The sequence below is a fragment of the Rhea pennata genome, chromosome 2 (genome assembly GCF_028389875.1).
Source record: "Rhea pennata isolate bPtePen1 chromosome 2, bPtePen1.pri, whole genome shotgun sequence".
NCBI lineage: Eukaryota > Metazoa > Chordata > Aves > Rheiformes > Rheidae > Rhea > Rhea pennata.
In genome coordinates this window covers 54117703-54189791 of record NC_084664.1, presented here as the reverse complement: position 1 = coordinate 54189791, position 72089 = coordinate 54117703, and the positions used below count along the sequence as shown (strand labels likewise).

Sequence of the window (72089 nt, the reverse complement as noted above, 5' to 3'; positions counted from 1 at the left end):
AGGTTTTACTTATGCATACTGTATTTGTCATTTAATCTAAGGGTGACCAAAACATATATTATGCAGAAACTTAGCAAAGATTCCCTCTCATGCTAGATGCAGTTTTCACAAATGTCTCCTTAGTTCCCTGGGAGGTCATTTCTATCTCACCCTTTGGAAAGGTGAAATAAGTGCAGACCCTTTAGGAGAAAGAAATAAAGCCAGATGTTTTAGTTCCATGGAAAAGTGTCCTCAAGTAACACTGACAGCTATTTAATTTCATTTAAAGTAGGCTGGTTTAAAATATGATTCTTATCTCTCCACCACAGGTTGGACTAAGTCTCTCTTTTAGAGTCACCCAGCAATGGGTATTAGGAGAACTTGGTTACATTTCTTTCTATGGAAACCTGAGCTCCATTAGCAAAATACAGATTTGAGCAGATACGGACCCAGCATCTGGCCTTTTAAAAATAAGATAAAACTGTGAGGAGGGAATTAGAGAAGATCCAAAGCCCATTTGAGTCAATAGGGGGGCTTCATGACCTTCAGTAGATTTTGGATTCTGCTATGAGAGAATAAAAGAACTTGTTTACCATAAAGCAACAAATCGTTGTCAGGTCATTAAGGCTTTGATTTTGTTTTGCTCTAAAATTTGTTCTCTTTCTTTCTTTCTTTCTCTCTTTAATGGTAACTGGCAGGTCATAAAGAAAACGGGCAGCAAGCAGTGCCATGGTACAGAGAGGTGGGTATTGTTTCCACTGAGAGGGATGTGCTTGATACTCTAATTTCCTGGTCCAAATGATGTTTGAGTTTTAATTATATAATGTGCTGCAACAAATTGAGAACTGGTAGCATAATAACCAACCACTGGAAAAATCTGTCCATTTTGAAAATGTCTTTTCAAAGTAATGAATGCTTATGTATAGTCTTTCGATTAGTTCAGTTATGTTCAATCCTCAGATGAAAATATTTTTTGAAATAAACGCAATGACGTTTTAGGGGGATTTTTTGTTAAAACACAGAAACATTCTGAGGAAGTGTGGGATGGAAGAGCGAGAAATACCTCTCTCAGCCAGCTCTAGAAATATATTTTAAAAGCTTTAATTTAATGAAGTGAGAACAGCTGGTGCTGCACTGGTTGCTAAGAAGGTGTCATGTAGCATATTAGGTTATATAAACTCTTTGTAGTGATTAAAAAATCGCTTCTTATCTTTGTGGATGTGCAAGTCTTGAGGCGTAAAGCTGAGGGGACAGCTTTAAACTGATGTTTATTGAAGTCTCCTGAGCAAATTTACTGAACTCTGCTCAGCCAGAAGAAATACCCAGGTCCTAGGCCACCGGTCATTACACATGATGGCTTCATAGCTGTTCTCTAAGAAACCAGGAAAGCTATCAGAAACACACTCTCCATTTCTGTAGAAATGTGGGATAACATGTCTGGAATCACTGGTGAAGGGCTCCAGCAAGCAAAATTTGCTGAGCGGTCTAAGCCTAGACCACAGTTTGCCGTTTGAATAGTCCAGTCCTGGATGGCAAAGATATATTTTGTTTCCTGTTGCCAGTGACGATACAGAGGGACAGCTGTAATACTGCTTCACCTCTTCTGGATAACTGCATGTGATGGAGTTGTCCAGCACTGCTCACAAATGGCACCTACCTAGAGCTTCACCTGCTTAAAATTGGTACCCAACATCCCCCCTTCCCCAGGGGGCATGCGGCTACCCCAAACACAGACCTCACTGCACAGCAGAGTTACACAGAGAGAGGAAGGAGGAGCTGCTATAAGAAATCTCCTCACAGGCTTCAGGTGCTGCTGGTTTCCCTCTACGCACTCTTGTGCAGGTGTTGTCCCTGCCAGAAACGACCGAGAGGAGTAAACAGCTGAGTGGCTCCCTCCCTGTTAGCAAGAGAGTGGACTCCTGTTATTTATATTGAACTGAGTGTAACATGGAGGTTTAGGAAAGGATTATCACTAGTTGGAGGAATAATTGCTTTTTCTGACCCCAGAGTTTAAATTTTATTTTCATTAGGGTGACAAAATCATACACCTTTTGAGGTGACTGTGCTTTTCAGTCAAGTGTGTTGGTGCCATCCAGATCTACTCATCTTCCATATTCCTTTCTCAAATATCTTTTGGGTATATTTGGGGGTGAAGGAAATGTTACTGAAGATAGTATTAAAAAGAGGCTACTCATGGGTATTGATCTCATTTTAATTGCTAAATCGTAATTTTGAAAACAACTAACTCTCAGTACAATTAAATTATTTTAAAACACTAGTATTAAAAGAGATAGTGACAGACACTATCTGTAGTTCTGTGACTGAAATGATATGTTGTAGAATTACACTGGGGGCTAGTTATAAAGACAGCAAATAGTTTTCCTTACAAACTATTTTAACACTGTTTTTAATGCATTTAATGATTATTGATGTAGGCAGTCTGACACTACCAATAGTGTTTTCAGAGCATGATATGTAAACAGACAGATGAAGACAAAGAAATGGCAAAAAATATATATTAGTGAATAAAGGGCTATAAAATACTTCTTGACTCCCGTAAGCATAAGAAGCAACACAGTGAATCAGACCAAAATATCCGTACAGCCCTGCACTCTGTTAGCTACCCTGATAAGAGGGGATGGCAAACACTTGAGACAAGCAGAGAAGGATCCTTTTGCTGGTGTATGTTCCCAAATTACAGACGATGATTTAAAGAACAGTTGTTTCTTTAATATGCACTGACAGATTCATCCTCTATGGATTTGCTTAACTCTTCTCTGAACCTCATTTCATACTCCTGGCCTTCACAGCCATCTGTGGCAACGAGTCCCAGAATTTAACTGTTTGTGTGAAAAGGTATTTCCCTTTCTTAGCTTCTAAGGTTGCTGCTGGATAATTTCACTGTGTGCCTCTTAGATTGTTTTGTGAGAAGGAAGTACCAGCATCTACTTGTTTTTGCTGTAACTTCAACCATTTCTAGTTACATTTCACTATTGCCTAAAACTCCTGCTTTACTGAAGAAAAACAGTCAGGTGAGTAGCTCTATATGACTTTTTCCTGTTTTATATATGCCTAGAGACAAATTGCAACTGTACATTTTTTCAACTAAATTCTGCCTAGTCAGACCCCAAGAATATTGTCACTTTCTTATTTTGCTGCTGAAGCCATGCTCCTCTGCCTTATCTGTTTTTTAAACTTCTTTTAATATTATGTCTCGCACTTGTGAAGAACAAGAGAATTGTGTAGCAGTGTATATCACACACCTTAGGAAATGACTTGATTACCATGAGAGATCTGACTCAGTAAGGCTGAAGGTAAAACTATAATAAACTAGCTCTTAGTGCTTTATCTCTGGGGGAAAACTAGAAAAACTAGTGAAATCTAGTTCTTGCAATTACAAAGATGAAATAGCTGTTTCTAAGCAAATTATTTCACTTATTTCTTACTTGGGCCCTACCAAAAAGCGGACAGAATAAATACACATTCCCAAGCTGTTATTTTTGTGGGGTAGTAACTCACAGAGAGCTCATTTTGACCTGTTGTCATGTCGCACAGAGATGATGGGAACTCATAATATTCCACTTCTCAGCCCTCCTTTCTGTTGAGTACAAGTACCCCCCACTCTACTAGGGTCTCTGATGCTTTTCTAACGCATCACTCCCATCCTTCAAGCTCCTTCCACATCCCCAAACTGTCCCTGTCAAATTTTTTTTCTACTTCTCCCCTCAGAACTGCAGCCTTTCATCGTTGTCTACCGTAAAGTCTCTTGAATCCTCCCAGCTCCTTTTCTTCATCTTACCCATTTTTTGTATTGCAATAACTTTTGTATAAGATTTTTGGCAGTGCTGTGTTTGGTGAGCTCTTCTAGTCTCTTCCTCTCCTCTCTAGTGATCATGACTAGATTTTCAAGTATTCACTCCTAGCTGTCTAGAGTGGGAGCTGTTATATGTTGACATATTCCTAGAAATGGCCCTAATAGGACCATTTATAACAAACAAAGGAAAACAGCATGAATTTCCTCCAAATAGACAAGAAATTGTGAGTTTGTGTATGCAGTCATGAACATACATATCTGGTAAAATGTGATTCTGTGATGAAAGCTTCCTTCACCTAGTCAATCCCCTACAACATCACCTTCTGTTTAGTCTAAACTTTTATTTTGCAAAGTGCTACACTTTTGCTTTCAGTGACCCCTTACTCAGTCTGAGGGCACGCCACACACATTCTACTTCCTCTCAAACGGCGAGGCTGAACCTGAAAATTGCAGTTTGGAGAGACTACCACCCAGATGCTCTGTTCGCTTGTGTGGTTAAGCTTGTTACTGTGGTATGATTATTGTTATGTCGACAAACCCAGCATTGGACTGCTGACCTCTGCAATATTAAGATCACTATTTTCATGCGACTTGTTTCAACAGACAGTTGCAAGTGACCTCTAATTGCAGCAAAGAGGTCCTGTTGTTCTTTTGTGTTTCAGATGGTCCGCATCTCACATACATGATGCTGAGATAAACTCCTTCCACAATGGTCTTACAGAAAGCTTGAATGTTGTGTGTGTTCTGATGCAGCCCTAGTGACGGCACCTAATCTGCTCTTCTGAAATAGGTGTCAGATATATGTTTTATTTACCCTCATCTTGGTTTGTTTCATGTATATGAAAGAGGAAAGGGGGGGGGGAAACATGCCATTTATACTCCAGATTTTTGGGTTTTATCTTTAATTCTGATATGTGGTACCTGTTTATACCAGATATAGGAACTCTACTAGCATCCCATGCTCTGTCTTTGAGCATTATAACATGTATGTGCATGGTTTTTCTGATGACTGGAAGCTTTGAAGCTTTACAACTACACAGTTGCAGTTATACCTGAGTCAGCTGTTCTATTTTCTATATGCTATCTGAACACTATCTGAACAGATGGGAATAGGGAGCAAATAAGTGTTCTTTCACAGACAGGTAGGACATTACTACAGACTCCTAAAACTGCTCCAGAAATAAAAATAATAATAATAATAATAATAATAATAATAAAAACTTTTGTGTTTAAAAGGAAAAATTGGTGGACTAAGATGTAACACCTGATTCAAGGCTCCAGAAGAGCTCCCTCTTGACAGCCTTTGGGATAAGGTCTTTGATGGTGTAAATGCAAACTGGTGGTACAACGGTGCCTCCTGGTATTCTGCGAGTCCCTTCTTTTGTTAGCAAGCATTTCATGACGATGTGTAGTGACAGATGTCATGGCTAAGCAGACAGCCTGTTGCTTTGGTTTGAAAGACTGCATATTCAGAGGGAATGGATGTATCAGGCGTGACACTTTGTGACCTCTCTTACATACCTATTGTTTTTTTAAAGAGTTTTCTGATACATATTTTTAAAGTACCCTATTGCTGCAGTTCTGCAGCAAACTCACTTGCCAGTCTGTGCTGCTGTGAATGTGGAGGAAGCTGTTGATGAGATAATATTCCTCTATTTAGACAAGGTTTAGACTGTAGCAAATCGAAAACCCATCATTTAAGTGAAAATAGGGCCTACGGTAGACATGTTCTGAGAGAACTAAGCTGTTCTGCTGCTAATGTGCTAAAATAGAAACCCTACGCTGTCAAATTAAGAAAGCTAAGATGTTTTGTTACTCCCAGGGTCATGCACGAAAAGTGTCTGAGGTGACTTTATTTGTGCTTGCATTATTCTTTTTGTTCCAGAAGAATCAATTACTACAGCAGAGCTAGAGATAAGAATGGAGAGATGATGTGGTCCATTCTTTGGCAGCTCTTAATCTATACGTTCATGGCAACTTTGAAAGAGTTTGCAGTTACCTTAAACCCCGAAAGGTTTGAAAGACTGAGATGGCATTTTCTCTTGCCATATTGCTGGAAATCTGGCTTGGAGTAGGTAGTCATTCTCTTACACTGGTAGGCTATTAAAATGGCATAGCAATACAAAATTATTTAAAACTGTTTTAGGGCAGAATTAGGAAAGTAGTATGTGTGGTTTTTTGTTTTTTTTTTTTTTTTTTTTTGTTTTTGTTTTTTTCAATACATATATATATTAGCCTCTACCTAATATCTAATATCTAATAGTTCTTAACTTGAATTGGACCAGTGACAGTGCCTTGCTTGTTTGGACTCTCTCCTTTCTCTGGTTTCTCCAGCCTATTTGTGGAGTTCAAGTTTGTTACTAGAACAGTGTCTAGGAAAAATGAAGCATATCCTAAATAGGGAAACATTAAAATGACAAAGCCTGAAAGAAAACCTGAAAATTGCATCATGCATGCTATGTGAAGCCCCAAAACACTTGTAATATAGTGACTTTTATCAGAAAGTTGATGTTTACCATACTGTACAGATTAGTACATATTCCCTGTGTTTTTCAAAGACACTTCAAAGGCTGGAATTTCACAGATCTTCTATAATTGGTTAATTCTTGTCCAGCTGGTTGAATTTCTGAAGAATTAACTTCTTCGGAGGCTGAAATGTTATCTACACCCCTGCAACTCCCTGATATTTCCATGCACTAAGGTGGAAAGAAATATTATCTGTGCCATGTCCAGCAATAAACATTCCAGTTGTCCAAATTCTACTGTGCTGCAGGTTAAGAACTGAAAGATGCCTAGGTGTGTACATATGTACCTCTGTGGAACATATTTAAATGAAGGATTTTGGACAAAAAAGAGCTGAGTAGATCATAATCACTACTAAATGTTTCCCATAAGGGTCATTGCTTGGGGTTTCTTTTCTTGCTGTTAACATCACAGATTCTTTTTTTTTTTCCTTTACCTCCAAGACATGTTGAGCAGCTGAAGTTCTACTGAGATCATCAGGTCTGAAATAAGACGAAAAGAGGCCTTGCTTGGCTGAAAACTCTCCTTTTTTTTCTTCCTCAGAGGACTACATACAGTGTGGGAAAAGATCTTTCAGTTAAAGTTGTACAACACTAACATTTTCAAGTTAAAGTCTGAGGATATTTATGTATGCACAGTGATTTTCAAGCTGTCTTCCATTGAGCTTGGAAAGCTAGGGTTTGGTATTCCTCAACTCTTCCTACACTTAAGAACATTAGAAAGAAAAGGAAAAAAAATCAACCAACTTCAAATGACTTTTCTTCCTCTTTTGCAGGGTACTCATGCCTAAATTGTAAATTAGTATTTCTGGACTTTAGATGGAAATGCAGCATTTGGCTGCCTCACCTCCTGTTAAATCAGAAATGGCGCATAACATAGCACTTATTTTGCAAAGAATGGAATGGAGACTACTGCCCAGGAAAATCGCTGGTTTTCTTCCACCTTTGCAGCCAGGCCTTTGGGCCCCTTTCATCTCGGACCCTGCTATAATTGTAACACCTGCTCTGGAGCTACACTAAGAGCTGACTCGATAAAGGTAGTGCTTTGCAGACCTGAACTCGCTGGAGCGCCTTAGCTTGTTGGAAGGTCCTGCTTTGTCTGGCCCAGATCCAATGCACCACTTAGACATCTGCTTAACTTTAAGCATGTGAGTATCCCCTTTGAAGTCCAATGTATATTGTTTTGCTGGACTGAGGTCAATGAGCTCAGTACCTTGCAGGATTGAGCTCCTGAATGTCAGATGTGATTAAATACTCCCCATCTTTCCCCCTCCTCCCCTAGCATGAAAGCCTGACCAAAGCAGAAACAGCCTCAGCAAAAAAGCAGCTGGTGGGAAGAGAGTCTGGTTCAGCTGCAGTAATTTGGTCTTAAATTGTTGCAGATCTAACCAGAAGAAAAGCAGAGCAAAAAAATGATCGTAGAGATCCATTTAAAAATTAAACCACATGCATTTTTCTAAATGTGGCAGAATCTCAAATTGGGATGAATGCTTGTCAATCACATTGCCTCTTGCTCCTCAAATTCTTCTTGCTGTTGCTTCAGGGGCACAACAGCCTGTTTTATCTAAGTGGTAACTGCTCCCTGTTAATTGTGTTCCTGTTTCTTCCTGTGAATCAACTCCAAAGCGCGCACTCTACGAGGGGAATGAACTACTCGCACTCTCTCAGTCTGCTGCTTGTCAATTCACATCAGTCTAAGGCCAGGAAAGCTAATAGGCAACAAGGCACTGCAGCATTTGAACTCAACCTTGCCTTCCCAAGGAACAAACTGACAATTAGTAGAGGGATCAGCATCAAAAAAGAGCAACCCAGCATGAAGTCTGTCTAATTAGTCATATGAACGGAGGGCTTCCCCTCCACTTCCTCACGAACACATGCCTGTCAGATCTTGTACAAAGAGACTTCTCTCTCTAACATAATACTAAAATTAGGTTGAGAACAGGTAGCCCTGTTTGAATGGCTTGTTTAAGCAACAGGAGTCTTTTCTGCAGCACTTAGTTGCATGTGCGTTATCTACAGTTGCAGTTATGAACACTTGCTTTGCAAACGGATTGCTGGATGTTTCTTTCCTTGCAAAACGCATCAAAAAAAATGGCATTAAGCTTGTTGCTAATCTTCTCGATTTAATAACACTTCTTATTTGATGGAAAAATGAACAAAAGGAAAAATTAGACATGAAAGCTGAATGACAGTCTCCTAATCCCAGAGAATTGTGCTAGTTGAGAGACTCCATGTGTCTGACTTTTTTTTTTCTTTATGAATCAAAACACTTCTAGAATCTGCAGGACAAAGTAAGTAGCAGTAAGAACTTCCCAATTATTATTAGTTTTAGCATAATATCTGGATAGTGGCTAACAGCCTGAGCTGAAATTAAGATTCTGTTTTATTCACTGTGTAAATGCAACAGAAGACTTCGAAGCTCATACACTCTAAGGGCTTGTTTACACACAGAAAGAACAAGCCAAATGAAGTAGAGGTGTATATTTTAAGAAGATTAGTTAAACTGCATTTAGATTCCTGTGTCAAACTCCTAATTCAGAGTTAAAATGTCCTTAATCTGATTTCATTTAATTTATTTTGGAAGTGAAGCAAATGAAATCAAATAAAAGCTTCTGTAATTTGAAAAGAGAGTCCACATGGAGATTTGATGTGGTTTAATTAATCTGCTTAATAAGTTCATTCAGATCAATATTCCTGTGTATATCTCCACCCAAAAATTTTCAAATAAATCTTCAGGCCCCCATCCTGTGATGGTGCTTGTCTAGATACCAAAAATGATTTAACTATACCAACACAGTTCAGATGCTAGACTGTGAATTTAGCTGCATGGATTTAAGCACTGGGCTATATCCTTGTTCACTAGAGCAGTAAACTTCAGATGTATACTGGAACTTTTTGGAATGAGCTACAAAATAAATGCATCATGCTAGGAATTCTAAATTCTCATTTCATTCTTGAGCATAACATATATTTTATAACAATACTACTTATTTCTAGAAGGGAAAAGAAATAACCTAACCAACAATAACGGGTTTTTACACAGAGGTAAAACAGGAGCTGTACTGGTATAACGATTTAAGGGAAAAAAAAACCTTCCACTACAACAATTTTATCAGTGCATCCACTGGGCTTTCATGATGGTGACATACTGCACCAAAATCTATCATACTTTTTATTATTTTATTATTATTATTATTATTTTGCTGTGGCCATAGTGCTCTGTGCTGTGGTTTCAGTGACCTAATGGACAGAAACTCTCTGCTCCTTCTCTAGTGGCTGCCAAACAGCCATCAGAGCGGCTTGGTTTCCTGAAGTACCTCATGCTGTTTATTCAACAGGAGACTGATTGAGTTGCCTCTTTAGATGAGGATTCCTGGCATGTCTGGAGAGTGTCCATACCAGTCCAAGCATCTGTATTTAGGTAGCTCCATTGGTTATATACAGAAAAGAAGCATAGGCATTTTCTAACTGACATAACACTGGGTTGAGCCTTGGGAATCTTGAGCACTTTTCCTACTGTGGCATTCACCTTCTAGAGGACAAGGCTGAAGCAACTTTGCAGCACACTTCCCATCCTACCAATAATGAAAATGACCTTATTTGCAAAGCATTTGAGTTGTACCATTGAAAAGTGCTTTAAAAGACCTTTTATTTTTATTTATTGCTATTAATGAAGAAGCACTGATAAGTGATCTGTTGAACTGTAGCTTGAGTTAAGCACATGTTCATGAGGAGAGCTGCTGCTCTATTTCCTTATTCCTTGTAAAGGACATGTTTTCATCATTTCCCCCAGACCTAGTTCCACCTAACTAGAAATGCCCAAAACCTAGGACTCTACAGATGAGCGTTTTGTTGCTCATATGGCAGAAAGAGAAAAAAAAAGAATAATTTCTCTGATGTACTGAGTGCCACAGATGCAAGGTCACCTGCTCACCACTGAAGCTGCAGCCCTCTAGTATTTAGATGAGTTGTCTCATTCTGCTTCCTTCAGACACATCTCCATGTATTAATTAACTGAAATCAGATGCTTGGTGCTTTGGAAAGCTTGTTTTAATAGACACTTGGTGGCACTCTTTGTCCAAAGAGTGCTGTGGGATAAAATATATGTGTTGCAGACATCTCTGTGCTATCTTCCATTGGCCTTGCAATGGCATGTTCTCAAAGCTGCCAGCCTTGTCTGTTGACTTTTGCTGCTTACCTAGAGAGTATGGCAGCTCCTTTTTTTTCTTTTTTTTAAAAAAAGCACACATACAAAACCACAAACCCCTCTCTAGTTCCCAGAAAGAAGAGAATTAACAGGTACAATATTCTTTAGATTTTAAATAACCATCTATGTGGTTCAAGCTTAGTTGAATTTTCCTATTGTTTGAGGATGCTGGCAAACCCAAATTCCATTCCTCATGGACTCCTTTGGCCTCTTGCTTCCTGCTCTGGCATAGCTGTTTTCTAGACAGTATAGTAACATTTGATGTTTGTGTATGTTTGACCAAAGGCCATCAGCTTCCGTATCAGCTCAGTGTTGATGCATTCGTTGCTACACAAATACTTGCCTAATACTATTGCTCAACCATTACATTTGACTCCAGCAGAGTTCAATGGAGTGATCTGGCTAATACAAGTATCATCTCTTAGGGAATTTGCATTACTTAGTCACTAAAATAAGAACAGTTTGTGTATTGTCCTCAATTCTTACTATTGGCCCAATGCACTGTGTTGCCTTCCTGAGCTGGCTGAAGATACGCTGACTGAAATGTAGTGTTAAAAAAACCCCAAACCAACAAACAAACACCACTCAGCTTGTGTTCATGGTCTATTATACCTGGCTGATGCTTTAAGAATGCAAGGCTCTGCACAAGATTGGCCACAGGGCTTCTACCAGCACTAATGAACATTGTCAAAGTCCACTACCATTAGAGCACTAATGTGGGGAAATAGCCATGGTACAAAATCTTTCAGTCTAGCCATGGACAAGAACAGGGGAAGGTGTGTGTGTTTAGGAGTTGGTGGGAGAACAGTTGGCCAGTAGTATATTACCTGTCAAAGCTGCATGTCATACGATGATGAACTGGTAACTGGTTTCCTGGTTCTTCTGCAGTTCCCCCAAATCTGCATGTAGTAGTTTAATTAAAAGGCTCGTTGTCTGAAGCTTTACTTTTCTGCTCACTTTCCCTACTCGATGTATTACAGCGTTTGCTGCTTAGCAAAGCTCTGAGAACTTCTGTCAGGAGAAAAAGAGCCAGCAGACTCAAATGCGCTAAAGCTTCATATGAAGACAGAGTGAGTCAAGCATTCCTATCATGCACATGGGCAATGCTTACAAGCAAAGTTTCAGATGATATAACACCATATTTCTCAGTCCTTACAGCTCTGGTCCAGGTGTGTTAGCTATTTCAGCACTGTCCCTCTGAGAGAACATTACTGATGTTGCTGCTGCTGACCCACAAAAGGCTCCCTTTCCTTGACATATAACAGTGATTGCAAAGAAAGCCTTTCTCCGTGTGAACCATGGTGTAGCTCAGCCTGGTTCTCATTATGTTCTTCTCTTTGCCATTAGACTTCAGCATAGACACGGTACCCACCCAACGGGGTCACGTCTGCTGCTAACAATCTGCTGACATATTAGATAAGTTATATGGATTTCTTCAGTGCTGCCAAGAGCAAAATATTCCCACTTCTATAGTGTTTATTTCTTAAACCAGATGCTGGTCAAGCTGCAAAAAGCAGGGGAAGTTCCTGGAGTACTGTGCTTATCTTATTAATGCTGTTTTTTTTTTCCTCCCCCAAAGTATAGGCTATGAAACAGTAGGGAAGTAGATGTCAGAGTTTCTCCACTTGGCCTTCCTGAGAGGCTCTCTTGCTTTTTGTTTCTTCTTACACTCAGCTGATAATGATGCTATGCAATTTCCTCTCAGTGTCTCTCTTATTTGGAGAGGCCTAATCTAATGAGTCACCTGCAGGATCTTCATCTTTAACACTGAACACATGGGCTAATTGCAAGTATCTCCCAGAGTTGCTGACTCCAAAGCACTGTACTATGCCTTTGTTTATGTAACGCAAAGCAGATATACATGTTGTTGTGATATTATCACAAGTGCAATGTGGTTTGGCTTGATTTTTTTTTAAAACTAGCTTCCTAAAGAAACAAGGCTGAAGCAATTCTGTGTTTGTGTGCCTGTCTGTGCATCCATCCATCCATCCCATCTCCAAAACTTCTGAACTCCTTAGCTAATTTCAGTGAAATGTGAAAAGAGGGACAGGATGTCAAAGATACTAAATGTATGCGTGTGTTATGAATACAGGCAGTTTATTAGGAGGCAGAGACTCTCTTTATGCCTCCATTGAGGGAAGGATTACAGCATTACTTAGTTAATAGCTTAATTACATGAATTATCAACACAGAAAACTGTCATAAGACATAATTTGTGAGTGATAAGCCTCTGTAAGTTCTGCTGCTTGTGCAAAGTATTTCTTCTCATGTTCCCCTCAATACATGCTCTTGAGAAACTGTATTTGCAATGTGGATTTGCATATACTGTAGGCATCACTCATTACAGAGCAATGGCTTGCTGCTCAATAAACCCAGCATGGGGTATATTAGTAGGCTTGTACCTCACATCAATGAAAAGAGTCTTGTTTCCCAGCATAGAGAGTTTTGTGAGATTTGACATTCTCTTCCTGCTTTGATTGCACAGGTTTATGTGACTGTTTCATTTGCCATAAACTGTGGTTTGAAACAAAATGGTAAATTCAAATGATACCAGAGAGGGAGAAATTAACTTTGGCTGTGCTACGTGAGCTATTATCTCTTATATAATAATTTAAACCTCTTCCAGTCCCTGGTACTTGGATGACTAAACAGGCAGGTTAGGAGACTTCCTATAACACTTCAAACAGGATCACAGCTAGACATGTATAGAGTTATCTGCTATCAGTGTGAAAAGTGAATATAAAGTCTGTTGAACAGATAGTAAACCTGATTTCTGTCTTTCTTCTTAAAAAGGGAACCCATCTTTTCTAAAATCTGGATTCCATATGCAGAGCCAGCTCTAAAATCTTTCCTTTCACAGGAAAAGATGCATCAATGTCCTCAAGTTTCCTCAGTTCTGCTGTCTTTCATGCCCCTTCCTCCCCACAAGATTCCAGGTGCTAGTACTTTGGTCAGGGCTGCCTCTTCTTTACAAGAGCCAGACAATAATACGTGGCTTTCATGTCCCCATTGCCTGCTAATAAGCTGAGGCTCAGTGATAAAAGCAATGGGCACGGTGCAATAACCTAGGTAAACAGAGTAATGACTAACCACAGCTTCTGATGTCAGTCATATGAGTTAATAGAGAAAATGTGACTGAATTATGGACAGTTTATTAGTATAATTCATTCTCAGTTTGGCTGTAAAATTGTTTTTTCAGTCCTTCCCCCTTGCTCTGTCGCTCTCAGGACAGGTTATGTTAAGATACCAAGAAGTCAATTCAGAAATACAATTCACTGCTGAAATGACTGTCTTTTGCTAGATCATGTATGTCATGTTACCTGTGGATATCTGAGCTATGTTCACCACTAATCCTGGATGTTTAGAAAAGCTCCAACTTGACAAGCGGTTAAGAATATAAGATAGTGACATACCACATGAAGATTATTGTAGAATGACCACTACTTATCTACTGCTCTGGATTTGTGATTGAAATAACGACGCTTAAGCTTTACCTCAAAGCTTATATGCTCTGAAAGAGATCTGGTGTTTCACAGCAGACAGTGGTTCTCATTTTATTTTATTTTTTTTTTTTTTAAGAAAAGCAGTCATTCACAGATGTTGAGGGCTTCAGGCTTCCACTGATAGCCATGAGATAGCACTGATATGACATAAGCAGTATTTGAGTAAAGTGAAGATTCTTTGCTTGAGAAAGACAGAAAAAAAGATGGCTTTTGAAAGGACTAACTCTTCCTTTCTTTTTCTGCATGTGACCTCCCTTCTCGGTCCTCAAAGCCCATGTAGTTCTCATTTATGCTTCAGGTAAAGCCAAAAGTTAGTTCTTGGATCTCAATTTTCCTTCAAAACCTCTCATTCCCATGATACTTGTTTCCCTTCCCTCAGCATGATGCAGCTATAAGAACACATAGTTCTATGAACCAAAAAATAATAGAGAAAGCAACAGCAATATAGAAGACACTGTGCACTCTCTGTACAGTGTTTGCTTCCCTAGCCCCTATCACTGCCACCTACACTATTTTCAATGAGACAAGTACTCACTGCTCCTTTAATTCCACCATCATCAGTATTGAAAGCACCAACCCATAATAGACGTACATTTGTAGACAAAAGAGCATGAATGAGAGACTAGAAATACTATGGTTACATGTTATGCAGAACTGTATATACTCAGGTTTTTAGAAGAGAATATCAGCAAAATAACGGTGACCATTCTGTTGTGCTTGTGACTGTAGTCTGTACCCATTCAGTCTTCCAGTGCTTAGGTTACACATTAGAGAGGAATAAGTCACTGTAGATTAGCACATGTCATCCATTCTAGTGACAGCAGAACTAAGTAATACTCCCTCTCCTGTAGCAGTCAGTGGCTTCTCTAAAGACATTTCCAAATTCAATTGTTGTTTAGTTAATTCCTCTTCTCTTATATCATACTACAAACTGGACAGCTGCCTCAGCTGGTGTCTGAATCATCAATAGAGAAGAGGTCAGAAAAACTATTTTTCAACGTTTAGCTGAAATTTACTGAAACTGTCAATTTTAGAGAGCTGATGGCAAGTTGTTTGACAGATGCCAAGTAGTAAGAGCCCAAATATACTATTGGGAATGTTTATTTGTGGGCATCATCTCCCTTGTCAAATTGAAGAAAAGGATGCCATGGAGTTTACAAATGTTAAGTGACAGATTTCAGATGGCCTTTCTTTTGCTGAAAACATGAGTGCATGTTAAACACAACTGCACTTCCCAATCCTTAGAAACGCATCAATGCAAAAGGCTCAGAATCCTTTGAAACTGAACTTAAGAATGGGTTCAAATGTTGGTTGCTGTGATAACAGAAATACTTTAAAAGCTCTTTTAAATCTGACCTAATTGAATGTGATAGTGTCATCAGCTTTTAGTGAGGAGCAACACCAGATTTAAGAATAGAATCTATTTTCTTTGTCACAGCTCAGACAGAGTCTGCAAATCAAGTTACCTTCCAAATGTTCTGTTCTGTCAGCAGTACTAACTCCAGCTCTCTATATGGTGCTTTTAACTAGTGAACTCTAAAACCTCTTATAAATTAAGTCTGTTTTTGTCAATAGGTGAAGCAAAACACAGGAGTATAAAACAACTGCAATACTGGGCTAGAACTCATACTGATTGAGAGCAAATGTAGCATTTCTAAAGAAGGGTGGAAGCAAGGCACTTGCTTCCGCAGTCAAGGTACAAAATTGTCATTAGGGCTGTAAAAGTTTGGTCACACTTAAGTTACTTTGTTCTGCTAAAAAGTAGTGCCTGGAGAAGTAACCCTCCATGCTTAAGATTGACCACCAAATCTCTCTTTCAAACTTTTTTTTTCCTATTACCAAGTGTCAAATACACCTATTTATTTTGCCAGAATTGACTTTGCTTTTTCCTTTCTGATATAAAATATTTATTTCAATATACTCACTAAATTGTGTTCAGGCATTTCCTCCCTATTACAACCTACTTTAAACTGTTATCTTCCTTTTACAGTGCCTTACTATCTGCTTAGTAAATCCACATAATTTATTCTGGTAGGGCTAAAGGAACTTTCAGTTCTCATTTATTCCAGGCCTTTTTAGGCTACCAATGCTAATGGTGGTGAACACTTTTAGCATTCTGTGCGCTATATAAAAGTCAGAATCACTTTCCACAGGATCGCTTATGTCCAAGTGTTTCAAACCTCTGAGATGAGGTCTGATTTAGAAAGCACCAGCTCTCATAGCATTCCTTGTGCTAATAGTAAAAAGTTTTTTATTAAAAGTTTCTTTTACTATACTTTCTCAATTTCCTTTAAAATTGAAAGATGTAAGACAAACCTTGTGCTCCATAATGGCTTGAGAATTTCCAAAAAGAAAGAGGACTATATGGACCGTGATATATACAAAAGAGGCTATATCATGGATTTTTAAGCAGAACTCATTCATTCAATTTGAGTTAGACCAAAGCTTTTGGTCGAGTCCTTAACAGATTGGAGAATTACAACATAAAATAGGTTTTTAACTTGAAACATTTTATTCTAATATATTAAAAAATAATTTTCATTATTAGAAAGCATTTCATCTAATGAAGGAGATTAATTATTTGACAAATCATTTTTTGCTTTGATTCACATACAACTGGAATTGTGCTACGAGGCTTCAAGCTGATTTTCAGCAATCCTTTCACCAAAAAAAGGTTTCTTAAAGAGAAAAAAAATCCAAGAGGTAGTGCTTAACCCTAAATTTAAGAAGAAACTGTGGAGTCAAAGAAGTAGGTTGTTGGGTTCACTGCATCAGACCTGGTACTAATTTCAGCAGTTGGTGGGGGTTAAGGTATATTATGTCATTCTGTGCTCTTTTGACTGACAGACAGTTGGAAGCTAATCAACTACTGCCATAAGTCAGGGCTCCCCTTGCTACTAATCATAAATTATGTTGTGATGGGATCTGATTGTGCTGGGTAATTATACAAATACAGGAAAGCCAATTCCTGCTCCCAAGAATTTGCAATGTAGTTGAAGGCAGGAGTAGGCAAGACCAGGGCCAGTTACACCGTCTTTGTCACCTGACAGTGGTCTTGCACAATAGGAATTCCTTTTGGTCTGCAGTTTTTAAACAGCTTTCCAGTTATCTTCTTAATGTGGAACCAAAAAGTAACACTGGGTTGTGAATATGGCTCAACTCCTGTGTAACAAAGGTTCATTAAAATAAAAGACTAGCAATTGTAATTTCTCTGCCATAGAAAAGAAAGATTCATGATAGGTATTAAGCAGTCTCATTTTGGTGGAAAGGAGCTGTTTTCACCCCTTTATACTTCCAATTTTTTAATCCATAAAATATCAGATTTATATATGCATTTATGAACTTTGTTTATGATTAGATTTATTGATTATGTACTGACCACATACATCAAGATATTATTCATCTGCTGAGATACATTTACCTCATACTTGTTTTAAAGTAATACCAGTCACAATTTTGTCAAATGCAACTTTTCGAGTATCTTGAAAAATTCAGCTCAACTTTGTATCCTGCAAGTAGGTTTGAGGCTATAATATCCTTATTCACTCCAGCAATATTCCAAACTAACAAATTAATGTGCTACAAGATTATAAGTATTCTGCATTAACAGAAAATACACATGTGTTTATATCAAATATAAACCATTATAATCAAATTTCTGTCCTGGAAAAACATTGTGTTAGTTTCTATGTCATCCAGAAATCTAATTGATTTGTATTCGTACATTATAATAACCATTACTGCTAAAAGCCTTAACACAGACCACAAATACAGAGTCAACAAGTTCTAAAACCTACACAAATTTGGTTACTCTGACAAATTTGGTAAAGTTGAATTGAGGTAATGATTCAGATTCCTGCCTGATCCGCACAAAATTAACGTAAGAAGAAAAATAATATGCAGCCATAGAATGGTCTGCAGGGCAGGACCACGTGTATTAAGTACAGCTGGTCAGAAGCTCACTCATCATGAGTGTGAGAGCAGCCATGCTGTGGCACAGGAGATGCGTGAGGTCCAGCTGCCGTGGTCAGGGACGGCCAAACGGATATGCAGGTCCAGACTGACTACCTGGTGAAGCAGGTTTTAGCCTACTCCTTAACGTAGTATGCATACTTAAGTGAGAGGGTCACAGTGCCATGGATTGACAGCCTTCAGTCCTTCCTCTTTTTGTGTGTCCTCTCTTCACAGAAACTGCCTGCAGCTGCAGAAAATGCAAAGCCAATCAAGCTGCTGGGAGTTTCTCTCTCCCCTTTAAAGGGGCCAGACTTTCACCTCTGATGGTCTGCAAGTTAATGGCAACCTTTTAGAAATGGCTTTTAGAAATGTTTTATAGCACAAATTTCACGTTGATTGGTTTCATTGCTTTGATATAAATAATGGAACCAAGCCTGATTGTTCTGAAAACCTGTGTGGACAAGACAGGAAGTGCAGAGCTTGTACAGTTGTCTTCACACCAGTGAAATGAAAACTGTTTCAGTGCCAATCTTCCAGCAAAGCTTACACTGAGAATTACACAAACTTGTGAATTTCTTTACCCCAACATTATTTACGACCAAGTTATTTCAAATAAGCCTAGTTTCCCTCTACAAGTTTAGCCACTGCCAGATAAATCAGCAGTATATTATGGGTACTGAAATATGTTTTCCAAGCCTAATCCTAAATACTTTCAAAATTGCAGGCCTTAGCACTGTATGCTTAAAAAAAAAAAATCCTTTTCGTGCCAGAACACCCCAATCCTTTTCCCCATACTGTTAAAATAAGCAAAAGTTGATGCCTTTCACTGCACCATGGTGTGGGAACGCTTCTCCCTATGTCCTTACGGTATGGAAATAAGCCAGAAATATCTGGCAGTCCTCTCTGCTATGTCTGATTGGTCCAGCAGTGCAGCCCTATCTGTGCGCGTTAGGTTTTTGTGATCATTGCTGCAATGCTTCAGACAGAAGGCTGCTAGGGTAGTTTCTTGGTGACAGCAGTGCTGCTCCCAAACCATATAACATGCTTTATTATAAGCTGCTCTGTATGATCTGGGAGAGTTGTAAATCACTATACCGCTTCTCACTCTCTGAGTTCACTAGGCCAGAAATGAAATCTTCTTTGTTCTATGTTCACCTTAAGTCTTCTTTTTTTTTCACTTGTTTGTTTGTTTGAAAACTACATTTTATTTTTTTTTTACCTCTATGAGGAGAGATTTGTGACATAGGATGTACATGCATTACCGAGGAAAAAATGAAAAATATACACTAGTGAAGTTTTGGGGAAAGAATTGATAGTCTTTTTTTAATTCTTCCTACCACCAGCCCTCAAAGCAAAACTCGTTGTCTTTGGGCGTATTCCTACTGCTGTATATTCACAAAGAGAAAATATGTAGAGGTCAGCAGTTTCAAAGGCACTCTCTAATTTTAGGTTCTTAGCTTCCGATATTTTGGGACAAAGCTTGGGACACAACAAAAGAAGTGTTAAGGAACTATAAATCTAGATGAAGTAACATCCAAGATACCTCAAGCCAAGGACCTCAAACCAGAGATTCTACTATTAAAAAAAAAAAGCATTTACCAGAAAATGTTTTTCTTACTTCTTGAGGTTTCTATTCTTCCCTACACTTCCTGCTATTCTTATTTCCATATTGTCATTATAGACAATCCTGAATTTTTCCTACTGATCCAAGGCCTGCTAACATCAAGGGAAAGAACTTGCCTATTCTCCTAAGGTGCATGTGATCGTCTTAACATTGTAACATTGATTGCTGTACAGTATCTCTTTTTTTAAAAAAATAAAAAATACTCCTTGAAATATTTTTATTTTGTTGAATTTGTTCTTCTAAATAATTTAATTAGCAATGTATAATGTATTTTAAATAAAAAAAAACATTTTACAATTATAATCAAAATACCTCTTTAAATTCTAATTACATAATAAAGCTGAAAGGTGCTGTCTAATAAATATTTCTTACTTTGAAAATTAAAATTGAAATATGGAAAAAAATCAGGAAGAAAGAAAATTGAAGTAAAGCATTTCAAAGAAAAAATGTCCCCAAGAAATTAAAATCATTCCATGAGCTCTAGTATATTTTCTAAGCAGTCCTACTGCACAACCACACCACTCGCTAGCAAGAGATTTGTTTCAACCAACAAACAGGGACAGCTCACCTGGAAAATGCAAAAAATCAAATTCCTGAAATGTCACAGTACCCAATCAAAAGAGGGAACCATTACAATCTGCTAGGAACCATTTTTCCATCTTCAAGTTAAAAGTCCAGAATGAAGTCAGTCCTCTCTGTAGAACAGAAAAATATAGAGATGTGCATATGCCTGTTAGGATATAACAACTTTACTGAGCCTTCAAAAGTCATGAACTAGATGAGACTTTGAAATGCTGAACTTTCACATCATTGACTTATATTTGTACATCTTTGAAGTGAACACTGAAATACAGAAGTTTTGTTTCTGGGTAAAACATTGGTCCAAAGCAGTGGTGTCAGTTTATGGTTTTGCACTGTGACAAATTGGGGGCTGCTTGTATTGATTCACAAAAAGTAACTAATAAAAGCATCATTAAGGAAGTTTAAATGTACACTACTGCAGATGTATGTGTACATACACACATATGCTTTTCATGGTGAGTAATACTTTCATCCACTAAGTAAGAAAGTCATGTTTTATGATTTTATAAAGTTTAGAAGACGATTCTGGTATGTTTTTGTGTAAAGAAATCAGACAAACAGATCATTTTGCAAGCCATGGAAATGCAAACCCCTCCTATACAGTAAGTAATTCTGCAAATAGAAAATTTTATGTCCTCAGATTATTTCAGAAGACCTGTAAAGAATCTTTTCAGAACCCATCCCATTCCTCCAAAATGCCAGCCCATCCACTTAGTTCTACCAGTTAATTCAATACATAAATCCTGTTAATGAGGCAATTCTGAAAAGCAGGTGGAAGGGCTCCAAAGACCTTGTTCAAAACTAAGTACAAAACACAACTGAAATGGATATATGAAAACAGAATGTTAAAGATCATGTGTTTTTCCTTACCACCACTGACAAATGTACACAACAGAAACCAAAGCAAGCGCTTTATCATTGCGGGCACATTGTGTGTTGCATAGGTTTTGGCTGTTTTAGTTGCTGGTGAGGGCTTCTTTTCTTTTTTTTCAGTTAAAGTATGCTTGAGAATCTAAGCAAAACACAACCTTGCATGTTAATCAAAAAAAGAAAGAAATTGGCTCTTTTATGACTGCTAGGATAGGACTGCTAGGAAGCGCGATACAAAAGCAGACGGAGGTTTCTGAGCGCCTGGGGTGAACTTTGGAGGTAGGTGGGGGTGAGGAGGTCCGTGCCTTTTCCTACCCGTGCTGCGGCTCGCCCTGGGCCCTCGCAGATCCGCCAAGGGCGATCCCACAGCAGGCGGCACTGCTCCAGCCTCCCTTGGGTCAGGATGAAGCCCTGCACTTCGTCTCACCTGTCAATGCAAAACTACTTATTTAAGGCTGCACTGTGGGGACGAGTAGGGTGCAAGATCCCTCTCCCCCTTGCCCCTTCGCCTTCAGCAACAGCGCAGGAGGGGAGCTAAGGTGACCGGGCCTGCGGGCTGCTTCTTCCCTGTCCTCGCCACAGCCCTGTCGCCGAAGGGCGCAGCGCTGCATGGGGTCTGACCACACGGGACAGGCACCCAGGCTCCAGGGAGGGCTTCGACGGGGCTCGGGGGACCCCCGGGCGAGCCCAGGAGGGAGACAGGCTGAGAGCGGCTGGCTGCCTCAGCTGCCATCGCTGCTCCCATGGGGTAGCTCTCGCCACTGCACAGCACAGGCTGCGTGGGGCTGAGGGAGCCTGGGGCCAGGCCAGGGCTTTTGCGGGGAGGGGTGGAGGCGTCAAGTTGGGCTGAGGGAAGCTGCCCCGAGAGGAGCCACCATCTTCTCGGACAACTCCCAGGGCGCTCCCACCTGCGGGGAGGAGGGAAGCTGCCCAGAGGGGGTGCTGCCATCTTCTCGGGCACCTCTCAGGGCTCCCCTGCCCGCGGGGCGGAGGGAGGCTGCCCCGGGGGGCGCCGCCATCTTCTCGGGCACCTCTCAGGGCTCCCCTGCCCGCGGGGCGGAGGGAGGCTGCCCCGGGGGGCGCCGCCATCTTCTGGGGCGCCGACCCCCGCGGGCAGGGGTGGCAGCCGCTCAGCCTGGCCGGGCTGGGCTGGAGGTTGGGGGCAGAGCTCTCGAAACCCATCGCCGAGCCTCACTGCTTCGGCCGGTCGCGAATTAAGCCGATAAGGACTGCGCCTCCGGGGGCTCCGCCGGCGCCGCGCTCCAGCCGCCACCTCGGCGGGCTGCTCCCGCCGCGGGCAAAGCGACCGGCGGGGCCGGCAGCGGGCGGCGGCCGGTGCCCGGGAGACGCGCCGCTCGGGCGCGGGTTTTTATCCCTCCATCCCGCCGCTTGCCGTGCTGCGAGGCTGCCTCCCGAGGCGGGTGCCCCTCTCCGCCAACTGGGAGAGCGGAGGGAAGCAGAGGGGTGGCCGCAGCCTCTGGGAGCCCGGCGGGCGGCTCAAGTCTGAGTAAGTTCAAAAGGGCTGTTTGGGACATTGTCGCTTGTTCACCGCTCTGTGGTGTCTGTAGATAACAAACAAACAAATAAATAAATAAATAAAATTTTAATTTTGTCCGCCATCCAGCCGTGGTTCTAGTTCTGTTTAACGCAGCGGTTACAGCCAGAGCAAGGGGGCTCTGGATGCACTCACAGTGGCGTGCTTTTTTGCCAAGTCCTACCACCTTCAGGAAACTATTTCAGCTCGTTGCAATTTGCTGCCTGCAAATCAGAGAAGCGATTTCCTTGGGTAACGACCTTTAGGTGTAGGAATAGGTAGCGCAGGAATAAACCGAGGCCGGAGAGCACGTTGCATGCGTGCATTGCCGCTTTCGAGACCGCTAATCCTAGAACCCAGGCAGATGTCTCAGTATCTGCACTGAATTACCACGTCCGGCGCTTGAGATTATCAAATATCGATAGCAGCAGAGCATTACAAACATGAATTTCTACTATGTGTTTGATCGCCTTTCAGTGACAATTTCAAAACGGGCTAGAACCTGGTGGAGCAAAAGCTGGATTATTTTCACTCTTTGTTTAAAAAAAAAAAAAAAAAGAAAAAAAGAAAGAAAAGAAAAGAAAAGCCACCGCTCCGATTAAATATAAACTTTGTGCTTATATAAAAAGCGTACAAGCAATGGAGCGACATGAAAGGGGCATTAAAATGTAATCGCATCCTGCTCGCATGCCCGTGCCGTTGTTGTGTATATATACAATTTTACCCGCTTAAAGAGATTTCTGCACACGTGTAGGTAACCCCAGACACACTGGTACCTTGGTAGCGCGTACAGACTTTCGCCACCTTCAGATGCGCTTTATTGCTTGCGATCGGGGTAGATATGTTTAATGATTCTGGCTGTGCGATGCCGCGAGTGTGTGTATATATATATGTGTGTGTGTGTGTGTATGTATGTATACGTGTATGGGGGGGGGGGGGTCAGCTATGCTTGGCCGTCCGCACTCTGCCCAGACAAAGACGTCTCTCGTTTAGGAGTGCAATAGCCTGCAAAGTGTGAATAATTTTCAGCGAAGAGTTACACTAAGTGGGAAAGCTTTTAGCACATTATCCACTGGCAATTGGACTATAATCTAATTGTCAGCTCTCGGGTCTTAATAGAGCCTTTCTCTTTCCACCATCGGATTTGCATCTGGGAGATACCTAATGGGTTTAAAATGCCTCGCATGGTGCTCCAATAAGCCACCTTCTGGGTGTAGGTGACATTGAGATGTTTCTGTTGTGAAATTGGATCTCGGTTACCTGGGCTTCTGCCTCGCTGGCACGGCTCTTTTCGTTAAATGAAGAGTGTGAACTGGAGGCTAGAGCGTGACCTGCCCGCGGCAGAAATAGCGTTGGAAAGTGGGTTTGTTCCGAAACTAGAGAGCGTAAAAAGAGGGTGAATCCGGAGGAGAGAGCTCGGTGTGCAATATGATTAAGTGCAGCAGAGGAGAAAAAGGCGAAGCTAGAGCTGATAATCGTGTAAGGGAAGTAGCTTGCTCCAGCTGCGGAGGAGCGGAGCCGGAGCCGGAGCCGTACAGTCCCGCCGCGGCTGCTTGGTGAAGGAGCGATGCGCTCGCCAGACATGAATGGGCGCTCTTGCGACCGAGCCTGAGCAAATGAAGAACATGATTCTTTGCATAGGATCAGCTGTTTTCATCTAAAATAATAATAAAGGTTTTAACTCACGAAGCATGAATGCATTCAAGTAGAAAGCAGACGCCACGGGTTACCTTGCAATACGGACCGAAAAGTTTGGCACCAGCTCCCAGCAGGACCTGGCAAAAGGCGATTAAGAGCGGAGGGTACCAATAAGGGTTTCGGCAACGGCGCCCCGCACCCGTGGGCTTGCGCCTAGTTAAAGGGAGTTTTTCGCCCTCTGCACATGCGATCGGTGCGGCGGGGAGAAGGAGAAGTAACGAGGGAGGAGAGAGCAGATGCAAATGCCGGGTTATCCCAAGGGGTGCCCGGGAGAAGAGATCATGTCAGCTCAGCTCAAGGCTCTGAAGGGAAATGACAGCCGGGGGCGAGTTTCGGGCACACCGCGATGAGTGCTGCCGCGGGGCTGCATGCAGATTTGCCTCTGCGGCGTGTATTGCGCCGGCGGGGTTGGGGGGAAGTTGCCTGTGCAGAAGCATGAAAAATGGGGTTAAAAAAAAATAACGGTGTCCTCTGTCTTAGCTGCGTGAAGCTGTTGCTAGAAAACGAGCATGTTTCCCGGCTGCTGTGAGACTGGGTCGGAGCTTTGTGTCACCCAAGCAAAAGCACACTTGAAAACAGCCCTCCTGCTGGGTAGGACTCTAGTTTTCCACGGGAGGTTCTGCAGTTTTCTGTCCCTTGAGAGTCGCTCTCGTCGCGATTTTGGCTAGGTGAGAAAAGGGTCAGAAAGAGGCAGCGTTCGCCGTGGTAGGCTTACATGGGATCAGATTTTCACCTTTGCTTTTTAGAGGTGAGAGAGAGGGTCTGAGAGTTTGAAACTTGACGATGAGACTGAGAGCTAATCCTGGTTAAAGCTGGTAACTGAACGAGCGCAACGGGCTACGCAGCAATGATCTGCACGTTAGCTTTGGCCAGAGCAAGAGACAGCAGGGAGCTCTTTGTGAGAAGGACGAAAAAGGATGCTTTTCAGGGTCTGGGGAGAAAAAAGAGAGCGAAACATACTGAAATAGCTCTGCCATGCAAGAGTGACAGTCGCGACAAACACCTGGATTTAGTAGCTAGATAGCCAAAAAAAAAAAAAAAAAAAAAAAAGAAAAGAAAAACTCTGCTGGGTAGATTGCGTGTCCTTTATGCACGGATAAAGTAGTAAAGAAGGATTTGATTTAAAAAAGTTAGTAAAAGGCAACTGTCTTGCCCTGGATAAGCGCAATTTGCAGTTCTGCTCCCGAGAGCACTGTTTGTGAAAAGATGACAGCCGCTCCGTCTCGGGCTGGGGCGAGGATGAGCGCTGGCGGTGGGGAGGATGGAGGGGATCGGCTATCCCGGCTCGCATCCACCGGTGAAGAGCCTGCAGGGGGGGGGGAACATTTATTATTTTCCCCCTTGGTTAGGAAGGGAGAGGAGGGAGTAGGTACCTCGTCCTCCGGAGATCCCAAGCAAGATCCCACCCTCCACCCCGGTAAGGATTAGGCGGCCGGAGCCGAGTCCCTTCCAAGGGGAAAGGGGGATGCTCTGGGCGTGCAGGCGACTCACTCCTTTCCATATCGAAGACGGATCAAGGGAAAAGCTCAGAAAGGAAAGCTTCTCCTGGCATAGAGCAAAAACCCGCATGGTTCAACAAAGCCGAGTTTTCTCCTGTGTTGATAGACCCACACATTTTATTTTAAAATAAAATAAACTAAAACGAAACCTCGGGTTTATTCCCAGCCCGCGTGTTTGGTCTCCAAGGGACGTGCAAGCCCCCGAGGCCGGTGGCCTTTGCCAGAGGAGCAGTCCCCCGTCTGCCATCGCCGGCCGCGGCGGCCTGGGTCTCCTCCTCGCCCTGCAGAGCCGCTCTCCTCCCGGCCGTGCAGGCAGCGCCGAGCCCCTTTCCCCGCTCCGCTTTCAGGGCCGGCTGCGGCGTTTCCAAAACAGAAGGAATAATAATAATAACAAAAAAAAGAAGTGACAGTGAATCTTTTTTTTTCTCCGGCTAAAGACAGTAACCGGTCCCCCCCCCCCTCCTGCCCCGTCGGTGTGGAAATCCGTGGGTCTGCAGCGCAACAGAGCAGCAAGGGATTGGGGAGCTGCAGCAGCAGCCGTGCTGAGCCGCGTTTCAGCGTTTCCCGGTGCGTTGCGGGAACGCTGGGCTGGGGGTTCACCGCCCGCCGCCGCCCCCGCGGGGCCCTGACGGGCCGGGCACGGCGGGGGCTCTTCCTCTGCGGACAGGTATGTTACGACCTGGCTGCTCGGGGACGGGGGTACACGGGGAAAAGCGAGAGTTTTCCGCAAAACAAGGCACTGTAGGCTTGCCGGATGGAGGGGTAGGAAACCTTAAGCGAAATTTAGAAGATCCCCCTCCGACAGGAAGGATAAAAAGAGGAATCTCGTTCCGAGTAAAGCGGGTTTTTTCGCGCTCTCTCTCTCTCTCTCTCTTTTTCTTTTTTTGGGGGGAGGGTGTTGATGTTGGGAGAATCTTTTGCCTCGCTTTCTCCGTGACAAGAGGAAACGCTTCGTGACCTGATCTTGCCACTGTCGTCTGGCTCCCCCGGCGCGGGGGCTGGCTGGGCTCTTCCCCTGTGCCTCCCTCCTTCTCTCTAGCTTACGCCTTGGACAAGTCCTGGCCCCTAGACCACCACGGGCCACGCTGTAATCACTTCAGGCTCTTCTAAATATTAGTCCTGTTTATTATAGGAAAACATATTTTTTAGTGAATTCAGCTAGTAAAAGGAGAAACTCAGCAGCTGGTTCTCACCCATTTCAAAGCGATAAAGCGCTGTTTTGTTTTACAAGCTCCACTGGCTGAAATTCCAATGGGCGGCCAGGGCGACCCGAGTAATTTTCTTCTCCCTATTAACGTTACAGCTAGAAACTCGGCAGGGAAGGGTCGGGTCGCACAGATCCGTTGGGATCCAGCATCTAACAGGGGGTAGCTCTTCCAGCAACATGTCTCTGGGCACTAGCCTGCCTATTAAAAATCCCTCGGATTCTGTTCGGTTTTGAGTTTAGAAATTGGCACTTTAAGTGCTCCCGGGTCGTTTTAGCGAAAAGATCTCTTTAATTCTCTTTTTTATTTAAAGGGCTTCAGTTAAATTCCTTTGTTTTTCTTTTCTTCTCTTTTCTTTTCTTTTCCTTTTTTTTTTCTTTTCTTTTCTTTTCTTTTTTTTTTCAGGCGGTTGCTTACGTGAAGTGTTTGAAAAAGCACTGGTGAACGATTCACTTAAATCACTGTCTTGGAATAATCCTGTTGGCACCATCAGCCCGTCCTGATTCCCTCTCTGCGTTACGTGCTTGATCAATACCATCAAGCCCAGTGGAACCGATTAAACCAGGCTGAAGGAAACCATCCGTCCGCGGCCCCACCGCACTGAGCGGCGGGGCTGGGGCGACCGCCTCTGATGGGGATCGAACAATATTGGGGATGCAGTGCAGGGAGAGCAGTGCCAAGTCCACGGCCAGCCACAAGGAACCTTCCGTGGAGGCAGAAGGACCGTGACGACAAAAAGGCTGCTTTAAAAAACAAATCTATCTATCTATACATATATATATATATATAAAATGCATATAAGATTTATATATATATATATATATGTATATAGAATTTAAATTTAGAATAAAAAGATGGCATCCCCGGTACAAAAGCTCTAGTTCTCTCCGTCCCTCTGCGCACCCGCCCGCCGATGCCCTCCGCGGCACAGGCACAGCTCCGCGCCGAGGCAGCTCCTCCGCAGCACCGCGGGGAGCAGCGCGTCTGCTCGGCCGCTCTGCTCCGCACGGGCCCGGGAGGGAGGGGGACCGCGGCGGCGGGGACCGCGGCGGCGGCGCTGGGGGGGCTCAGCAGCCCCCTGCCCACCTCGTGGGCAGGCAGGGCCGGCCCTGCCGCCTGCCCCTCCTCCTCTTCCTCCTCCCCCTCCTCCCCCGGCGGCGCCGGGCCGGGCCGCGCCGGGCCGGGCCGGGCCGCGGGCCCTTGACGTGTCCCGGCGCCGATTGGCCGCCGGCCGATAGGATCTCCGCGGCCCGCAAGTTAAGGCGGGGAGCGCGGCGCGGCGGGCGCAGACCGCCCCGGGCCGCCGCCGCCGCCGCCCGCCCCGCCGGGCACGGCCGCCGCAGCCCCCGCAGCCCCCGCTGCCGCCCGCGCTGCCGCTGCCGGCTCGGCGCCCGACGGGCCTCCGCCGCTGCGGGTCCTCGGCCGGCGGGGCGCGGCGGCGGCCATGGAGTACACGCCGCCCCCCAAGCCGCAGCTCTCGTCGCGGGCCAACGCCTTCTCCATCGCCGCGCTCATGTCCAGCGGGAGCTCCAAGGACAAGGAGTCCCCGGAGAGCACCATCAAGCCGCTGGGTGAGTGCCGCAGCCCGCGGTGGCCCCGCGCAGGGCGTCCGGAGCCCCGGCTGGTCGCGGGGTGCCGGCCGCCCGTCGGGGCCGCCGCCGCCGCGGGGGCTGCGCCGCGCCGCCCCCCTCCGCGCCCGGCAGTCGCCGGCCGAGCCCGCTCCCGAAGTGCTCGTTTCCTCCGAAATCCGCCCTCCTCAAAGCTCCTGTAGCCCGGCTCCGATAGCAGCGGCTTTCCCTCTCTCTATACATGCATATATATATAATATATATATATGTGTGTGTATAAGCATATATATATATATTCTTTTTATAGAAGTGAAAGCTTCAGCACAGAGGCAATTTAAATCTCTTTAATTATTATTATTATTATTGTTTATTATGCACCGTCCTTTTCAGGCGAGGTTGTTTATAATACGAGCCGTTTTCCAAATTCCTCCAGGTTAAGTTACTCTGTTTATTTATCCGGCTTTGCCATTCGCAGAATAATATCACGCCCTGGGGTAGAGATGTTTCTCTTCACCGGTATGAAATAAACCGTCTCTTATTTATTGCACATCATGTGTGCTTTTAAAAGTCAAATAATAATAAAAAAATGGTATTGTTCCTTGTTAACAAGGACTAATAAAATTTGTGCGTAGACCTCAAAACTCCTTTATTCCACCGCTACTCGATGTGGGCTTATACAGACTGTTTCAGTCTACAGTAATTGAGAAGTTTTTTTTAATAATTATTCGAGATTTTCGGGTTAGAGATTTCACTCATATTCGCTCACTTTGATGCAGATTCCCGAAGTCTTTTAAAAAACGTCAACATCTCCCCTCGCCGCGCATTTCTGTGACTCGTAATCCTTGCACGCATACAGCAGTTCACAGAAAACTACGAAAAATAACAATGTATTAAAAACTCTGGGTGCCAGTGAACAAGATTTCGTTCAAGCTTATAGGAAGTTTAATGTCTGCTCTATCTAATCAAATAGCTTAATAGATTTCATGTATTCTGGGGATTCCTTGTAAGTTTTTTTTATATATATTAAAATATATATTTTTTTAGTCCGTGCGATAGTATAGGCCGGGTATGTCATAATATGTCTGTTTGACGTATTTAAATAGTCTCGAGTTAAACACTTAATTTTTTTCTGCAAGGCTCTTTTGAAAATGTTCGCTTAATTCATATTTCTAATTTTCTTTTTAACTCCGTTGCCCCACACCTTCCAATTAGAAACTGAGGGAAAACGACTGTGTGTATCTCAGCTTTTATTTGCTGAAGATTTGGGGCAGAATCTCGCCTCTTTAATTTGTTAATTTTATTTATTTTATTTTATTTATTTTGTTTCGGTACGGGCACGGCGGATTTGTTCGCTCGAGGGCGGCGGAGGCGCCGCGGGAAGGCGGCTCCGCGGGGGAGCGGAGCGCATCTTCCCGCTGTCCCGCCGCTGCCACGCGAACCGGACCGCGCAAAGCAGCGCAGCCGCGCACGGCGCCGCGGCGCGACCCGAGCGCCCCCGCTTTAATGAGAATTAGTGACCTTTCCGCGGAAATCCCCCGGCAGCACCGCGGGGGGGGGGGGGGGGGAGGGGGGGAGGGGGAAGCAACGCGCAGGGCGGCGCGGCCCCTCCGCGCCCCGCGGAGCCCTCAAGAGCATCGCGCTGCCGCCGAGTCTGGAGCTGCCGTCTCCGAGAAGGGGCTCAATGGAGGCTGAGCGTCTCCCTCTGGGTGCGGGTTTGCTGTCGCCCGTAGCCCCGTCCCGGCTGAACCTCCCTTCTGCTCTTCTCCCCCAAACCCTGCAGAACAATTCGTGGAGAAATCCTCCTGCACCCAGCCTCTGACCGACCTGTCCGGCCTGGACCCTCACGGGGATTTTAGCGCCAGCCCTTCGTCCCTCTGCACCGAGCCCCTCATCCCCACCACCCCCATCATCCCCAGCGAGGAGATGGCCAAAATCTCCTGCAGCCTGGAGACCAAGGAGCTCTGGGACAAGTTCCACGAATTGGGCACCGAGATGATCATCACCAAGTCGGGGAGGTAAGGCTGGACGGCAGCGCGCCGGGGGAGGCAGGGCAGGGTGGGCAGCTGTTTGAGTGGAAATTGCAAAAAAATAAAAATAATTAAAAAAAATCCAAGAGAGCCTTCATCTTGAGGGATCAGCAGGGCCGGGGTGAGGGCACCCCACCGGCGGGCACTGCTAGCAGGGCTCAGCTCCCTGCGGCTGCTCCTCTGCCACCCTGCGTACATGTCCTCTGCGGGAGGCTGAGCTCGTACGGGACAAGTCCGAACAGTTTGGGTAGACATTTAGGTGCCCTAATGATCTGCAAGGAAGCCCCTAGCCTGCAAACGAGCGGGAGTCAGCACTGTGGCCGCAAGCCGCTTTGCGTTGTGCAGCAGCTTTGCAGGGCTGCGGTGCTACAGACACACGCGAACGCAGGGTCACAGAGCAGTAATTCCGTTTTTTCTTTTCTTTCTTTCTTTCTTTCTTTTCTTTCTTTCTTTCTTTTTTTTTTTTTTTTTTTTTTTTTTTGATGAACGTCTTTTCTCTGTTTGCATATCGTGTGCAAAACAATCGTAGGCTTTTTAGTCATCTCAAAGCCTTGAGCTTCTTCAGCAAGGCTTTTGGGGTCAGCAAAATGCAGTCTGTAGCAGCCAAATGTCAGTTTTTGTAATCCCCGAAGTTACTTGTTATTTATGTAGCTCCCTGATGATTATTATAACGAGCCAGACATACCAGTGTGTGTTTAAAAAAACATGTATAAAATCTGCAACGTGAAGTTCCATTTTTTTTAAAGTTACTTAACTTTATTTCTAGCATATGGCAAAACACTGCATTTTAAAATCCATGTTTTGTCAAAATTCAAGTGGGAAAAAAAGGAAGCTTGTGGCAATGCTTTTGGGAATATTCTGAACAGGCTAAAACAAGATGCATCTGCACTTCGTGGTAATACTAGTGGAAATAATTTTTGCAGTATGTCCCTAGCCCTAGCATGGATCCCACAAAAATAAATGTTTGTATGAACTTCCATACCTTTGGTACAACTGTTTTCTGACATTGTTTGTGCACATTAAGTACTGGGCAAAAATGCATTTTCCTCCTTTACTTTTTCACTATTACCATTTTATCTTTTTGCTTCAAAGAAGTTATTCCAATTTGTGTCTGTTGTTTCTGTGTATATTTTAGAGATATGTGGGATTTAATTTCTGTCATGCAATTGATGTTTCCATTTTTTTTCCCAGGAGTTTAAAATGTAATTCTTATTCGTAGTGGCTTTTCAGAAGTTTTTATTTCTGCTCTCCATCTGTGTGTTTATTTTCTGATCTACCTTTATTTCAGGAGAATGTTTCCTACGATCAGGGTTTCCTTTTCGGGAGTGGATCCTGAAGCCAAGTACATTGTGTTAATGGATATAGTTCCTGTGGACAATAAAAGATACAGATATGCCTACCACAGGTCTTCCTGGCTAGTAGCTGGAAAAGCTGACCCTCCACTCCCTGCAAGGTTTGTAGATTTTACAGCTAGTTTGTGTGTCCGTGTATGTTTGTGTCCCTTCAAGAAATACCTATTAACTTTTGTATGCTGTTTGCAAACAGTGATCTGAGCGCCTGAGACCTTGCTGAAAAAGGTTGATCTCAAAACTCCAATTAATTTCTGTGAGGTAGAATCAGGCCTCAAATCTCTGCATGAGGTTTGATTTTTATATTGACTGTTCCAAAACTGTGCAGGATTTGGCTTAATGCTTTTTTATTTTTATTTTTTATTTTTTTTAAGGAAATTTGCCTCAATTTAGATCAGGAAACTTTTTTCAAGTCTTTGATTTTTCTCTCGATTTCCTCCCCCCAGTTCAACTGTATAATTTAAAGCAATCCAAGCACCACCAGACAAGTCCAAGTAGAAATACTACATTACAGTACAATGCTGTTTATACTTTTAATTATTTTATTTCTTGATAATATATCCAATGTATACTAACTAATAATTTTATTTTGACTGTTAGTAACCCTTTATACAGTGATCAAAGTATGTATCCATGTATCCCCTGCAGAGAGTTTTTTTTTTATTTATTTATTTTTACTTTCTTAAGGAATCGTAGCATTTTTCTGGTACCTTAGGGAGGGGGAAAAAAAGTAAACTAACACCCTTTCCTGTACAGAACAAAATGCTGTAGAAAACTCATTTTCAAAATCCTTCCATAGCTGTAATTAATGTCTAACTTCTTTCGGCATTGGGAAACTGAGGCTACAGCCCTAGGCCTTACGGTAGGGAAGCACTTCAGCGGCGACCTATACTTTATCATATTTAGCACAGCACTTCAGTATGTACTTAAGTCCCCAAGACCAGTAAGGCAGAAGCACATGTCTAACAGCTTTGCTGAGTCAGAGCTGGAGATAGGGCAGCAACACGGGTGCCGTTCTGGCTCCGCGAGAAACCTTTCGGACGCATGGAGGGCTCTGCGCAGGCACACAGATCCCTTCCAGGTGTCTCAGCCCAGGGTTAAGATTTTGGGTATTACAGAGCCGGAATTAAATTAAAACAGAAGAAATGGAAGCACATTTTTAGGTGTGGGTGCGGGACCAAATCCCGAACAATTTTGTTATATAAATAGTTCTGCTGAAATCTTGCTGACTCCGGATCTCTGGAAGGCAGCTCAGGGAAGTAAAGAAAAAGTGCATGCGTGGAAGCTATTATTAAAGACAGCAACCTAGGAGTTATGCTGGCTTTGTTTTCAGGGCCAAAAACTCCTTCTTGTAATGTGGTTAACAGCTAAGGGCTTCATTTGAAGTATTGTAATAGGCACTGCTCAAACCCCAAGGAAGAAGATGACTCTTGTTCCCAAAGGAGTCAGCGTCAAACAAAAAATTAAGGAAGGACAGAAACAGCCGCAGGGCAGGGTTCTTCCCTTCTTCTTTGTCTGTTAGTCCCTAGCTTTTTGGGGGGTACCTTTAGCTAGAATGCTAATCCACATGCTATCTGGCATAGAATAGTTCAGTGAAGAAATTCTCATGAGACTAAGATAGGAGGCTGATCCTTGAAGTAATTAGCAAATTCCTTACCAACTTTTATAGGGATGAGGTCAAACCTTATTGCAGTTTACTATTTATTATCATATTGGTAGCTTTTAGAGGTCCCCATCAGGTCAGTGCCCCTGTGTGCTAATGTATACATATGCTGCATATCCTGTTTTATTTTCAGGATGTTTAGACAAAGCGGAACTGATAATAACATGGGCATAGATTACTTTTTATTTCTATAAATGGTACTTGCACATATGTATATGCACTTTTTGCTTCTTACACTGCTATTTGATGAGAAAAGGCTGTCAAGAGGTGGTGTGTGCTGGCATGCTTGCATCACTGTTGCTGTTTCTGGAGCATTAATGCATCTTTTGAGGTGGGAAGCCTCAATCGTTCTCGAACACATTAAAAGTAGCAGTCTTCCCATCTTAACATGGTCCTGCTCCAGGAGCAGAAGCCTTCCATGAAGTTACTGCTCATGATTTCTTTCCTCCAAATGTACGTTTTTAGTGCTGGAGCTGGTAGTGCCAAGGTGCTAACTCCACATACACATTGCTCTCTATTCACCTAGATAGTTTCAAAGGTATCAGGGGAATTAATGCCCAAGTCACATTATGCAGGTGTAAGGCTTTACATCAAATCCATAACACTTTTTACTCTTTCTACTCCAAAAATAACTTTAAACGCTAAAACGACTTTTCTCAAAATTACTAAGTATTCTGTGATGCTGTTTGAAAGATTAGTCCTTCAGGGAATTCACTAGAAAAAACAGTTTTACCCCTGTCTTCCTGCTGTCAACATTTAAGACAACTTTATTTTGCCACAGACACTTGGATAAAAATACTTCTCAGAAAGTCTTTTGTAAGTCTTCTGAAGTGCTTTCTGGGGATAGAATTCCTATGGGATATTTTTTGTTTGTTCTTCCGAATTGCAAAGACTATTTGAAAGCAACATCAGCTTAATAAGTTTCAGCATGTACCTTTAGTGCCTGTTCTCCCTTTTCTGCCTCCTGTCTTTCACTCATAAAGTTTTTTTTTCCTGTTGTTTTACTTTTTTGGCAACACTGGCCTGCCCATAATCATTTGTTTAATGAAGCTGTAGTATTTACACACTTAGAGAAAACTCTAGGAAGGAAACTTTTAGAAAAGCTGTTGTTATATTTTACAAATTATCTGTTTGTGACGTTAAGGTAATGAAAATTGCACGCGCAGAGAGCTTGTAGGACCGGTCCAACTGTAAACTGCATAGAAGGAAAATGGTATAGCGTTCCAAAATACACAAGAAGGAAGCAGTACCCAAATCATGGATATCTCATGAAACATTAAAAACCTTGGAGCAAATTTAGATCCAAAGAAGGCTCCTAGAGCCTTTGTGAATTCAAGTGCACAAGCTCTCCCATGCGGCCAGCCTTTGGCGGCAGAGCTCGCGCCCGCCGCAGCGGGAGCTGTGTGCACGTCGGTGGAATGTGCACGTTTCGTCCTCTAATCCCTGTGCTCATGCACGCTCGCGGTCTCCTGGGCTCCCTCCACCTCAGACGGCGTTGTGTCTGCTTTTGAGTCCTCCTTTCCAGGCTGTACAGGATCAGGCCCTAGGAGAAGTATGCTGGGAGGTGTAGTTCAAACATGCAGAGCCATGCCTTCATGTGGGACTGAAGGCATAGAGCAAATCAGTAAAGAAAACAAGGTTTATAAATACATTTAAATAACCAGTATTCAGGTACCAATCCTTCGGCAACTTTCCTGTTAGCTCTCTGCTAACACCCAGGTAATCCATAGCTTGGTAGCAGTGTCAAACATTAACTGTGTATGGGGTAAAACAGTTGTGCACAGCTTTTAAACACACAAAGATCTTTACTCACTCCCCAAGCACATATTTGAAATAGTTTGGCTTTTTGGTCCCAATTAGCCAAACCTTGTTAAGCCTGACACTCTGTGATCTCAATAAAACAGTATTAGCTATCCAGCCATTCAGAATCAGGAGTCAGGCTCCAAAAAAATAAAAAAAATAAAAAATAAAATCACACGATTGGCTGAAAAATTGCAGAGGTTGGAAGCAATATGTTTAAGATTCCTTTTGTTTTATCTGTATGATTTGACCTTTTAAAGATTCAGATTTTCATAGTTTCCTACAGGAAGGCAAAGTTAATTTTCAGGAAAGGTAATGTTCTTTTGACATAACAGAATTCCACATCTTGGGTTTTCAAATAAATCATTGTTTTTCACAAGCCTTGCGGTACAATCAGGAGAGTCAAGAGCAGCGAGGTCCTGCGTATGTTAGGAACATTTTATTGCAGTACAAATCCTGGCACAGCATCCCTGCTGTGGACACAGTTATACCAGCCAAGCTGTGCTTCATATCAATTTAAGGAAAACATACCGAACATCTGAAGAGAGCTATGCTGGTAAAACCTCAGTTTAGCTAGCAGAACCGTGTCTTGGGGATTTTGCTGGCAAAGACAGAATCCAGGATGAAACCTTTCCTCATTGAGCAACAGAGCTGTGCTCCCCAAAGCCATTAGTACAGACACTCCTCGATGAGGGGATCCACATAGCCTCATCACTTCGTGGTCTTTCAGGTCTCCCTTTGCCTAACCCAAACTGTAGCTCAATAAAAAAAAATTATTTAGATGATATATTTACTTCTTTTACCCTACATCTCAGCACTGCCCCACCCACGTAATGGAACAAATCTATCAGTGAGGCCAAATACATCATCTGTAGAGAGAGAGGCAGGCCCTCCGCGCAGGATAATCAACGCTGACAGAAGTGAAACAATTCCAGTTTGACCCAGCTGAAGAGCTAAATTAGCTTTTAATTTAATATCACAGAAGAACATTTGAGTTAAATAGTTTTCAGCAATTTACCATTCCTGTAAAATCATTGTTCTTAAATAGCCCAGCACTTGTGAATAGTCTAGTCATAATGTATATATCTTTTTATCTACATGTCTTCTGTGCTTCCTTTTCTTCTGCTTAATTTCTTAAGTTGTGGATTGTTAATTACATAGCTGCAATTAATTTTTTAATGTCAAATCACTGTGCTGGACTGCAGCCTTCAGCCTCTTGTAAACACACGTCACCACAGCTAACGTGTGATCGAGTGCAGGTTAAAATCATTATCACAGCTTAATGTTACATATAAAGAAAAATGCATTTTTATCTACATTCCCCCATTATCTCTCTAATGACACCATGTTTTTTTCTCTTGGAGCTGTAGTCATTGTTATTTTAAGTGCTTGTTAGTACAGCTGTGGGGAAAGACATGATCAATTTTTCATTTGGGAAAAGACAAAACAGTGAATGTTAGTTAATGTTCCCATTTTAGATAACTAGATAAAATAATAGCTATGGTTAGAGAGCAATCTAGCACTTGGACACAGAATTCTTCATTATATTCTGGTGAATGAAAGAACTCATGTGCTCTACTGTCTTTCATTAATGGTCATATTTCAGGCATCATTAATTTAGGGAGATTGTGGGTTGTAGCAGAACTGTATTATACTAAGCTCTCAGGAAATTCATTTCTATGAAACCGCTGCATATCCTGGAAGCAAAATATTGTGGGCTTTCTAATTTTTTGCAAAGGTAGTGCCCACACACAAGCCAACTGGTGAGATTTTTATGAGCATGTCTTTTCTGTGTGTTTTTTAGGTTGTACGTGCACCCTGACTCACCATTTACAGGAGAGCAATTGCTAAAGCAGATGGTATCATTCGAAAAAGTGAAGCTCACGAACAACGAGCTGGATCAGCATGGCCATGTGAGTAGCCCTCCTGGTGGGAAAGGGTAAAAAATCCACAATGAGGGAATTTCTCACTTGTACCACGGGGCTAATCCTGTAGGACAAAGGTCCCAAAGGGAAAAGACTGCCTTAGCTCTGAGGTTACACCTTTCTTGGCCAGCCCTTCATGCCACAGTGGAGGGGGAAGCTGTGCAAAGATTAAATGTTTTGGGTTTTAATTTCTCTTTTTGATAATCCCAGAAATCTGCTTATTATCTTTCATAAGCATTCCCTTTGCATCAGCATTACCATTGTTTTCACTTTTCTGGAGGAGGGAGTGTGGCATCGTCTGCCTGGGAATGTTTGAACCCACAGGCTGGACGAGCACACGTTTCTGCACAGGTTCTAGAGGCTATGCCCTACTGGGACGTTCCTGAGATAGATGGGTAAGGCCCAGGTCAACACAGGCAGTCAAATCATGCTCCCTTTCCAGTTGGAGGCAGAGCATCCAATGAGGAAAAATTCAGGATGAGGTTGCACATAACAGTGAAGGAGAAAGGAAGGCAGATGAGCTTTTCGTTGTGCTTCCATCTTCATTTTGCTGTGACCTGGCAGTATGTTTTGTCACACCACACCATCTAGCAAACCCACATACTTTCCAGTGTGTGCTTGGGAGTTCCCTTCTACTGACTAGCATGTCGCCGTTACAGGCATTAGGGTTGGGTCCATGGATAATAGCTTTTTTACTCCTAGGCAGAATGGGTACAGAATCAGCAGAAGATTGTTAGAAACACCAAACAAGGGCTCTAGAATTATGGAAGTAGATATGCCTCAATTGTTCCCAGAATAACCTTAGACTTTTGCATCCCCAGCATGCAACGGGGTGGACTGGGGCCTCTAAATGGAACAGATCCCAGCACTGTTTGGTACCACTCTGTTGTCAAAAGCTCTGAGGCTGGAAGCTGGGAAATAGGATGCAGAACTGCTGGCAGTGGGTTCCCTCTATGCTCCTTCAGTCATCAGTGGAGAATCTGCATTCAGCCACTGTACAGTCTAATGTCAGGTGGTAAGAGCCGCCCCTAAGAAGCTACCTGAAAAGTACAGAATGGCTTGGTGGCACCTTATAATGGAGAAAGAAGAGCTAAAAGTGACTCTGAGCTAGGCAATTCTCCATGGGAAAGCTGAAGAAGCAGGGGGGTGGATTTGAAAGAGTTGTTGGCTCAGAACAGGACAATTAAAAAAAAAGCGTATTGATAAAGGAGACGTCAGCAAGACAGGCTTGATTTTGAACTGTGAAACGTAGGGGAGGATAACTAATCTGCAAAGCAGAATAGTTGCAGCACAGTGACACGTGATATCAGAAAGCCCACCCGTACGAAAGCATGCTATTAATTGCGTTTGCAGGCTGTTTGGCATAGTGGCCGTTTGTCTTAGTGTGTTCTGTGCAAATACTTCTCATTTGAAAGAGAATTTTTGTTCAAGACCTAAAAACTGAACCGTGGCCTTTATAGTTTGAAATATATCCTGAGAACTAGAAAAAAGGAGAAGAAGAAAAAAAATCTAAAGAAAGTCCAGCTAGATGCCTGTTGTTCCTTTGTAAAGATCTGTTGGCGGATATATTTTTCTTAAATCCTTTTCCCACCGTCACTCCCTTCCTGGCTGGAGGAGAATGTCTTTTTTCTCCGATTTCATAATCTCTAGAAGGGCAAAGCTGAAGATTTGTGGGCTCTATCATCGAGTGATGATAGAGCGGTATACGTACTTTAAAAAGAAGCATTTTTCATCATAACAGGGGCCATGTGTGCCTCTAATAAAGGGCTCGCAGCAGTATATTGCAAACTTGTTAGTAGTGGTGCAGTTCCCAGAAGTCCAGATGAGTATAAAATAGAAGTAGGTCTGAGAAACTGTCGGGAACTGAGGCATGTGACAGAGCAAGATGTAATCATTTCAGATACACACAGTGGGAGAATATGATCCGTGGCTTAGGAGATGTGGCCTCCTGATTAACTTTCCAAGAAACAGCAGAGGTGGAACAGATTCTTTGCACTTAGTCTTTGAACAGCTGAAGTCAATGGAAAGTTTTGCTTGTTCAGCTAAGAACAAGCCCTGAAGGCTCGATGCTGGGTTGAGATTTGCGTGACAGACATTATGCCTTCGTGGAGCACTCCCTTTTTAATATTTGATCAAGTTTTATGTTCCAAATTAGAGTGTCAGGTTTTATGTGCTGCCTCGTTGAAGCTATGTAAATATCATCATTGGATGCTCAACAGAATTAAGGAAGAAATTCATTCTCTGAAGCGTTAAAAAGGGTGGTTTGCTGCGGTATGGCCAATGGTATTTCTGAGCTCCTGTGTGCTAAGGGAAGGGGAGAATTGAAATGCCTTCTGAAACCTCTCCCTTCTGTTTGAAAGAACCCTTCTTCACCAAGGAGATCTTTTTAATTGAGCTACTAAAATGTTAATTATGTTTGATAAGGCATGTTGGCTCCTGATGAAGTTTTAATGGCCTAAAAACTGTCTTTAAGTACTACTTACAGGTATAGAAGATGGAACCAACCTAATTGCAGTTTGTTCTAGTTGCTTGTTTTCTCTAACCCCCAAAAGACAGTTTTGGCTGTTACGATAATTGTGGGGTTTTATTTGTAGAGTGGTTCATTTCCTGAAAAGGAATCCACCTGAACAGAAGAGAGGCATTTGTTTGTTTTAGTGTTTGTTTTCACTTATTCTGAGACTTTTGGACTTGGCAAGCATCTCTGCTGATGTATCTTCAGCGACTTGCGTAAGCCCGTAGCTATGCACATATTCTCCCCAAGTATTGCGGAGAAGTCTTATCTCTGTGTGCATGACATACGGCTCGCTCTATGGAAACACTTTCAGATATCCTCACTAGAGAAAGGAAATGGCTTCCATCTCTGGATTTTCAGAGCTGACCAAGTAATTTCTGTTTTCCTGGTTGCAGAACGTTTATGAGTATTATGATTTTTTTCCAATTTCTGGTGATATTTTTCACATCAATTGCTTGTCTTAGGACTTTGAATCACATTTAGTTGTGGTGGTATCATCTTTGGTTCACAGTGAGACCAGTCATGAGTATATACGTTATCACAGTTGCTTTTCTGGTGCAAATGCATACATGGCTTTTGTGACAGCAAAACCTGAATGCATCAATGTTTGCAAAAAGAGATGCGAAGGTGTGAACACGGCCAAAGAATGTACCACGGTGAAGGAAGTGTTTCAGAATAGCCACAGGGAATGATGGCCATTTTTGAGAAAGTTAAACTGGTAAAAATTTGAAACCTAAATGCTTTTAAAAAGTAAGCCTTTGCCAGTAATGCTCTTCTTCAGTGAATGTGGAAGCTGTATTCACAGCAGACTTCCCGAATTCAGAGTCACCTCAGGGATTTTGCAGCTGGCATCCAGATTGCCTTTGGTGGCCAGTGGGAGCCAGCTGCTTCTAAACCTTACCTGACCTCGTGGTGAGCGTGATCCTGCCACGAAGGATCCTGGTCATCTCCCCTACCTGAGGTTGTCAGCACAGAAGCAGATGGGATAGCTGGAGGCCTGTGATCACTCTGCACTGTCAGTAAGCACGTGCTGGGGGGAATCTCATAAGCATTCGTGGCCCTCGTGTTTCTCTTTGAGCACACCAGCATGAGTATCTCAGAGCTGGCATCAGAGATTTTCTGCTAAATACGCAGCACAGGTGGGGGACTGTTCTGACTTGAAGGCCAACACTGGGGACTACTCAGTGGATGCACTCTGTGTATTAAAGTTCGTTAGGCTGTCTTGACAATCTGAATACAAAAGGATGCACAGATGTTAAGAAGTATTTTTCAGTATCCAACTGACTTTAATGTCAGCAAATGCTGCAATCTTGACATCCTCTGAGGGGCTGCAGATGGAGCACAATATGCATGGACCCCAGTAAAAAGGAAATGGTGACCTTAACTTTGACCTCGGGCCTCCCAGAATCTTTGTGAACTCTCGGCTGCATTTGGTACTGTGTTTTGTACCTGAATGACCTGACTTTTCTCCGGTGGGAATACGTGGGGTAGAGTATCATGGTAGAGGATGTTATTTAAGTGCACTTTTGGTCTTGGAAAACTTTCATAGAGGATTACGTGATCTTGTTTGAAAAATGGAGTTTCATTATCGCAATTCACATTCACAAAGGAGTGAAAGGAAAGGGTATGTGTGGGAGCTGCTCCATCGCAGCCTTTTCCTCCTTCCGCTCGGCTGCTGCTCAGATGTAATGCCGCGGCACGGATATCGCGGCCATTAAAGACAATGGAAAGTGCCGTGCCGAGCCGCTCACTAAGCTGATCGCCAGGCACACACTGATGTCTAAAATGTCTTTTCTAACTGCTTAGAGCTGGTCCCAAAGTACAGAGTATCTACTGGGTCCCACTGACTAGGCTGGTGAGACAAAATCTGAGAAATAGAGAGAAAAGTACTGAGAATATTAATCGCAAAGCATTTGCCCAGTGTGTGTGCGCATGCATGCGTGTGTGTATAAACTGATGAAGTGATTTGAGAAAGGACCTGAACTTGTAAAAGTTGACATATAACACTTTCAGAGCGATGACTCCCTGTCATCATAGTGACTCCCTTCTCCCCATGCACAGCCCACCAAAATCACGGTGCAAGTTGCAGCAATCCTTCACCCCAAAGGAGAAGAGAAGAAAATGCCGAAGGGAATTTTAGCCATGAAAAAGCTGTTTCTAAGCTCCCCACTCCTAGGCAGTATGCAATCTTTCTTATTTACTAAGTTAGCATGAAATACTGCACTTCTGCTGTGTTTCAGCTGAAGTTAACGCTTCCCATGGAATGCAGATTAGCTATTCCAGATGTACAGAACTGGCTGTAATGTTGTTATGGCCCCCGTAAAATAGAACCACCCACACCATTGCCAATTCAGTCTTATGACTGTGATTATATCCAAAACAAGGACTGGTGCGAGCTGAGCTCTCTAATTCTTATATTGTAATATTGTGGTTAGAGCAGCCAAATAGGCCTCCATCCAGTGCTAATTGAAGCAAGTGAGAATCTCTGTTTGACTCCAGTGAGCATTGAAATTGGTTAGTTGGTCCATTAGGTTTGGAATTACGCTTTTGCTCATAAACAATTATTATCAAGAAAAAATGGTGAAACCTGTCCAGTTTACAGTTCTGGACTGATTTCTCTTCATGATTTCGTTAGTTTGCAGTGAAGAGCATCTACAAAGTAGGTTGCTTTAAAGGTTTGAATGGTGAAACCCTAAGACCCTAGGGAGGGTTGGTTTTTCAGCTCTTTGTGCTAGTGGTGGCAGTTCTTTTGTAGTTTTGTTTTGTCATGTTTTTTGCAGAGGGTTTCTGCCTGGTTTTATTCTGCCACCCATACAATTTTACAAATGTGAATTCTTGGCCGTATGCTTTTGAAGAGTTATTTACATATATATATATGTATATATATTTACACTTGTCGGTGGCACCTACAAACTGGGGCACAAACTAGCAATAACACATTGTGTATGTAGAACATCTCACCTGCAGGAACAGGTTTTTATGCTTCAGAAGCGTGTGCTCACTAGTGACACAGGGGTGAGAGGACATCAGCTCCTGAAATGCCTATTCTTACAGCTTAGTTTTCAGAAGAAAGCACCCGTCCAGATGAGCTGGAGAGCTTGTTCGGAAAACCAGCCCCAGGCTAGTTAGATTTAAGATGTCCCCTCAACAGTGTTAATTGTACCTTTATTTTCCATGCAGTTTTATTGTCTTCAACAGCCTTGTTAATCTTCCTCTCAGGACAATGCCTTGTAACTGTTTCTTTCAGATCATTTTAAACTCCATGCACAAGTACCAGCCAAGGGTCCACATTATTAAGAAGAAGGATCACACAGCGTCTTTGCTAAATCTGAAATCTGAAGAGTTCAGGACATTTATCTTTCCAGAAACAGTTTTTACAGCTGTTACCGCCTATCAGAATCAGTTGGTGAGTACAGTTGCTAACTTCCTCTGATTTAGTTAAATTCCCCACAGCTAAGAAATTCCTTCTTTCCCCCACACTGAGATGTGGTTGAGGAAACTTGCTGATATAACTTACCTTTCCATTTGAATGTTTGCAGTGGCCTTGTCCAACCTAATTCATATTAAGGAGTAATTCTTATGTACATGGGTAGTTCTCCTAGCTTCAAAGGGACGTAAAGATTGTTCATGAGAGTAAGGATGACACGGAAGAGGCTTTTATTTGTCTTCTTTTCTGCCTATACAAAGCTGTTTGCATATTATCCTTTAGTACTTCTTAAATTATAGTTCATTAAGGAGCTGTTGTGATCTCTGGTGAGCTCACGCTTTGAGGTAGTAGCTGGCAGACATTCTGGTTTGCACACGACGATTTCACGGACTTAAAAAGTCGAATAATTAAGCCGGAAGGCTTGAAAGTAAGGGAAATCGCTGAGAGATAGGCTTTTCAGAGGCTGCCCAGATTACATCCAGATGTTTGAATTTCAATTTGCATGCCAGTGAATAATATACACAAAATGGAGGAGATCATAACAATGGATTGCTAATGAGTCATTTTAGGACATATATAAACAATTGGAAAACAGAGGCTTTGCTCAACAGTGGATAAAACTCTAATATTAAAGTCAGTGGAAAGATGTTGTTGGCTTCAGTGCAATTTAGAGTGCGTTTTAATGACTACTGCGCTTCTTAAAGTGCCTCTTTCTGTCTCAATTTCCCCCAAGTTAAGCCAGGCTATTCTAAAAATGCAACAAGTGCTGTCCAAACATGTGGGCAGGTAGCATCAGAGAGTCAAAATACTTGTTGGTCTAAAAAAATGTACATTTGTTAATCTGAGGCAAAAATTATTAGTTTCTAAGTGCTATGAATAAAAAGAAATTACTGCATGTTGTGCCAAATAAGCAATGAACGTAATAGTAGTAGGGCTGTGTCACTAATTGTGGCAGACCCCACACCCAGCTTTAAGCTTTAATATCAGAATGTTTTGACTATAAACTCAAGTATATATTTGAATGTTAAAGAAAATGAATTCAGCCTGTGGCAATCTCGAGAATATAAAATTTGGACTTGTGGTTAGAAAAGATTTTTCCACTTAGCTTTCTCTAGGAAGTAGCAAAATAACAACAAACACAAAAACAACTTAACCTGGAATTTCGTTCTGTGGAATGGATTTGTGTTTACCAATAACTTACATCAGAGACATTTCTAAACTAACCTTCCCAAGGCACACATGAGTCCTGGAAAATTTCTCAATGGAACATCTCCGGAACCCCTAGAGGTTGATGCTGTCATTTTATTTATGACTAATGAAAATGGAGCCTTTTTTCATTTTTGCCATTTCTTTCAGAACTGTTTTAAGGAGGGGTTGATTACATTTCTGCAGGTTATTAGATAAAAGCTAAATACATTACACTTTCAACAAACTATCTCATAATTTAAGATTTAAAGGGCATGCATTTATTTAAACAGTCCAACCACTGCTACAGAGTTGAATTGTAGGTCAAATTTCATTTTAAAATGCTTTCTAGCAGATGTTCTCTGATTGTTTGTGAGACAGTCTCTCAGGAAAAATAGGACCATAAATGATTGCGAGTCTCATCTGGATTTGGTGGATACAAAAAGTTTCTCTTCTGATGTCATACCAAACCTTTAATATCAGGAAAATGGAAGTTTGATTGGTGAAAAGACACTCAAGAGATGAATAGAAATTCTTATTATTCTGCAATACAGTTGGCTTAGCGTGCTGGTGATCTAAGTCAAGGGAACTACTTGGAGCTTGCCTTTTTACAACGTAGTTTTCAAGCGTTGCCATAAGTTGAAGTCAGTTCACTGTACATGAGGCACTAACCCCCTGCTCTTTGCAACGTGACCATGAGTCAAAGACGCCGAGCTCTTGGAGACAGGAGGAGACTTTAACTGGCTTGCTGAACTGTTACAAGATCCTGTGACAAGACCAGTGTTCAGGCTAGTTGCTATTGTTTGGATTGGTGTGATGCGAGAGCCTAAAACCCCAGCCGACACGGGGGTCCATCGCTTGTGAAATTGCTCGGAGCAAGGATCGCTGCCTTCCCCAGAGAGCTTGCTCACTGAACAGAAAGAGTCGAGCAGGGAAGGCGGCAGTGCAGCGGTGATGTGAGTTGCTCAGGGTTGCAGAGTGGGTCTGTGGCAGACCCAGGAGCAGCCGCTCGGAGGACCTGGGCTCTCCTCTTGGCAACTGATTTTGCCGACGACATCAGACAGCTAGTTTCCATCTCAGGTTTCATGACCCAGCTCCCACGCAGTACCCAGCAGACCAGACTGCCTCTCTGTTTGTCAAGCTCCCTTCCTTTTCCTACTGTGTCCAGAGCTGTAGCTCAGATCTGACTTTTGTACACTGCAGACCAGTAATTAAATATTTATTATTGGCCCCATATACTTCATTTTTTTTTGTGAGATTGCCCTTCCCTCTTTGTGTTTCCCTCCCAAAAGACCTCTCTCTCAGAACAAAAAGTTGGGTTTAGTTTCCTCCTCCTTTTTTGGAGGAGCCACTCAATTCTGAAATACCTTTACTTCATGAGAACATTTGATCATTTGTGGATTTGGAAAAGATCCCTTTTCTTTCTGAGTCTCAGGGGCCAGCTATTAAAAATGAGGTTGTGGCTCTTTATACATTTTTTTTTCAGGGAAAGCCAAGCTGAAATAGCTGCCTAGGATGAAATACTGAGAGCTGTTGATTTTCTTTGGCTTCTGTTAGTATGGCATTCACTACCTTGAAGGACAGACCTTGTCTTGTGTACAATCAAATTCTAACTACTCACTTTTAATTCATTTTTAATTCCTAGAAGAAATAGTATAGTTGGAAAATCTGAATATTACTGTGATGTCTCAGATTTTATTTACCAGATCTCTTCTCTTCTGTACAGCTGGAAAATTACAGAAGGGCAATGTGTGTATTTTTTCCTGATCCCCAAAAGCATAGTGGTAGCACCCTCTATTTCTGAACAGTTATATTGCAAAGTGAAGGGGAGCCTTGATGCTTTGGGGCAGAGGGAGTCCTAACCAGTGGGTTACTATGGCAGATGTAAAGGCTGTTGGGATGCACTGAACCAGTCTGTAGTTCAATGTGAAGAGGACAGAAGAGTTTTGATTATAAGAGAACTCGTCTTTTAAGACTGTGAGGATTTTAATGGGACCACCCTTTTAACACCCAGACTGTGTCACCTCAAATTTGGGTTCTTCCCACTTCTTCTCTCCCTCCTTCCCTTCCCCAGCATCTTATCTCTGCAAAAACAGTTATACTGGCCCACTGTGGTGGCTGGTAGGTCTGTCAGAGAACAGTTGCATAACTAAAAAAAATAGGTGGGATCGAACTGAAATAGCATTCTCAAGTTTGCAGGCAGCAGGCCTGTGGTTTGGGCTCAGGTTAGCTGGTGTGCAGCTCCACCAAAGAGGCTCAGATCTTAGCAGGATGCTGTGCACTGCTGATGGAAAACACTGCCTAATTTGTGCTAAAGTATTTGGAAGCAATAACCTTGTATGTGTGCGGCTTCTCTCTGCTTGAGTAACATGAAGCCTCAACACGCTGTGCCCTTCGGTCTTTCCACTGCCATACGAACGATACAGCCTGCTTCTTGAGCAGGCTCGACCTAAAGTTCCCCAAAAGAAATCTGACTTGTTCCTTGTTCTCTTGCTGCACCAGTTTTGTAGCAACGTCATTTCACTGATTTCAGAGCAGTTACTTCTTTTTTTTATTATTATTTTAACCATGGAATGAGAGGAGGACCAGGCTCTGCCACCAGGGCTCTGCAGCACAGCATCCCAAGAGTTGCAAGCACAAAAACAACACACACACGCGCACACGCACATGCATACACACACAAAATCAATGTGGATAAAATTAGTGGTAAAGTCAGGAGGATGGACTGGTTTACACTTTGTACACTGTGACACCTTAACTCTATGTTTATGTTGTGTTACTCTTTTCTGTGTTTCCAGATAACCAAGTTGAAAATTGACAGCAACCCTTTTGCTAAAGGATTCCGGGACTCTTCCAGACTTACTGATATCGAGAGGTAATGGGGACTTTCTGTTTACTTTCCATGCAGATAAGATAAAGAGAAGAGAGAGTTTGTAGGAAAAGCATCCTTTCAACTCCCAAGAAGCTGCGCATTTTAATGTTATCTTGTTGCATATAGTAAGCCTCCTCCACCTCCTTTAAAAATACTTACAAACTTTATAAAGAAAGAGCTGTTTTGAGTTTTGACATCTGTTTCAGCTGAGGCTGATATATTCATCTTCCTGATGGAGCTTCTTGAAGGCGGAGAGGGTCAGTTTTACAACTTCAGAATGAAAAGCTTTTTTCTTATCATGCTATTTAATCCTACTGAAGGCTGTGAATTGGGTCTCTGGGAAACAAGGACTGTGGTCCTGTGAAAAACATCTTTATAGCTGTCCACTGCTCCACAGAGTGGGAAAGAGAGAGGGGAGCTTCCCAAAATACCCTTCGGCAGTCCCAGACACTGAAGTCAGCAACTACTGTCACCAGGACAATCCCATATCTCCCACTCGGCTGACAAAGATGCCATCTTTGTTTCACTGAAATTGTACAGCATTAGGCAAAAGCTTTATCTGGAAACTGTGGGGTTTTGTGTTATAGCTCATTACAAGCAACTGCTGCCATAGGGACTGAAGCATTAACCTGCAGTTGGGTAGGAAATAAACTTCAGTCTCTTGGTATCCCTCCAGTGCATCAAAATTTTACGATACTGTGTCAAATGCTTTGGCAAATGAAGCAAATTAAGCTGTCTGAATCCTCTAGGCTGGAAACGAATTTGATGGAGATGGATATAGCACATCCAAATTTTCCTGTAAGAACATGATCATGAAAGAAAATTTGGAGAGGTTGAAACCCTCCAGGCTTTTATGTGTGGATATCCAGATGTCTCTATGATTCATCTTTCATGGGTGCATATAGGGGACAAGCTGCTAATATTCAAACAGCTAGAGAAAGTCTTTACAGCGTTTCAAAAGTACATCAGTCCCAAGCAAGTTTATGGCTGGGAAATAGCAATGTGTTTTATACCTTACTAGTTACTGGATTATTAGTGATCTGTTGAATAACTGGGTGAAAGAACAGTTATTTTGTGAAAAAAAAGCTTGCAGACAACAGTGTATGCTTACAGTGTTGTTGAAAGTTGCTTTGTAAGGGAAAGTCTTAGTCGAAAATGAAGCAAACCCGAGTAGATTTAATTGAAATAACATAACCTGGCATCCTGGCAGAGTACTAAGGCAAACCAAGGTCCAGAGATTAGGTTTGTGTGCAGAAAATAGTCAAAAAAAAACCTGTAGGAAGAGAAGGGATCTTGATTTTCACACTTGAGTTTCCTTAATGTACAGATAGGCACCATCTAATGACACAGCTTTGCAAGGGCTAAGAGAGTCTGAATAGATAAGGTGAGAGAAAAACTTAGTTACCTCTGTGCAGATGAACTGACTATCATGGTGCTGGACGTGAAGGGAATTTTTCCAGAGGACATTTTATTATAACAGCACATGGCATGAAGTCAGAAATGCTGAGCTTAAACCACAGTGCCCTTTTGTTTATTGATAAGTGTAAGAACAGAGCCCGAGACAGTCTGCCTAGCCCAGGCATGAATGTTGCCACGAAAGATAAGGTATCCAAGTGTGAAACTTACAATAAATACAAGAAAGGGAATGTGAAAAGTATGTAAACCACATTAAAACCTGATTTTGAAACTCCAAGTTTGGGTCAGGTCTATTTTGGCTTAAATAAGAAAGTCTAGCTCTTATTAGGGACCAACTGTATTTAAAAAAAAACCCCGAACTGTTGCACAATGCATCAAGTAACAAGATAGTAAAAGTGTGACACACAAAAGGGCTGGTAAGAGTCTATGAATTTCATTTTTCCTCTCCTGACTTATCTGGAACAGTCCAGACATACTAAGGGTTTTATTCAGGCCCAGCATTAAAATATTCAGACACATGAGAATATCAAGTCAGGTAGCATTGCTCTCTCAGAGTCCCATTGCTATATTTCCTCAGCAGCATTGGTTTTATAGATTTCATCATAGCACCAGAAAAAATGTTTAAATAAATCTCATATAAACCAAAAGAAATAACAAAGCGAGATACAACAGCAGGAAGAGTTTTCTGTTTTATGTCCACTGAGGCATGCATTACATTGTGAATGTAATCCATTGAATAGTACTGCATGACTCCAGCATGGTCTGCTTGGAAACTTAGTAGGTTCAGTAGGTCGGCTTGCTGACAAAAATATTTCTTTGTCTGGGAATAGTACGCAGTACAAATGCACATTTGCACAGCTCTTGAAAATGAATATTTTACTAGAAACTGTGCGTATAGCTTCCATGTAGTATTTCCTAAGCAGCCTGACACACAGTGTGTGCATGCGTAATCTACGGTATTGTGTGGCAATCTTAATGGTCTTCTGTAAAGCTTCCTGTGATGTTAGGGCTGAGAGAGCAGTCATTTATTGCAAGTTCCAGCTTTGCAGAATGACCTAAGTAGTGTGAAAGTGTACAGAGCTTTGTATTTCATTTCCAGGTATTTAAGCCTGCTTTTTCCTAAACAGCCTTTGGGGAGGGAAACAAATCAGATCAATTGATCTTTAGAGACCTAAAGAAATTAAATTAGTCTGGAGTCAGTTACTGCACTAAACCATCCAGTAATTGGATTGCTCCTTGTAACTGATTGAAAACAGCCTCTATCTGTAACAATATAGGGAGTTTTTCTTTATAGTAGATCTGAGAGAAAAACACATCTTTTTATGACATGATGACAGAAATTGCACTTTTTTAACCTAATTGAATATGATTTTATAAATATGTGACTTTAACGATTTCAGGCTTCCGAGTCTAGATTTACGATCCTTCTGTAGGAAATTCAAACTGCAAATGCCTTTAGGATTAAATCTGTTTGCATTATATTTATTGGAGTTAAAATAATATGTGTAAAGGTAGTGAAGTCTACAAAATGGTAAAGGAGTTAGGCGACTGCAAGTTATTAAAGTTCTTACGTTTCCTTTTGTTCCTGTCCGAATACTGTAGAATAGTTTCCTCATACTCAGAGCTAATTATGCAAATTTTTTAACTATTGAAAAAATCTTAGGTGTTTTTGGTATATATCAAATTTTCAGTAGAATGTGAGGCTTCTTCTACAATCAACTCTTTCCATATGTTATGTGTGGTAATCTATTTATATTAACAGGACAGACTTTATCTAGGGCTACTGTGTTTAGAGAAGTTGATGATTCACCTTTTGATCTCTTTATGTTGTATTTACATTTCTTCTACTATAAAAAGGCTCCTACAGCAGTTGTGATTGAAGAACTGAATATTTAGTAGAAATTATTAGAATATGGAACTTGACATAGTGTGGTGTTGACTACAAAATGCCAAACACTCTGACATAGATGCTTTTGAGAGTGATCTGTTTTAATGGTAACCTTTGTAAAGAAGACTCTAATGCAGGTTTTATAAAATTAGCAATTCACTCTGGAGAGAAGTTTTAAGCTTTATGCTTCTGTTTAAGGAAAAACTGACAAACCTATAAAATATGCCAGATCAGAGTGCAATAGATTCATTTTTTATCTAGTGCTTGAATTTATCCTTTGGATTGCAGTGAAGAGTTAGACTTTGAAAAATAAATAAATAAATATATAAACCCATAACAGTTAAATATATGTGAACAATCCAAAAACCCCATGATTTCTTCAAGAATGCGAGTCAACAGATCTACTGCATCATAAAATAATGTTCAATCAAGAATTGACAGATCATAATCATATTCTGAATATAGTTTTTCAATTTGATTCAGCGTTCAATAGGTGAGTTCATCGGATGGACCTGTAACTGTTACAGAGAACTAAGGAAGTATACTCATCTGTCCAAGTCCCATAAATGCATCTGGGAGGTAGATGCATACTTTAAGAGGAAATATCTTAGGTAATGGAAAAGTACAGTCTGCACACCACAATAATTTTTAAGCAGAGAAAGGAAGGACTGGGGGATGGGGGAAGTACGTAAGAGAAAACTGTAACACAGCATCCCAACTGGATTTGCATGGTAATCAGATTCTGAATTTTCCCCTGAGGAACTTCATGTCTGAAATGTGGAAATATGTTGTAGTGAATTATAAGGCTGTAAATGAAATGGATGCTAATGCCCGGATATGAGTACTGCCCTGTTGAAGTAGCAGTCAAAGCCATGTGCTTAATTCTGTGCTGTCAGCAGCAGTCCTCATTCTCATCCCTTTCCTGCTTGCCCCATGGCAGCAGCTTTCCTCCCTGCTCTTGCTGCTTCCTACTGGTCCAGAAGAACTTTTCTGCGTCTTGAAACTGCCCTACCAACAACCAGAAATATATACTCTCTAGGACCTACTTCCATATCCATCAAGTAGGGCTTTGCTGTAGTTTTCCTCCAAGTGAAACTCGACAGCTGACCTTTTATCCCTCGCTAGTTCTCAGTCTGTAGATGTCAATGATCAGCCATGGGAGATCATCTCAAATGTTTAAGCTGAGAGAAGTCCTGAGTTTAGGGAGAGATGCCAGCGATTCAGGTGCCTGAACGTCTGTAGCTGCTGCCATTCCAGATGCCCTGTGGTTAGTACAGCCTCCAGCTGCTGATACTCCAAACGGGTAGACAAATTGTCTGTAGTTTCTTCCAACTCCTCCTTATTAGCTGGACAACTTTTTCCCCAGCAGAAATCCCTCCATTCCAGCTAAAACCTCTTCAGTTCCCAAACTTTTAATCACCCTAGGTCATTCTTCACAGAGGTTTGATTTTCTATTAGCTTGTCCTTGAGCAAAATGGTATGAAGTTTTATTTTGCTAGTGTTTTCCACTTGCTTCATGCAGGTGTAGTGTGTGCAAAAGGGGACAGGACAATATCAGGTCAGATCTACAGTTTCCAGCATTGGGGAAATCTCCTGAGGATTTTCCCCAGTCCCAGTTTCACAGCACTGTCCATGTCCTTTGCCTGACGAACAGAAAGAATTGGTTGTATTCACTGGGTGAAATGGAGCTTGGTGATGTTATGTTACTGTAGTGTCACTGTATTTGGGGAGAAAAAGTTGCAGAGAAAGAGCTTTAATATGCATTTGTAGGTGTGTGCTTTCGGGAAAATGAGAAAAGAGAAATATAATCTCGTCTCTTTTCTTGTTCTGTAAATCATCTTTCTCATCTCTACAAAGATAGCTGTTTTTCTTTCTTTTTTTCGGTAGTTAGAGAAGTGGGGGAGATATATTTAATAATCTCATACTCCACTTGTTCTTTCTCCTGCAGTCTTCTAAATCTAGATTTCTGATTTCCCTTATTTCTTAAAATTTGATGGACTCTGGTTCTTAGCTAGTAGCAACTGGTCCAATTCTAACCCAGTCAGTGGACCAGTGCTAGTTTTTTGACTGAAGATTTGGTTTATACAGTATCAGAGCTGAACTATGTTCCTAATGTCAGTCTGTAATATAATATACCCATATAAGAACAAGTATATGTAACATATTAATCTGTGTCTGTATCTGTGCTTGTGCATGCGTAAAGTAACAGCTATAAGCCACAGGAACATGAAGGCTGAGTGATATATGAACAGCAGTTTTGACAGATTTGTTGTTCACTCCTAGCTGCTGTTATGGAAACATATTTGTTCCTCCTACTTGTTTTTTGGACTTCTTTTTAGCACTTGCATCTTGGACAAATTAGTCATCTTTCCCTTAAAATGTTCTACTACAGTGTGACTTCCGACAAGTTTATTTTTGTGCCTTCTCAGCCCATTTATTCCATCTGTCTTCACCTCACCTCACTTCTGATGTCTTCTGTTATCTGGGCTTTCTTCCAAACATACTAACTGGCAGCTATAAAAAAAGGAAACCTTTGAAATGCAGAACTAAAGAAGTCATTCAGGCTGCAAACTGATAATTCATACACTTTATATCCTGTTCTGTATTTTTCTTTGTGTAGAACTGAATGGCCAAGCAAAACATGGTTGCCAGTTTTATTATTTTACCTCTATTAATCTTTTTCTTTTTAACATTGCCTTTCTTAAAAAGCAAATGACAAAAAACCACATTTGATTCCTGTTGATTCTGCGAACAGGGAGAAGATTCTGAGAATATTATTCCATTTTTGCTTATCTATCACTTAGGTAGTACGGGCAAATAGAGAAAATACTAACGAGTTGCTCTAAAACCACTACTCTAAAATTTGTACCCCTTGTAGCTATTCCTATATGAGACAGAAACTTTATCCAGAGGATATAAATTTAGAGTGCCCGGCTCTGGAACCTGCTCTCTCTCACTTCAGGCTGTCTTTCGCCCTTTGTCTTCATTAGGTGTTGGCGCAGGCTCGCAGTGGAATGGATGGCTCGTATAATATCAGCTCCATTGTCTTTGGAGCCATGGGATGGGTCTAACATGGGCAGTGCCATCAGGCTAGTTCTGGATTAGCTTTTCTAAAGCCTTTTGCCAAAACTAAGTATGTTTACCTCAAGTCTCCTCAGCACAAAGGGAGAAGGTAGACATCTTGTCTCCATCCCCTGGGTGATCTCTCTATCAAATTCAGGAAAATCCAGAGCTGCAGGTGCGTGCAAGCCCGTAATGGCCTCTGTACTGATGGTCTGTCACACTTAGGTGGGCCATCTTCCATGTCAGTGGGGCTCCTCAGGGGCCACAGAGTCTATTATGGTCACGCGCTTCAAAATCAGAGTCATAGTGGTCAGCGGACTGGCAAATGCATGGCTGAAAAGGAATAACAGCAGAAAAAATGATTAGAAGGGGCATCAACAAAATGCCTGCTTCCACCTACAAAGCAGCATTCTTCTTTCATCTTGATTGACCATCCTGCTCAGGGTAATCATGGACCTTACTCTCTGCTGCGAGAATTTCTGTAATTTGGGGTTGACAGCAAGAAGTAAGTGTCCTCACACAAGGCCTTGCTCCTCAGCTGCTTCCTAAATCACCTCCATGTTTTTTGTTACCTCTCCGTTCATATCCAGTACGAGGGAAAGATCTTGGATTTAGTTTGTAAAGTATTAGTGAATTATTTATCAGCCATGTCAGAGTCTTCCTGTCTATATTTGATCCTCTGAGACTGCTCAGTATGTCCAAGGCAGTGTTACTAAACAAGGCCAAAGACTCAGCCTGTAGCTGCAAGAGAGAGAACATCCTTTGCTGAGAGTTTAACTTTGGAATCAGTTATCAGCAGGGACAAGACTGAACTGTTCAGTCAAGAGGTTAATACCTGCAGAATGGCAAGGGGCTGTCTATGTACCATAAAGCTTGCTAAAAGATAAATTCTACCAGTCCTTCACTTCCTTGGATTATCGGTCCAAAACTTACTGATTTCTTTCTTACACAAAGCAGAGAAGCACTTTGTTCATAGTAAGCAAAGGTTTATTAAAAGGGCTGGGCTCAAGGTGTGCTTCTGTCGTAATGCATGTCATTGGGATCAACCTACGCTCCTTTCCCATGTTACCTCCCCTCACATTTATCCTGTCTCAGCATCTTCTCTTAGGGTGTGATAGCCAATAATTGCTTAGATTTTCCCTTTCCATTTGGCAAATGACTCCTTCTTCTCTATCTCAGATAGCTTTAGCCCCTAACTTGCTATTTTCCAGCCTGTCATCTGCTACTATTATCCTGTTGTACATATAACACAGCTTAATCATAGTAATATATTATGCCTGTGCATGTGTGTTTTTTCCCCTCTGGGTATTTACAAGATAACTGTGAGTTAAAAAGCAGTCTGGAAGGATGACAAAGGTTGGGAGACCACACAAAAGAATTTGACAGATAGAAGATATCTTTCTTCTACCCAGCTGACAGCTTTTGATCTCTCAAACCCAAATTTATCACTAACTTGTTGCTAATAGAAGACATTGTAGAGTTCTAAGATGCATTAAAAAGTAAAAATCATTACGTCTAAGTATTAGATAACAAGTGACTGATCACAAACTGAACTGAGTAACAGAAATTGTGCATTGAGTAACTTGAAATCACTTTGCCCTTCAGCCAATTTAGTATCAATCAAGTCTAAAGAAACTAGAAGAAAGCATTAAAAATTCCATCAAATCCTATTTTTATTCCTACTTTTCATTTTATATATATATATTTTTTTAATTGAGAAGAATCATAGTATGGCAAATAATGATTTCTAGTTCAGTAATTTATAAAATTTTCTATGGAAATGCTTTGAAGCATATTGAGATATGAGTGGTCTTGCTATAAATTATATCGATTTGTTGAAGATGTTTTGTATAGAGAACTATAAAGCTGCAAGTTTTCTTATTATTTGGGAGGAGAAAGAGGGGGTATTGATGGCACTATATTCTGGGTGTCATAAGTAGATCACAGTTTTAGAAACAGAATTTTCAGGAAGATTTTGACCTTTAAGTGCTTTTGGCTCAGGTTGAGAAAAGGGTTTAAGCAGCATGCTACATTCCAGGTTGCTGGCTTTGTTCCTACATTTTAAACTACTACCTCAGGTTAACTAGATTTCAATAGAACTTAAATCTTCTTGGTAAAGTTCTACTTCATCATACAGGTCTGTTTTGGAGCAAGTCCTGAGGCACTTCCATCTTCAAAGGATACAGGAGGTTGAGCTCCTCTTTTCCACCTAAGCCTACTTGTTTCCACAGACTAGATTAGTTGCCAAACTGTCTTCTTCAAGATCACTGGGTGGTGTTCTCTGAGCATGAAATATTTGTGCACAGTGCAGAGGCCTCCACCTCTTTCCTTTGAGTCACAGAGGCAACTGAAGCTTATCCTTTATTTCAGTAGTTAGGTCACTTATCCAGGGTTGGGGAGACCTAAACTCAGACTTGAGCTCCTGTTTTGCTAGGTGGAAGGAACAGTGCTTAGTGGGAGAACTCAGACATGTGCTTAATATGTGGATAAAACACACCACTTTTGGCTTTTCTTTGTTTCCTTCTGGCACACAGAGATGTTTTCTGCTCAGCCTTTCATGTTTTGCTGGTTTGTTTGGAGGTATATATGCAGCACATGTAGGTAGAAAGGAAATTATGCACATGAAAGCTGTGGATATTGCTGTAGAGATCAGGTACAAAATCCTGGTGTGAATCTAAGTGCTTTGCACACATGATATGAATCACAGCTTTAACCTCTAAAATGAAAAATTAGTAGGCATGTGGTGATAATAGCTTAAACTACCAACATAGTCAGGCTGGATAAGCACATTTAGTTCTGAATTTTAAATCTGAGCTGCACAAAACTACCTGCTCTTCTGAAATCAGTTGCTTTCTCTGATCTTAGTTTCCTCTTTCAAACTGTTCCCTATGCCATAAAAATCTTTGCTTCTTGCACCAATATGTGAAATTAATCTTCTAAAATCTTTAGCATACTACCTGAAAAATTACAATATTAAAAATATATAAGTAAGCCTACCGCATAGTTTCCTATTTTCAAACTTTTCAGATTCAGGGTTCACTAAGAAGTCATCTCTCTTTTCTCTTTAAAAGAAGACAACCATTTTGAATAATAAAGTTCTCCATCTAGCATAAAACCCACCTGGAAAGAAATTAGTCTGCAATAATTGCGGGCATTTGATTTATTTTAAATCTCTGTAGGTAATTCAAATGTAAATTTATTGGAGTGAATTTATCCCGAAACCTCCATTGGATCCAATGAGGTTAGAGATGAATTTGGCCCACCACACTGGAACTAGAGCCTGCATTGTTTCTGTTACATCAGGATATTATTATATGCTGTAATGTCTACCATTATAAGGAGACTGTTAGTAGAAATAAAGACATTAGAGACAATATAGACAATAACTTGAATCACATTTATTTTTCAGACCTTTAAAGATTAGTAATTCTTTAGCTATGAATATGACCAGCTATATGACATAGGCTGTACAACAGTGGTCTAATTCATTATTCTGTTATTCTGTACTCATATGAGACAGTCTTTTTAGTTAAGTAAAATTCTTTGCATTTCACATTGTGCTTCAAAAAAAAAAGGTTTCAAGAAGCATTCAATACATAATGTAAACAATGCCATCTGTCTTTTTCTTTGTAAAATCTTCTTCAAGATAGCCCCGATATGCCTACTGTTTTCAATCACTTAAAAGGCAGTAATTCAATTATATCATCCTCTGTGTAGGAACTGCCATTGCTTTCAGTCCACTTCCAATCCTGACACAAGTAAATCACTTTGATAAGATCCCCTTTTTATTTATTTATTTTTTTTTTTTGAGGAGACTAGCATAAGTAATGATGCCAGTGATAGACCAAGGACAAAATGACTATAATGGGCTTTTTGTAGGAAAGGAAAACATGTGCCACTGTGATTTATTGTGTTACTTGAAAAATGTTTTTCCTTGGAATTTCTGCAACAGCCACACTCTCATAGTGAAAGGCATTTAACAAATACAACTCGCCAAATGGTGAGCTCAAACCAACCCTTCACTGAGCAGCAGATTTAGACAGCTATCTCTACCTAGTTTTGTTAAATGGGAACAAAAGGTCAAAGCCATTTTGGAAATGTGCCTAGGTCAGATTCATCTTTGGTATAATGCCACCTACTTTTACATAGAAACATGCCAGGAATATATATGGTTGGATCTTCCTTACAAACTGCTATGGCTTATCATGCAGATATGGCTTTCTTCTATTTAAAAATTGTTTGAGTGACTTCAGTGCTTTATGCCCCTGGAGAGGTATGGGCCTGGCAGATACTTTTAACCTCCCAGAATAGATACTGCACGAGATCTGTAGTATCTGTAGACTTCCTGTTATGAATTGGCCTAAGTCCTGATGGGGAGAGAATATGTTTAGAGGTGAACTGTCTCTGGACACATTTATCTCTGGCCCCTCATTTCAGAAGAATGAGAGAGTGCCACATGGGGTGGTCATATGTGACGCAAAAGCTTGCTCAAAGGGAGTTTTCCCTTTGAACACAGACTGGCCACTGAGCACAAATATTTACAATGTACATGTTTTATGCCTGCCTCTTCAAACGTGTGAGGAGTGCTAGTCTTATATTTTCCACCTGAAACCATATTTGGGAAATGCAGTGAGAGGTTTGCACTCATTTGTTTGTTGAAGAGGTAGTACTATGCGGGTAAGAAGTGATCACCAGTGATAAAACATCCCAGGTCAAGTTTGGGGCTTCCAGCAACATGCTCTGATGTAACCCTTTTGTTAAATAATTTTGAAGAAAAAAATCTATGTGAGAAAACTACAATCAGGACAGGAAGAAGGCAGCATATTCATTAGTTTTAACTTAATGAATTATTTTCCTTTTCCAGAGTCCAAACTTCCAGTGCCTCTTTTAGGCCAATCATAGAGTGATCATCTGGCTTACTCTCTGAAACAGACAGGAGGCTGCTTAGGAAATTATTGATATGGTGTTTTCTTCCATAGAGAAAGTGTGGAGAGCCTTATCCAGAAGCATTCCTATGCCCGATCCCCCATTCGAACCTATGGAGGAGAAGATGATCTAGGAGATGAGAGTCAGGCAACACAAAGCAGAGGTAGGAAAATCTTCTCATTAGCTAAACCACTCTGACCAAGTTATACCTGAGAAAAAGAAGGACCACAGCCAGTACTGTGGCATCCTGAAACATTTCTCTGGTGTGTGCCTCTGGCATAAGGTGCTGTAACAGTGAAGGATACCTGTTCCTGTGTGGCCCTTCTGCACATCAGATATGCCTACAGCACTGGAGCAGGTGGCTGGTTCAGGAGGCAGCTCTGGAGATGCTTATACAGCTTTTGCCAAGAGACAAGAACTCGCTCTGCTTCCTCTTCAAGCTGGCTGAAAAACAGGCATCTTCATTAATGTAGTGCTGAGTACAAGCTAACACTCCCCATCCCTTGGCAGGGCTTACTAGTTGGAGCTTAGCACCACCTGTGAAATACCATGTGGATGTGCCTTTTGTTGCCCCTCCAGCCTACTGCCAACAGAGGGCTTGGTTCTAGCCACCTTCAACCAGCCTGTGGTTACCCTGATTTACCTCTACAGAAATAAAAATCCATAGAAGCCTTTGAAAATTGACCTTTATTATTTTATCTCATGTCTTCAGAAGCTGTCTTTCTTACTTGGGTATTTCATCCCAAATGATTTAGGTTTATCTACTTTAGCAATCACAGAACTAATGACAGTGTAGAGCTTGTTTTCCATGGGAATGCTTGCAGGACAGACTGCATCTGCCATAATTTGCCACTGGAAATAGACCTCAAACCCGTTCTGAGGGATTGCTGACTATCATAAACTTATGTTGTGTTATACTCTGCATGTTGACTTCATGACCTGCCTGATATGCAACAGCTACTTGAGGTAAAACAGTTCTATCCGCCTTCCGACTGGCAGTGCCCTTGTCTTGTCCTCTAGCTTCATACAGTGTTGCTAAGATAAGAGCATTATTTCTGGTCATAAGCTCTTTGCACTTGTGCAGGGAAAACACGCTTATTTTTAACCATGAGTTGCTCTTCAACAAAATGTGATTAGTTGGGCTTGTTCATACATGTCTATTCTAAGACTAGTTCCTTTAGTTTGTAGAGTTTCTGGAACAACATGTTAGCTGGTACAATGCCACCCTTTCAAACACTTCTGAGGGATTACTTCACTTTACGTCAGCTTAGATCCTTGGCCAGTTATTGTTGAAGACGATGTCAAATTTTCCCGTGCCAGAGGTGCTCAGAGCAAGGCCCCTTACTTCTGTATAGCAAATGAAAGTTTATCACTGCTAATTATTTCTAATTACTTCAACACCCCTCCAGGGCATTCTCATCTCAGCCATTTTCAGCCATCTAAAGATGGAAGTGGCTAGACTTCAGTAGAGTATCACAGGAAGCGTGTTTCCAAGGGGATTAGCAAATAGGAAACATATACATCAAATTAAAACTTCTTAATTCATATTGTATGGGTTCCTGTGACAGGAGTAGCCATTTGGAATTAAGCCAAATGTAAAACTTCTAGTCAAATACAGATTCGCATCCAGCCTTCCTTATAGTGCAATAATAGTCACATATTCCTGAATTTGTGAAGGATTTTGCCACTAGTATGGTGACATCCTTATTGTTTGGGTGTGGATCCTAATTTCCCAGCAGTTAAGATTTGGTTCAGTGGTAGGGTCAGAATTTCATTCAAGCCCATTTCTACTGCTAAATTAACACAATTTTAATTCCTCTTACTGAACCATTTTACTTATTTCATTAAGCAGAGGAGGAACTAATAGAATTCCTTCATCTCTTTCTGATTTGAGAATCCCTTCCTGAAGAGACTAATGATTTTTTTTGTCATAGCTTACATTTTTTTTGTTGCTATTATAGTTTTGTTTTGAGTAGTTGGTTATTAGTTAACACATCATTCTGATAAACTTTCCTTCACATATAGATGTTTGCATATACTTTCTTTTCACAGGTTGAATGAACCTTTCTTTCAGAATCAGATCTATGAAATTAATATCCATAATAATAATCACAAATTTTGTTGACTGTAAATATTTTTAAATATTGGCTTACATTTATACTTTGACAGAGTCCTGCCTGTAAATTTATTTCTTCAAGTAAGAAACATTTTTCTCAATGGAAGGTGTTGGACAATAAAGAAAATAGAGATGCGACATGAGTTGAATTGTTGTTTAATCATACTAAAAAATAAGAGATAATTAATTGAATTTTGTAGTATTCAGCATGCCTAGAAATCAGACATCTGTTGATAACAAGATGCATAGAAAAACTGTAGAGAGGAAGGGCAACATCTTCATCAGATTTTTGAAAATGACTATAATTATTAAAACAAATTATTCATTAGCTTCCCCCAAAGTTTACTGTCAAAATAAAATAAATTATTATCTATAATTTAAAACCACCATTGTTGCTTCTTTTCTGAAATCGTCAGAGAAAATGTATTTTAAAGAGCAGAAGATTTGTGCAAAGAGGAATTTTTGCAACTTTTCAGATTATAAAAGCTACCAAAGAAACCACTGATTAGATCAAAGTGTATATTTACCTTGGGAGCATGTTTCTCATATTTTAGTTTATTTCACATAAAAAACAGCATTTCTTCCTATGATTCATTATTACTGTTTTTTATTAGAGCACTGTATGCAGATAAAAAATAACAAATGTGCTGACATATTAGAGTTTTTTTAGTCTAAATTTTGGAAAAGCTAATTTTAGTTAGAAGATTGAGTGTTAGCAAGATTTCATTGGGAAAAAAGCTCTTGCATTGCAAATTACATTTTTTACCTTTTTACCAGACTGAAATTTTAGAAAAATGTAATCAATTCTGCTTAAGATTTGATGTAAAAACCTACAAGCCTGTCATCGAAACAGAGACGTAATGAACTGAAATTCACTATCAGAGTAGATGCTTGAATGTTTCATGCCAGCACTGAAATGTAATTTGTACATCTATTCACAGACTGACAACTCTGCAGAACAAAATTATATGGTGATTTTATTAGGAGCTACGTAAAATCAATGTGCAAAGCTGATTTTACTGTTCAAACCACTGCAATTAGCTTCTTAAAAAATAAATTTGTCTAAGATACAGGGATGAAAGAGAACAACTGGCAATTAATAATGTAAAAAAAGACATAAGGAGAAATATGTACTTGCACTGATAACTTGTCATAAAGATCAGCCTTGCTGTGAAAGACTTCCTCCTTCTTTGCTATTTTAAAAGCTTTGTGTGTTGCAGTGCGTATGTGAGGAACTCCTTCTCTTTGTTTGCAGGATCAGCTTTTACAACATCCGATAACCTATCCCTCAGTTCCTGGGTCTCCTCCTCAACCAGTTTTCCTGGATTTCAGCATCCACAGTCTTTGAGTGCCCTGGGTACCAGCACTGCATCCATAGCTACACCAATTCCTCACCCAATCCAAGGATCTCTGCCTCCATACAGCCGCTTGGGAATGCCTCTTACACCTTCAGCTATTGCCAGCTCAATGCAAGGTAGTGGCCCCACTTTCCCTTCCTTCCACATGCCGAGGTACCACCATTATTTTCAGCAGGGTCCTTACGCAGCTATCCAGGGACTGCGTCACTCCTCCGCAGTGATGACGCCATTTGTATGACTGATGTAAGACAAGAGAAACATGAGATTTGAAATGCGCAAGTTCGGTATGAAAAATATAAGGGACCTTCCTGAAAAGCCTTTGGCAAGAAAGCGCCGAACTCATAACAAACCAGCTAATAAAATGCATTATGGATATAGATTCCTCCATTGAGGGATCTCGAGAAGAGGGCATGCATCGTGGAGCCACTCACAGATCTATGTGTAACCCAACTGAAATGGATCTCAGAGTTCCCAGGATTTTTAATGGCATGCAGGTTGTTCCAAAGATGCATTATGCCTTACGGAAAGAGATTGTGTTTATGCAGCAGTGTACAAATTAATTGTGTATAGGTCTTTTTTTCATGTGCTAAAAGAATTCTGAAAAAGGCAATACTCTTATTCATCTTCATCTCTTCTTGTGACTAATGAGTGTCAATACAGAAAATGTATTGCTGTAGCTTTGAGCATGTTTTAGGCTATCTCAGCATACATTTGCTGGGAAGGGGACAAGGTGGAGAAAGCCACTGTCCTTTTTAGAAGACTGGCTTATATTCACCAAGAGCAGTATTTCATAGTTACTACTATAATCCCAAAGAGGAAGTTATTAAAAAGGCTTTCTTTCTTTCTTTCTTTCTTTCTTTCTTTCTTTCTTTCCTTCACAAAGCTTTATCTGTTTGAAAAAGAACTGTGTACAGGACTGTAGCAGTAATGATGTATTCTCTTCTTCAGTCTAAAAATAAGCCTGTCGCATACCCTAAGAGGAGCAATTAAACAGTCTGTTAGGTATGATGAAGGAAGGTGCTGATTTTGGAAAATCTGTTACTTAAACTTAGGAATCCCAAAGTTATCAAATCCTTAAATCAAAGCTTTCATTTGTTGCTGCACTTGCCACTGAAGACCTGTGTCCAGCTGCAAATACCAAGGTAACAGAATGTCAGGCTATTGTTTTACTCTGTAGATATAATCAATGGAGTGGTGTAAGATGAATGATACTGGAGTATTGTGTACTTCTGATTTTCTTGAGATGGTCACACCTGTTGTTAGGCAAGCTGCTTGGCCAGGCAAATGAAGGTTGTCTTCTCTGCTTTTTCATGTCCCAGTGGAATGGTGGAGGTTTTGTGTAAAAATATCAGTGCAGAACTTTGCTCTTATTTTTTTTTTATTTATATCTACATTTTGAGTCAGTAATCAGGAATTCATTTCATTCAAAGAACAGTCCACACTTTTGAGTATGTTTTGTCCGATGCAACAGAGGAACCATGCTTAGCATCATCAGAAAAAATGACCTCTCTGCAGAGAGCTAGCATGAATCCTTTGCACTTTTGAAAAGAGTACCAGTGAGATGCCGGTTTTCTGCCTGGCAGGAGCTGGGATTTCACTGTAAATAAGAAGTCAACAGAGACAGAGTTGCTGTGTATAGTTTCATCCAAGTTATAGAAGAGGCTTAATGACCTCAATTCTCACACTCTACTAATATTAAAAAAACAAGCAATACGATCTCATACAATAAAGATCTGTGTAGAGATAGAACAGAATGGAAAACAGACTTTGGCACTATTCTCCTCTACTTTTTACCAATGTGTGTCAGTATCATATGGTAGCAGGGAGAATGCAAGACACTGAGTCGCCTACCTCGCATCTCAGTACAGTGAAAGACGAGCCACACATCTTTTTTTCAGCTCGTTTCCTTATCTTACCCAATCATACATAGCTATGACACCCTCCCAGACTTTTCCCAGTTCTTACTGTGATCCAGTACATGCATCCCAATGATAAGGGCCATCTTTGTGTATTTCATAGTAGTTGAATTTAAAATCTTGTGAAACTGGCCATTTTGAGCATCTCAGCTATCTGCAGTATTAGCCTAATTTCCATTTACTCATTGTTGGACAAAAAAAAAAAAAAAAGAAAAAAAAAGAAAAGAAAAGAAAAGAAACTTAAGGCAGTTTGCAATGACAAGCAGGTGAACAATGACAAGCAATAAAACCCTTCATAGTTTCTGGATCCTGAGTTACTGCAAGGAGTTCCATATAATGAGCCAGTTCATATAAGGAGCCAAGCTCTGCAGTACTTAAATGGCTTAGAATTAAATGCTGAATTTGGCTTGATGTATCTAAACATTACATTTTGCTCTAGGCAATCACATCTGAAAAATGCATGTTGCAAAGGGCACTCCTTGTGCCTACTCATGACCTGTTTTGATATAAAGAATCCTAGTTTTCAGGAAATCAGATGATACTGGCCCCACAAGAAAATAACTCTTTAAATACCTAGATGATTCCACATAAATAAGAATTTCAGGGATGATCAGGAAGGAAATTTTAATCCCTGTCCTTCAGTTGCTTGACTTCTGAGAGGTAAGTATAGCTGTATTTGTCTTTCTTAGGTAAGATCTCATGATGACTTTCACTAAAGTCTGTGGGGAAATGCTATTTTGTTCATCACATCTGTTTCCTTCTGCAGATCTATTAAATTATCTGGGGTTGCAAGAGATGCAGTTAGGTTCAGAATTCAAGCCAGTGACTTTAATATTGATACTTATATCAAAAAAAAGGTCAAGTAAGCAAGCAGCTTTCAGACAACTCCAGAAATCTTTGGAATAGGTACGCCATCTTAGATAAGCTTTAGAAATTATATAAAACCTGCTCACATAGCGACCTACTCTCCCTTCATGAAGCATGTTGAAAAAAAATAACTATACCACTTTAGCTCTTTTCTAGACCTTGACCTGTAAATATCAGTATTTGGCACAAATTCATCCAATACCATTTTGGAGAAAATTCTGGCTTTTCCTGAAACAATGAAGCTAGCATTTGATACTATCATTTACAAAGATATTAAATGAAAGACAAGTGCTTTTCACTAGGAATGAAATATGATGCATAGCTGAAAAATATGGCTGTAGACTCTCCCTGTATAAAAGCATGAGAGGCCAACTTATCCAAATTCTCTGTAATGAGATTCATATTATAGTCCACCAAGGGCTATAAATCCACAGACTGATTTTGCCAATGAGATCAAGTCTCTGTTGGGGTGCTTATTGCTCCCTGTGCTGTTCTCTGACCTACACTACTCCCCCATGGTGTCCCTTGTATCAGAAACCCACTGGCTTCCCCACTGCTGCAGAATCACAGGCAGGTTCCAAGCAGAACCATCATCAGGGGAACGAGGGCAGCTTCTGAGAGCCTTCCCCAGGAATAAGGTTAATAGGTATGTCCAGTTTGCTGCTCCTCTTCTTTGTCCTCACAATTCAGTCTCCAAAACCAGTTAACAGAGTTTACCTGGAAGGATTTAAATGCACAGATACCACAGAGCACGTGCCAGGAAAGTTGTGCCGCCTTGGGGAATTTCTGCTCCCTGTCCCTCTCAGCTTCCTATGGGCAGTGGGCAGCATGTGAGTGATTCGAGGGATAAAATTCCTGCCCTGCTGAAGTCAGTGGTAATTTTCTTATCTGTAATGGATACAGGATTTAATCCAACTTTCTTATCTAGAAATGAAGCCCAGCTGTATGGATTGTGCTTGTGGAGATACCAGCCATGTTCTACAGGAAAGATTACAAACCAATGCTACACCTTTAGCATTGATTTCACAATTGGAAGAAAAGGAATGTAAATTTGTTATTAATCACTTAAAGAATGAAATTAATTTGCCTAAAACAATCTGTACTATTTTGACAATAACTCAGTAATTTATTTAAGGAGTTGCTCTAATGCTGTCATAATTATATCACTTTCAGTACAGAACATCTGTTGCTGGTGGACAGTCTAGGAATGCCAAAAATAATCTAGAGTTTATTTTCCAATATAATTCACATTTTATATCCCATGTGAAGTGCTCTTCACCTTTATGAGCTTTCTTGGCTCAGCAAACTGGTGCTGTTTTGTGTTGTTTTTTTAAGAAGGGTGGAGAGAACATGCCTGAATATGCTTTTCAAAGAGAATGATAAGATTATCCTCCAAAGTGTTATGAATGCATTTGGGTGTTTTTTGGATTACCCTTTTATCCATAGATAGTCAAGAGCCTCAGGTCTTTTATCCAACAAAAGCATCCCAAAGACTAACAGAACTGACTTAGATGCATTTGTCTATTTTTTTTCCCTATATTTGGAGCCCTGAGAGAAGCTAGATATTTAAAACATTTTAAATTTGGCTGTTTGATTTGCAGTATTACTTTATATGGCTTGAGGGTCTGTCGAAGATACAAATTCAGTTCCACTGGTTTCAGTTGTACTCTTCTAGGTATAAACTGACAAACAAGCATACACCAAGTGCATAATAATGCAGAATTAAGGAGTGCTTTTTTAATGAGAATGCTTCTTTATGAGTTCACGGATAATTGTGTAATAACAGCACAGTCTACAAAATGTAATAGGAAATCTTCCCCCAGAAGGCTTTAAGCATGGTGGCTGTGACACTGCGTAAGAAGATGTTGCAGCTTCCAACATCCAGCAAACACTAACTAGCATTTGAAAATTATCCTCTTTTAAACTGAAAATGTTTGGGTTGGGTTATGCACTGTATCTTCTTTATGTTTGTGTGTCTATTACATGGAAAGAGAAATACCAATGAAAATCATTGTGGAAACTTTCCAAAACTGGTAGTTAATGTAAATTGTGCTAATTTACCTATAAGCAGAAAAACAACAGCGAGATCAATGTAGCATGCACAGCTCATTAGCTGGGAGGCAGTTTTGGCCACAGTCCTTATGCTGATCATCTGCAGAGGAATAACATTCACTCATTCTAAGATTTTTTTTTATTTTTGGTGAGTTCTTACTATCACTATTCCTACCTGAGGTGGGTTTTTTTCCAATAACCACATACTTGCTGGCCAGAGGATTTAGATATACTCTGTGACAAACTGTTCTTGAATATAGCCTCCAATTTATAAAATGACAATTTCTTTTCCTTTATTTTGCCGTTTAAAAGAAAACCAAGCAGTGATTTAAGTAAACTCTCAAGTAACTTTCTATGATAGTTTAAGGACAGAAAATACAGTTTGCTGTATTTTACCTTTAGCACATTTAAACAATCTTTTCTTTTTTTATTGTACCTTCAGAAACAGGAGGAAAGATTTTGTTTAAAAATAAGGAAGGTAAAAACTGGATGTAACCTCTTTAACAGAATGTACCACAGTTCTGCTGTTTGCTGTGTTGACTTTGTTGTTTAAAATGCATTGCGTGAGCACATTCACCATGTACTGAAGTGTGTGTTTGTGTGTACGGGGTGGGGATGGGGGAAAATCTTTTTATGGAAAAAGAAGTTATGAACATAAACTATGAAGCAACATCTAATGAAAAGTTTCTTTTTAAGTGCAATATATTTATTTCTGCTAGAAAAATAATATCAACATTATGTAATATTTGAAGCATTAAATGTTATTTGTAAACAGCTTAAAATTATATATATATATCACAAAACCTGTACAGAAGTGCAAATGTGTGGATATTCAGTTTCTTTCATTAAAATATTGGGTGTTTTGATATATCATTCTTATTAAGCCAAAACTTTCTCCTTCTTTTGTTCTTTCTCTAACCAAGTCACTTTGTGTAATGAAACCAGTGATGGATTTCTCTGAGAACACACAAAATCAAGAAGAGCTGCTCACTGCAAAAGGTGGCCTAAATCTTGGATTCATATGGAGTGACAGTTATATTGTAATTAAGTGTAACTGGAGCTTGTGCATTGTTACACAAATAATTTTTCAAAGTGTTTTGCAGCCATATTCATATTCAGACAGTCCTCAAAATTGCTTTTTTTTTTCACAGGAGTACAAATAAGAGTTTGAAATTTGGGGTTCCCAGGATGACCAAGATAATGATCGCAGGCCTAGGAAAAACAGCCTAAGAAAAAAGAGGAAAGGAATTGTGTTTGTTTAGTCTGGAGAAGTGAAGATTATGGGAAGACACAGAAAGGTTTTTGAATCTATGAAGAATGTAAAGATGTAAGGAGTAAATTATTCTACATATCTCTTGTGGACTTTTAATAGGCTTAGATTTTGTTTGTATTTTAATAGGCTTAAGTTAGGGAGACTTATGTGAGACATCTAAGATATGCAAAGAAGAGGAGTAATGAAGCAAAACACAAGATTGCTTAGGGAAGTTAAGGAGCAATTTCCATCACTAGAAATCTTTAAGAACAAATTCAATGTGTATTTGTGTGTATTTGTTAAGAACAATGTGAGCAGAGCTAATGTTGCCTTGGGACAAACAAATGATCTACTAAAGTGATTTCCAACTTTCTGTGAGAGCTATTCCTTTTAGCACCTTTTGACAAAAGGAATCCTCAGATTCCTCTTAAGGGTAGTCTTTACACACCTGCTAATTTATCCTCAAATTGAGATCAGCTGTTCGGTTTCAGCAGCTAGTTCACAACAGCGGTTGGCTTATGGAGCAACTTGATGTTATAGAAGAGCGCAAGGTCCCATCAAACAGTTGTAGCATTGCCTTATTTTGGTTTCTGTCTGAGAATGTAAACCAGGAGAGAGCAGCCTGAGAGCAGTCAAATACACTTTTCACTATGCTGAGTTACAACCAAGCATTACTGTATCCTTTTACATTCGGAATATTTGAAAATGAAGACAGCTCAGTGAGTTAACAATGGTATATGGTGTCTTTTGTTATATTTTAATGTCTGCTTGGTAGCAAAAAACCCTTCTATTTATTCTCTCATGGATATTCAGTGCTCTGAAAGTCTTTTGTATAACCTCAGGCTGGGAGGCTTTTTTGAATGCAAGATAAACTAATTGTGCTTTCTGGCACTTTCCCGAATCAAGGATACTGGTTGTACGCTTGTCAAGTTATAATTATGCCAATAGCCTCATTAAAATCAGTAGACTTGCTCACTTAAATCATTGCTTAAGTATTTCACTGACTCTGCAACTAAACCCTCTGTGCTTTGTGGAGTCAAGACTTTTGGGAACAAATTGTCCATGCAACAAACACCTTTATTGACAGTAGTAAATGAAGACTCCAATTATAGAGAAACTAGAAGATTAAATAAAGCAAAGCTCCTGAATTGCCTCACAGCAGAATTACTCTGAAAAGACTGATAAATAGTAGTGGTGACTGTAGGTTGGGTCTTATGTGTCACATTTAGTGAACAGACTTGTATCCAAATCACCTATCCTGGAGTGCAGAAAATGAGAGTAATTTTTCTAAATTTACTGTGTAGAAACACATTGATTTAATGGCATGCCAGCCACTGAGAAGTAAATGATACTTTGAATCACAAGTAGAAAAAAATTACATAAAAATGTTTAGATTATACAGCTTCTGTTCATTAATTGTATTTAGCAATAATCAGTAATGACAATTCTATCTAAGAAAAAGGATTTAAGTTGTCAGTGGTCTGATGCCGAATATCCTTGTTAAAGCCAATTATTGATAAGCAGTGTTGGTCAGTGAGGCTCCAGAAAGGAGTTCTTCTGGAGGAACTACCCTCTCTGATGATATCTGGAGGAACTAACATCCTGTGGGAATGCCTACCAGAAAAGTTTATCAGTGAGGTTGGTTTATTTATTTATTTGAAAAGTAGGATGATAACTTTTTTCAATCCAGAGTGTATTAGATATCTGGTCACTGCATTTTTAGGCATCTTTTAGGACTTATATGTTGGAAAATAGACTTAACATAGAGACTGCACTAACTTGTTTCATCTTGATCTAGTGTTGAATTAAAATCAGGCAACCATGCTGGATGGCTCTTTTTGATTTATTAGTTGACTTTGAAATGTTTTTACTCTAATTGTGAAGCCTGCCAGGGACATGTGCTGTTATTTTTGAGTGACTCCAGATTTTTGTGTCCTAGAGAATCTCCTAGTTCTGAGCCAAGGTTTGGCTAACTTCATGAGTATTTGCTTCAAATTTCTGTTGCCCTCCTGTGTTTGGGGCAAGGTGATTAGCAGAAACAGTGGTCACACAAATAATAGTGGTTCAGATATGCAGAAGACACTCCACTTGCTTTTCATCTGTTTTAATTCAGTCAGCTACTGTAAAGGACTAGGTCAAAAAATAAGATTAAAGAAGGGCAAAACCTGCCACTGAATCCATAATTGATGACATTTAGGAAAAATAACCCCCCTCCCCCCCCCCCAAAAAAAGGCAGAAGTAATAGAGTTCTTTGAGCACTTACAACTTTTCTCTATTTAGATGCTTAACTTATGCTCAGGTGTCCCTAGAGGGATGAAGTATGTATCATACATTTTGTGCCTTTCCCAGAAATCTATAATCTTGTCTTTCAGAGGCAATCCATTCGTATACTTTTTGACGCCTCAGATTAGAGTTACTGATGTACTTTTTACATGGGCCTCTGTCTTAAGGCATCCTAAAATGTCAAGAAAGCAATAATATAAAATCACAGAAATTCATGAACTCTTCCAATTAAAGTCTGCACTAGCTTACAGTCAGCTTTTAGGGACAACACATAATATAACTTTAACTATAAAATCCTGAATTGTTTGGGTGTTTGTCATCAGAATCTAATCTGTCTGTCTCTCTCCTTGAGTTATCAGAGAGCTGGAATGAGCTGTGATTCTTAAACTGATTGTTTCTGTTTAACAGGAACTGCTGGAAGTGGCTATGGTCAGTGAGGGGCCTTCCCATAAGGAGACAGTCCTCCTCCACTTCTGTCAGTACCTGCAGTTTTTTTGTATATTTTCAAGACACAAAGTCTATTGAGCTTCATTGATGTTCTCTAGTGTGAAAAGTGAGTGTTGGAGACAAGCTTTTTTCATCTTTCTTTTCCTCCACATCTTAGTCATGTTTGATGCATAGTCACGTACGAGTCTATTATTATTGCTTCCCCTGCTCTTCAAAGATTCCAAGGCAGCCAAAAGAGGAATCAATTTTTGTCCAGATGCAAACCATTGGTTGTAAAATTTGCATCGATAATACTTGAACGAATACCTAGGGCTTTGGAATGGCAAATTTCAGTTACCTTCCTCTGAATGTTGTAGCTTTTAGACTTGAGACACCCGTAATGCTACTTGGCTTCAATGATGTTACAGATAAGTTAGTAGTACTCAGGAGATTTATCAGCCTGACTTTATTTAATCATTCCCATTTTCTGTTAACATAGTCACCCCAAGCAGTGCATTTCCAAAGGATGATTAGATTGTTTCAGATGGTTAAAGTCTTTGTCCTTCCTTGCTCTTTCATTTTACATTGCACCAGGAACATCACACATTTTGGTATGCACACATAAAAGTCAAATGCTTGTGCCCCCTTAATTTCCTTTACAAGGCTTTAAGCATTTTTCAGTTGTTTTTAAATGAATTAGCATGTACTGTATATCCTCCCCAGCCCTTGAGATAACTTGGCATGGTTTCCATTTCTTCTGGACAGACAACTTGTGTTTTCAGTCAGAGAAAATGTTTTCCAGCCTAGATGCCTGCTAAGGAAAAAAAAAGATTAATAATGAATATTGTAGGCTGAGATTTAAAAGCCATCTAGGTATATAAATGCACAGATTCTACTAATTTTAGTAAGAATCATGCTTCTAACTCCCTCAGTCCTGCTTTGAAAGTCTTAGCTATAGTGTTTGCTATTTTGATAGACTTATGATTTATTTAGACACCAACCTAAAAGTCTTGCCATCCCTTCCTGAATCTGTAGTTTCTTTTAAAGTTTGTTTTGCTCCATGCCATAATATCATGTCTTTGTTCTTCTGCTCTTCAATAGCCTTGGCCAAACTGTTAGGGGACACATGGATACTTCCTTTTTATTTGCTATCTCAATAATAAGATCACTAAGTTGCAGAGATTCATTTATTTTCTCTATTTATGGG

At 40.9% G+C, this 72089-nt stretch overlaps 1 protein-coding gene across 3 annotated transcripts; it reads left to right on the top strand.

Moving 5' to 3' along the window:
* Positions 1-28366: 28366 nt before the first annotated feature.
* On the top strand, positions 28367-69997 carry TBX20 (T-box transcription factor 20). 3 transcript variants are annotated; one of them, XM_062569552.1, is made up of 9 exons: positions 28367-28562; positions 30340-30574; positions 31875-32039; positions 37203-37311; positions 43083-43241; positions 47246-47322; positions 58666-58775; positions 61984-62202; positions 68073-69997. In XM_062569552.1, exons 1-9 carry the CDS (start codon positions 28436-28438, stop codon positions 68090-68092), a joined length of 1221 nt encoding a protein of 406 aa, XP_062425536.1. In that variant the 5' UTR covers positions 28367-28435; the 3' UTR covers positions 68093-69997. The 3 variants fall into 3 exon arrangements, with proteins under 3 accessions (XP_062425536.1, XP_062425534.1, XP_062425537.1); XM_062569550.1 differs by lacking the exon at positions 68073-69997 and having other exon boundaries at positions 61984-67811; XM_062569553.1 differs by lacking the exons at positions 58666-58775; positions 68073-69997 and having other exon boundaries at positions 61984-62093.
* Positions 69998-72089: the final 2092 nt, after the last annotated feature.

Excerpts from the sequence above, each read along its gene's own strand:
- TBX20 (XM_062569550.1), top strand. The coding sequence starts at position 28,436 with ATGGAGTACACGCCGCCCCCCAAGCCGCAGCTCTCGTCGCGGGCCAAC. Across the intron at positions 32,040-37,202 it reads GACCCTCCACTCCCTGCAAG|GTTGTACGTGCACCCTGACT; the intron begins GTTTGTAGATTT and ends TGTGTTTTTTAG. Across the intron at positions 58,776-61,983 it reads TCAGGCAACACAAAGCAGAG|GATCAGCTTTTACAACATCC; the intron begins GTAGGAAAATCT and ends CTTTGTTTGCAG.